This window comes from Podarcis liolepis (assembly GCF_965112155.1).
Source record: "Podarcis liolepis genome assembly, chromosome: 4".
Lineage (NCBI taxonomy): Eukaryota > Metazoa > Chordata > Lepidosauria > Squamata > Lacertidae > Podarcis > Podarcis liolepis.
In genome coordinates this window covers 76,865,650-76,937,738 of record NC_139558.1, presented here as the reverse complement: position 1 = coordinate 76,937,738, position 72,089 = coordinate 76,865,650, and positions in this window count along the sequence as shown.

Below are 72,089 nucleotides of genomic sequence, written 5' to 3'. Positions count from 1 at the left end.
ACCCCTTGCTTTAGCCCTCCATGTGTTTTGATGCTCTCCAAGGTGCTGCAGCTCCAGCCAGATCCTGCATCACCTTTCCCTGTTGTGCCTTGATTGTTCTTCCCTTTGCCGGAGTCTTGGAGTGGGGACGGTCTTAGGTAGGACAAGATTTCCTGCATGGGAAGGCTCTCTTGGAATATTGTTGCTGGAATAAGATATACCTCCTGTAGTTCCACACAATTGTCACACTGTGTATCATATTCACCCCTAAAGCTCTGTGAAGGAAACTAGATTGGTGGTATTCTCTTTATGCTTCAGTGCATGCCTGCTCTGGAGTTATTTTCAGCTTCCACCAACTATTAATAACGAAACTTGATTTCCTGAAGTAAATTTTCCAGGGGTGCTATCACACCAGTGGTAAAAAATTGTGACTGATTTTGAAATACATTCCTGGAATTGCAGGGCTCAGACTCTACTACCAACAAGCTCACACCTCATTCTCACATTTATTTTTCACATAGAAAAGATGGCACTTTACTCATCACTGTTGTTGCTTGTCTTTGAATGCATTCCCACACAGTGAGAATGCTCTCTGTAAATGCTTAGCTATTAATAGTTCTCTGGAACATGGCTTCATTGGGTTCACATGAGCATCACAGTGTTAATTGTCTTAAACAAATGACTTGAACATGGATTTGCATGTTTCTTCCATCAAAAGTGAACATAAAAGCTTGGCCTGGTCTCATTATTCAAATGATCTTGGATAGCAGCAAAAAGGTTATCCCAAGCAGTGCTAGAATGTGCAGAACAGCAAAAGGGTATCTTGGGGCAGAATCCCAGCATGCTGTTGGAAAGCATATAGATCAACCTACTAATAGCCAGGGACAATTATAAGGCATTTAGGTACTAATATTACCAGTAAAAGACATTTTGAGAAGAACCTGGTTGTAAATGACTTTACTAAATTTCAGCCTTTCCTGTATTTTCTCCAGAGATGGATGTGGCCTTGGTTTTACAGTCAGAAAACTGCTGAAGGGCTGATCACTGCATTTTCTTCCTGCTTTGTGCATTGTTTTTCCTTAGCAAATGCATAAATTCATGCCAAACAGCATCAGTTGCTCATTTCTCAGCTGTGATCATCTCTTCTAACAACTGGCTATGATTCTGAGCCAAAAGGAAATGCAGAAAGTGGGTGATATCTGCTGCTGTTTTGAATGTGAAGCAGAGCAATAGCTGGGTTTCGTTCTCAAACCAACCACCCCAAGGGTCATAGGGCGCACATAGTGGGCACACTCATTTATCACTCGCTTATGTACAGCAAAGAAAAGAGCAGAGGGTGAGCTGACGCCAAGCTGGATTTAGTGCTTTGGGCAAGGTGGAGCCAGTCAGTATCCTAGAGTTGAATTTCCCTCTGAGTAAACCAAATTTGAGCTAGTGACCTGGAGGAGAAATATGCTGCAGGAGATATTTTACAAGCTCTTCATCTGCATTATTTCATCCACTGGCATAGGAAAGAAGAGGATACACCTTACAAAGTGCAAAATAATAATGATGTTGATACAATATTCATGCCTTCTTTACTAATAGATAAGCAGCACATTTACTTGGAAAACCAGTGATTCCTGGCTGCTAATAGAGCCCTGAATAGCAATGGGAATCTACACTGGTACAAATACATAAGCACACTGAGGGATCAAGAATTGGGGAAGAACTGTAGCTCAGTAGTAGTATATCTACCTTACATACAGATGGTTTCAGGTACAATACCCAGCATCTTCATCTCCCTGGGCAACCAATGCCAGTCAGTATAATAATGAACTAGGACCTGTGTATAAACACATTCTCAAATTATTTATTTATTTATTTACTAAATTTGTATACCACTCTTTATCTGTAGATCTCAGGGTGGGCAGGTGTGCTGGTCCTGGGGGCTAACCGAGAGGCGAGGTCCGAGTCCAGTCCGAGGCCGATGGTGCGGTATGGAGGCAGTCCGTCAAAGCTGTAGCTGGGTCCAAGGCGGGGAGTCGGGTGAGGTCAGGAACTCTGGCAGAAGAGCAGGACAGGGTGCAGGCAGGAACAGGCTAGTAACAACTTCGCACCCGCAACCTGGGACTGGGACTGACTGGCTTTTATCTGCTGAGAGGCCCTGGTCCACAGGTGACTTGCCTCTCCTGGCCTGGAGGCGAGCACTCCTCCTGCAGGAACTTAGTTCCCTCTGCCTCTCTGCCCTGAGCCTCCTCAGTTCAGGAGAGGCTGGAGGGTTACCAGACCCAGAGCAACCTCCTCTTCCCATGACGGGACTGAGAGTGGAGCACCTGCAGGCATTGGGTCCTCCATCACCTCAGGGGCCAGAGAAGACTCAGCTGGTGCCTGCACCTGAGCATCCAGCACAGATGAGGACCCTTCAGGCTCAGGCCCCAGCCCTGGCTCAGCTGGTTCTGGAGGCGGGGACTCATGTGTAGGCTGGGATTCCTCAGGTTCAGCCTCTGAGTCCGAATCCCAGGCCATCACAGTAGGTTCCTATGGAGAGAGATGGTCCTTGAGGTATTGTGGTCCTGAACCTTTTAAGGTTCTATAGGTCAAAACCAGCACTTAGAATTGGGCCCAGAAATTAATTGGCAGCCATTGCAGTCAGGCCAGGATCAGTGAAAGATGATCAAACAGTCTTGAGCAACCTGGCCGCCAATTGTACACTAGCTGGAATTTCCAAACTGTCTTCAGAGGCAGCCCTATGTATATGGCTTAAAGTACAGAATTCCACAAGAAACCACAGAAACCTGGTATGCCTGAATAATTCAGTCTTTGTGAATTCTGATTTAAACTGACCTGCTCCACACTTCCTGGACTAATGTGTGGACTGTAGAATAACTTTCCTTCAGATTTCGTGTTTTTCCTTGCAATACAATCCTTGGCTCAAGTAACCTGTCAAAATTTATTAAAATCATATATTTTTTAGATTAAATACATTTGGAAGTGTGCCGTGTGATAGAAAATACATTGAAAAATACATATACCATTGGGAGAAAGGGCAATATATAAAGTAAATAAATAACAAAATTCAAAATGCAGATCAGTGCAGAAATAGAATAGAGTGGGACTTATGGATGGACACATTGGATAGTAGCAGGAACTCAAAAGAAAACAAGTTGTCCATTCGTATCACAAACTGTGTGTGATATCCTTGGAGTTTGTTACACAGTGGTGTAACACATGGTGGCTCATGGAGGACCTACCATTTCCTACCTGACTGCCTTGCCTGAGGGTGTCATGAGACAATGACAGAGACATCTCATGTGTCCATGCACAATGGACATCATAGATTGGGGTCATGATGTCAGAAACCTATTCTGGGCACTCAGCATAATTCAGGAATAGTCCCTCTGCTTCACTTCATCATGACCTCCAGTAAGGGCCTCAAGTCCTCATCCTCTAAGCCATTGCCCCAAATCTGGAATTTCTCCAGTGAATAGTTGCTGCCACAACAATGAATTGTTATTCTCACCACTGTCCCACTATATTACTCCCACTGCAGTTACTCTTTGATGTATTCCTGAGCAATGACCGAGATACAAACTACAAATTCCATGCAAATGTCTCAGAAGGCACTCACAAGTGGAACCCCACATGGAGGGGCTCAGCCGTAAGGTCAAAGAGTTATGAACCATCACCCTACCACTCCAAGTCACAGTTCCCCAAAGACATTTTTCATTCCAAAAAAACAACAACACCCACCTTTTTATTACATGCATTTGCGTACAATGTGCAGTTTTGCCCCTTAATAGTCTTTGACAATATTTTATGAAAGACACACAGAGAGACTGAGAGAATGAATGAAAGAATGATTGAAAACAAGGGTGTTTTTTTTCAAATCTCTTATCTGCATCTACACAAATAGAGGTCATAAATTTATTTCCCATGAGCCCTGTGCTAATTGCAACATTTACAATGGTGCTAAAAGTAATTGTGTAGGCACATCCTATAGAAAAGCAATAGGAGAAACAGATTCTCCACCCAAATCAGCATATCGGGACTCACAGGTCCTTCCTAAACCTAGGGTTTACTATTTGCTTTTAGGAGGGAAAACAAACTGCAGAAAGAAATAAACCATGCCACATCTTGATATCAGGCAAAGTATTTTGCAAGCCATAGGGAACTGCCATACAATTTGTAGATGGATCTGATGCCATGACAGCACACTGCAAGCAGTCCTGGAGTTATGATAATGAAGGGACTAAGACTGTGTAACACAAGCCAGTTGGGGATAGACAAGTGCACGGCCTAAGGGTCATTAGTGTTTTGTGGCTGGATGAAGTACAGCCACACTGCTAGGCATATGAACATGGATTGTGGAGACAGTAATATTACTCATTTAACCTTCTCTGACATTCACTCCAACATGGGTTGCTCAAGAGATCAGGTGTCAGGTTATGAAGAATACCCCTTCGGCATCCTGCCTTCCAAGTACTGATGAAAGCACCCCTGCAGATGGTCCACTCAGATGTCTCAAGTTCACACACACACACACACACACACACACACAGAGAGAGAGAGAGAGAGAGAGAGAGAGAGAGAGAGAGCACATCCACCTTGTTCCTTCCAGTCTCTTTCGTCAGCTCAGTCTGCAGTCTTGATGTGGGGGGCTACCTTGTCTTGCCCTCATTTGGTTGATGTTGGGAGGGAAAGAAGCTCACCCAGATGGATTTCAGCAGTTCTCATGAGTATTTTATGGTCTTTTACTGATTTACAGCCAGTTCAGCATTCTTGTAAACGGCCATAAATTGGATTGAAGTCATAAATCATAACCAGAGAGAGAGGCTCTAAGCTCCAGCTCAGGCTCAGCTAGCATCTTCGAAAATAACCACAAGCATGCTTCATTTCCAGCCCTTACCGACAACAGTAACCTATAGATATTATTCTTAAGGCAGTCAACTTTCCAGTGGGCCTGCCTGCTTGGATGTGCATGCTTTCTGCAGCAGGGTAATGCAGTGTGTGTAACGGGGCATTTAAATCCTATTGTCTCTGTATGACCACAGATCCTTAACTTGTACAATAACTATAGAAAGAATGGCAAAATACACAAAACAAAGCTACTCTATAGGTTGACCCATGGGTGTAATAAACAAATGTAAAAATAAGGATACATGGGGTTTTTCTTAATGATACATGGGGCTGCTATGTGAATATCTATAGGAAATAAATGTATCATATATGAATACACAGAGCATTGATGTGTATCTGTATACTGCCCTTCCCCATACAGGCACAGGACAATGTACAACACATTAAACACATTGATGCAAATTTCTAAAATGTCAATACCATAAACACAGTGTAAACTAAAATAACAGAAGACAGCATATAATAGCAAGATTCTTACATCTCAGAGAAATGTGCAGATTGGAGCATAGCTATCCACAACATTATGCAATCCTCTAGATGTTTTACCATTCTAAACATTCCAAAAAGGGTGTCTAAATATACATTTTGAGATAACACACACATTTAATATACATTTAAGTACATTTTTTGAGAGAGAAACATTTGCACACATAGACAGCAAACATTTAATATGTATTAAAATGCGGGCTTTTGAGATGATAAATATTTTTTTAAATGCAGATTAATGTGGAAATGAAACAGACCAGACAGAACTTTAGGTAAAAATATAATAAAACAACCTGGACTGGAAAATAGACAAATTCTTTGATTCTTAATTACACAGTGTGCTCTGCTGTCTTATATTGAAATAAAATATCATCAGATATCAACAACTGTCATCAAACATTTGGTGAATATTCATCAAGTATTCACTTCTTCAGAGAATGTCTGGAGGATATGCATCATCAAAATGCACAATCAATTTTAAGGAGAATTTTGGAAAGCAAACCAGTTTTGCTTCTCATTTTTTAAAAGCATGTTCAACACCCTTAACCTAAAAATCGAACCCAACTAAAATAATCATGCTAAGAAAAAACTCAGTGAAGATGGAAGGCAGAGCAATCCTATCAGAGGGAGGAATTCCGTGCTGGATCCACCATGAAATCCAAAGCTTTGCCAGCTCATAGCAGGCAGGGCAGTGCTCTTTTTTTCCTTCTTGTTGACGTTATAAAAGTTTATAAAATTATGCGTGGCATGGAGAGAATAGACAGAGGAAGGAAAACTTTTCTTTAAGACTAGAACTCATGGGCATCCATTGAAGCTGAATGTTTGAAGCCGCAAGCCAAATAAAAGTAAGTACAGTGGTACCTCCGGTTACAGACGCTTCAGGTTACAGACTCCGCAAACCAGAAATAGTACCTCGGGGTAAGAACTTTGCTTCAGGATGAGAACAGAAATTGCACTGTGGCTGAGGGAGGCCCCATTAGCTAAAGTGGTACCTCAGGTTAAGAACAGTTTCAGGTTAAGAATGGACCTCCAGAACGAATTAAGTTCTTAACCCGAGGTACCGCTGTACTGCATGTAGAAAATAATTAAACAATGAAATTCACAGATGGTTTTAAAAGAGGATTAGACTAATTCTTGGAGGGAAGGGCTATCAAGCCATATATAAAAACTTGTTACTCGCTTTATGTTGCCCAAGGCAACCCTAAGCGGCTTACAACCAACCAACCCAAAAACCAACCAACCCAGTGGCAGAGCTTCATGCTCCGGCACCGGGGGCGGAGAGCAGGTGGGGGCGGGGCGCACCACCCACAGGCGAGTGGCTCACATCCTGGGGGTGTGGCGTGCCGCCTGCAGGGGTGGGGCGCATAGCAGAGGCAGGGGGGCAGCCGCGATAGCACCCTGGGGATCGCACTGCCTGGAGCAGTGTGCTCCCCCTGCACTCCTCTTCCTCCGCCAATGAACCAACCAGCAAAGAACTGCCCACATAGATACATTAGAACCAAGGGGGAGGAAAGGAAAACAAAAACTTACACACATGAAAATCATCCCTCCCACTTCTAAAAGGCCCGAGACAGTCAAAAGGCCAAAGGCATGGTTATGGGGTGGGGTGGGGTGGAATCAAGGGTCCGAAAGATATAAAATGTTGGCACCAGGCAAGCTTCCCTGGGGAGAGCATTCCACAAGGGCCTATGCTCTGTCTTCTGGTCAGAATTAGTAATGCTTGCAGGTTCTGCTTGCACATTTTCTATAGGCCACTAAAAAAACCCCAGGATGCTAGACTGGACGGGTCACCAGCCTGATCCAGCTGGCAATAATAATAATAATAATAATAATAATAATAATAATAATAATAATAATATGACATCAGTACTGCCACACAATACAACTTCCTGCCCCTTTTGCTGCCCACCTCTCCCACAGAGAGGTGAAGTATGGGGTGAAGTTTGGGGTGAAAGCAGCTTGGCCAGACTCACCTCAGACCTGGCCCTGTCCACACAGGACTAAGATTCTAAGATCCAATATTAAGTCACTTGGAAGCCACTTTCAATTTTTAGTAAGAGAAGCACAATAGAAATTAAAAACACACACAAAAAAGAATGCATTGACTATGCTTGGTAAAGGTTAGCTCCACCATTCTTGCATTTGAGCCTATATATTAGGAACTCAGCTGGGTTTAAACATACATGAGACCAATTTGGAATTATGTTACAACCATTCATTATACAAGAACGTCACATTCTAGCCCTTCTAAAGTTCAAAGCCATAAGTCAGTTCCGAGGAACAGATAAAACCTGGTACAGCTTGCCTATGTTTATTTATGATTTATATTGATTTGGTTAGACTTATACTCACATCCATTTAGAAGAAGTGCCTCTGCCTTGCTGTAGGCACTCTGTGACAATTCTTAAATATGAATAAATGGCCAATTTTCAACTTAAAAGACATTTTAATAGAACAGCATTAGACCCAAAGGATCTGAGCCTATGCTTCCTTTATTTATTGTAGCCTGGAAGAGGAGAATGTACCAGTGAATTTTTTGCAATAATTCACTGCTTTTCACTACTGCTTCAATGTTCTGCTACACTTCTTCTGTCCCTTGTCTCTCCTAGTTTGGGTTTCAGCTATAAGCAAAAAAACTGGTTGCAATTTTTTTGAGCAAGGTTTGGGTTGTTGCCTATACTATCATTTTCACAATTTAGGACATAAAAATTGCCCTGCTTCTTTATCCAGTAGAGCATGGGTAGAAAACCCCTGGCCCTCCAGATGTTGTTGGACTCTTCATCAGGCCCCGTCAGTACGGCTGTGATGCTCTCCTGGTCTCCAATCACAGAGAAAATAAAGAATTTAAGAATGCCTCAATCCTACCTCTTACAACAGAGGATGCTTGAAGAATCCCTTGTCCCCAATAAAGAAAGATCTGAAACTTAAAACTAAGAAGAACATGGTGGATCATCAATGAACAATGGTCCATCTAGTCCAGCATCCTCTTGTCACAGTGGCCAACCAGATGCCTGTGAGAAACCCTCAGGTATGACCTAAGCACAACAGCACTCTCCTCTCCTATGGTTTCCAGAAACTAGTATTCAGAGGCATACTGACCTTGACTGTGGAGGTGGAGTATAGCAATCATGGCTAGCAGCCTCTGATACCATTATCTTCCATGAATTTGGCCAGAAAATGGGCATTGTAGCCCAGCTACATATGACATTCCCTAGGTGTCCATCTCTGCAGAAGAGTATTAGAAGCTGCATCGGTCCCAGAACATGAATAGCATAAAGATGATGACATGAAGCATTCAACAACAAAGTAGCCTGGCTGGTGCTAATAATGGATGTGTATTAAAGATGGATTAAAAAAAAACACCATAACAGTGGCCTGGGCTACCTTCATTAGTTAAATGTCTTCACCTAATGGTGTAAAGGCCACAAATATGACTCACCTGGGATGTCGCTACTGAAATGTCCCTTTCCCTGGTGGTTAGCTCCCTCACTTCCTTTATGGGGGCACCCAGAGCAAGGTCTCCAAAAAGAACCTTATGGTTCAGGTAGGTACCTATGGGAGAAGGCAGTCTTTCAGATAACTCAGTCCCAAGTCATTTAGTGCTTTAAAGAGCAAAACCAGCACATTAAATTGTGCCCGGGGTGGCCTGGGAGCCAGCACAGTTAAAAAGGCACAGGTGTAGCACAGTCAAACCACGAGTCCCAGATGACCATTTCCCTGCAATTGGTAGTTTAATCTGAGGTATGCAAATCAATTTAGCCTCATGTGTGATTTTGAATGAGACATTCTAGTTTTTGTGGTCATTGGTCTGATGGCATTGCAGGTAATGGATTGAAAAGACACTTCAGAGGTTGAGTTCTCAGATCAGCAGTGTGGCATCACAATTAATGCTACTTAGCAACACACACCTATGTTTACTGTTGTCGGGATTCCCTCCCCCGCCCACTTTCTTTTGTTTACTTCATAGGAAATCTGAATTTCCTAGGCTACTGACAATTTGTTTTTGCTTGATTTTTTGGTAAATCATTCTGCCTCTTCAAAAAAATCTCCCATCTTTATTCCATTTGGTAATGGATATGGATTTTCAATTATGTATCAAGTTGCAGGATATTGTTTTGCTAGTTCAAGGTTTTATGACGAACTGTACAAGTGAATAGCAAAATATGGACTATATTAAATAGGATAATAATACAAAGATATGATGAAGCATCCTTTCCAAATGGGGATTCTCCCAAGCTTCTATTAGAATTACAGGGTACTGGGTTAAAAGGTGGTTTACTTTCACCCTCAAATTTAGGGACTTCGGTCTCTTTCAGTAACTTCCTCAGTAGGCATGCAGATGGAGACACTGGATGTGTCCTTGACCATTTCACTGAATTGGTGGTTTAAGGAGGCAAGTGGTTGGGAGGCTTGAAGAAAATACAGCATCTCCCAACCACCCAACCACACATTAAATTGGGGCTTAAAGTCCTAGTTAAGCACTGGGGATGGCTCCCAGTTTGATTAAAGGCTGAGATTTGGGTGGAGTCAGCCTGAGATCATCTCCAAATACCAAATACACCTCCATGTCAGATCAGGCAGATTGTATACAACCCCAGGGTATGGTTTAGGCAAAGCAGCTTTTCAGGCCATATGGGGAAGCCTGGTAGATCTAATTAGACTCACAGGCCAGGAGTATAGGATTGTTGTAAGGATGATAGAAGATGCATGTAAAGTACTTGGAAGGTCTGAAAACACAATAAAAATGTTGTTATTATTATTATTATTATTATTATTATTATTATTATTATTATTATTATTATTATTGGATTGATGACACTCTACCACCTTGTGAAATAGTAAAGAAGTTCATGGGACCATGACATCAGGTTGAGCTGAGGACGCAGGGGAGAGCCAATGGAGAGAAAAGAATCACTGGCGATTTTCTTCCAACAAATCATACTCAAACCCTCCTCTGCATTTTAAAACAAATTCCCTGCCACTATCTTGCCTTCCCCTGGTGTGTTTGCTTTCCACAAATCCTCTGTCAAACATGTTTGCTGGCAGGAACATTCAGAGAAAAGGTGAGCTCTAAGCTAATGTTGGTGAATATTTGCAGAAAGCTCATTCTGAATTTGCAACCACAAGTCTTCACACTGGGAAGCAGATCTTAAGACCGCTGACATTTTTACAGAAAACTGATAAATGCCATGTGATGACATGTGCCCAATCAAGGCAAGTCACAATTGCGATGGAGGTTATGAAACATTCTCCCACAAACACAATTCACAAGCACCTTGTGGAATAATTTATTCCTTTGGTGAGTTACAGTCTTTGAAGAACAATGGATGTAGATTCTTAAACTCAGTAGGCATGTTGGTGACCTGAGCTGAAATCACTAGCAGAGATAGCTATGCTTTGCCTCCATGGTTGGAGGCAGTAATACTTCTGTTTACCAGTTATTGAAACTCTCAGGAGGAGAGGAGAGTCCTCTGATGCTTGAATCCTGCTTGCTGGTTTCCCACAGGCACCTGGTTGGTCATGGTGAGAACAGGATGGTGGATCAGAAGGGCCATTACCTGCCCCATGTATGGCAGCTAATAGGAAGTAGATGCTGGCTAGCTATACAGAGCTGTAAGGCCAGAGACCCTGGGCAGTTCTTGATTAGTTTACCATTCAACCACCCAGGAAGCAGCTGGGAGTGTATGGTTAGCCATCTCTTCACTGAAGCAGAGATATATTTCCACCCTTTGAATCAAATTGGCAATGGGGACAAGGCTGTTTAAAAATAACAAAACAAAAAACCCAGAACCACAATGTCAGAAAATATCGTTTATGCTTTGGCTGCATCTTAATCCAGTTTTAAAACATCCCTTGTGACAACTTGTACCATTACCATAATACAGGAAAGGTTGCAAGGTACCATATAACACAACATCCAACATGAATGAAGGCACGGTTGAGAAGCAATGGGAAGAGGCTTTCAGAGCAACATAACTTCAATAGAATCACACACAACCATTAAAGGCCCTGCATAGTCGCAACAGAACCACGTTGGCTCAGATTGTTCCAACCTCCCTGAAACATTAAAAAAAACACAAAACTGACTACAGTGTCTATGGGAAATAGTAGGGGGAAAGAGGACCTGTATTCCACAGGCAAATATATGATCACAAGAACATGACATAGAAAGCCCAAACCATTGCCAAATATTTAAATGTGTCAAGTCATCAATAAAGTCCACCAATAAAGCCTGGAGTAGACACCAAAAGCCTACTCCAGGCTAGCTATGTTGTTGGTCCCTGACTCCCATAAGCAACAGGCAACATGGCCAATAGTGGGATGATGGGAGTTCTAGTTCAGTGAAGTGTAGCCATACACTGTGATAATTACCCCCCACCAAAAAAACAAAAACAAAAAAACAACCCCTGCCATGCACACAAAAATTGAATGGAACACTGGTTCCTACTCAGTATTCAAATGTTACCATGCCTGAGTGATAACTACAAGCAAGCATGACATAACTGTTTGATAAGACTGTTGGTGTATGTGGGCTAGTATCAGAACTCTAAGCATTCTCTACCCATGACAAGTTGCTTCCCAGTGCCTGCCCTTAAGTAGCTAGCTACAGCAAGGTGGTTGAAGACATCTAAGATGTAATCACCAAGCACCCAGACTCCACTATGGATGGGATTTTCTGAAAACCTCAATGTCCATGGATTTCTTTCTCATTCCTGTCTCTTACCTTGAACGCGACAAGAAGTAAGCTACCCCCCCCCCCACTGTCTATGCTAAAAATGCAAGCAATTCTCACATATTGCATGCATTACTATACACATTACTATGTGCATTATTTTACCTATTTTATGCATATTATACATAAAATACACTCTAGGTCTCCTAGTAGCCAGCATATCAATAGATATATACAACAATGCATATAGCTGTATGAAAATGTCATTTATTTAATACCTATAAAACTATGCTGCAGGGATATAGCACTGCATGGGCTTGACATATATTATATGAAATTTTTGTGTGTATAATTTTGCAGATAACAAGTTGGGTCTTTAAAACAACAACAGCCTGGCAACGTATGAGCAACTTGGCCAAATGCAGGTGCTCAGTGCAAGAAGTGTTCTGCTGTGGGCAAAGCTTGATTGGTTAGGCACTGCCAAATTCTGTTTATAATTCCATTTTAAATGGATTCTTCTTCCATCTCCCAGGCTGCAGTCTTTCTCCCTTCTTATTCCACACTCCTATATCCTATTTCACCCTTTCTCCACTTTTTATTTTTATTTTTAGGATTGTTTTTCTTCTGCTTCCGTTAATGAGCTTTACAGATTTAGCCTTCTTAATCTTTCCTCACAAATCAATCCCTTCAACCCCCTGATAATTTTTGTTGCTTTTCTCTGAGCTGTTTTGGTTCCATCAATAACTTCTCAGTAAATGATTCCTATGGAAGAAGGGGGGAAATGCAAGGAATTGTTATGCAAACACCACAGGAGCATCATATGTTATATATACTGGGCTCTGGTGATGCATATGTGGCCTAAGTGACAAAGAACATATAAACAATATACAGTGGTACCTCGGGTTAAGAACTTAATTTGTTCTGGAGGTCTGTTCTTAACCTGAAACTGTTCTTAACCTGAAGCACCACTTTAGCTAATGGGGCCTCCTGCTGCCGGTGCACCGCCGGAGCACAATTTCTGTTCTCATCCTGAAGCAAAGTTCTTAACCCGAGGTACTATTTCTGGGTTAGCAGAGTCTGTAACCTGAAGCATCTGTAACCTGAAGCGTATGTAACCCGAGGTTCCACTGTATCACGCAAAGCTGATATCCTTCTACCAGGCATCCAATTCACATATGCCCTACTTGTTTGGGAGTTAAATGGGAAGGTCCGTCACGTGACACAATAGTACTGATTATAAAAGACATGATACAAAACTGATCATGCCAGAAATGCTTCCTTAAAAATATGGGAATCCACTCAAATGATGCTGGAGCTATAAACATCAACCAAAGAGATATACATTGGCCCTCATTAGGTTTGAGATAGATCCATTCCTTGATTTAAACCAGTATTTCATAACACCCTGGCTTTGGACCAAATTAGATCAGACACCATTCATGCAATTAGCAGTCCTGGGCATGGTTGTTATAGTAAATAGCAGGAACAGAGCCTAGTGTGGAGGGAGTAATTTTAACCCCTTGCCCCCCACTGAGTCCTGGGTTGTATCCAACTAGAATATACCCATTGAAGTTAATTGAATTGTTTTAGTAATTAATTGTCATTACTAGCTTAGAGTTCCATTAACTTCAATGAGCCTATTCTAGCTGGATACAATGAGTTTACCCCTGGGAGTGACAAACACTGCATATAATCCTCTGATTCCAATTGTCCCCCATGCGTGCTATTTATGTAGGGGGTGGTGGGTCCCATTGACATTAATGGAAGCTTTTGCCCCCTGATGCAATTAGCAGGCATAGGGGCCCAGATTGGGACTCCCATATGAAGGTCCTAACTGAGATCCCAACACCTGCTCTTTCCTTTTTTAAAGCCATTCACACCGTTGCTAACCTATTTTTAGTTTTAGTCTGCTGTATGCTTGGATAGGACCTGAGCTTTAACTCTAAGCTGTATCCTTATTTTTTTATTCCTTAGAGACTTAGGCCTTCATATGGTTTCACTCTGGAATATGAGAGGACAACTCATGTACCTTGAGAGACTCGGGGGTGTTTTGTTGTGTTGTGTTGTGTTTTAAATCCAAATAAAGGGGTAGGAAATCCAGGGCACTCCATAATGTTATTGGATTCTATCCTCTCAGCATGACCAGTGGCCAGGGGTAATGGAACTTGTATTCCAAGAACATCTGAAGGACCACAGCTCCTCCATCCCATGTCTCATCAATTCTAACCTAGTGCCATGAATTTTTGAACCAGGAGTTGGAAGTCGGGATTCAGGTGGTGTACTATAAATATGCAAACAGAAGAAGAGGAGAAATAATGGAGAAAGAAAGAAAGAAAGAAAGAAAGAAAGAAAGAAAGAAAGAAAGAAAGCGATTCAAAGTCGGCACAGATAAACACTGCATTTTCTTTTCTCCAGTCTTCATCAGAAGGTGTGATGACTGAATGCCTAGCCTGGGGTCACTCTTTAACAGTACATCACCTTTCTGAATAGTAAAGATAGAGAATATGGAAAAGAGGAAATGGAGCAAGTGAAGAAATTAAATGAGAACCAGATGGTAATTCACAGGGAATGCAGAATAAAGCAGTTGAGCTACCAACAGAACTATGCAATGTATCACTTAAACCTCCTACCCCCAGGACTGGAAGGTGGCCAATAGTGTTATCGTTTTTGATTTTTATATTTTAACCAAACAGCAAAGTGTGATTCAGGAAATTATAAAGTAAGGAGACTTACCTTGGAGCAGAAGCAAATAGTTGAGGGTGGGAGGGAATCACTGAAGAAGACAAAGCTAAAAAGTTCCTTGATGAGCATAATACGATAAGGGTAAACTAAGACTTCTTTTATAATACTGAGTCTTTTTTTTTTTTTTATAAAATTTTTATTGGTTTTACAAAATTTTTAAGAAAAACAGACAAACACTAAAAATGACAAACATACACGTATAGTTTCAAACATATTTTCATAAACCTCTTTTCTTGGACTTCCCCATACCCCCCCTCTCTGCATCCCAATGTCCAAAATTCAACTAGCAACTTCCAATTGTTACTTTCCAATCTTTATCATCTTAGTCCTCTTTTATAGTCTAACCTTGTATCCCTGTACCCTTTTGCTTCTGAAAACCACAACATTTTAGCATTCATTAAGTTTATAGTAGTCCTTAAGATAACTTTTAAATTTTTTCCACTCTTCTTCCACCGTCTCTTTTCGTTGGTCACGGATTATAATACTGAGTCTTGTCTCTGTTCAGCCAATTAGAATTCTGTGAGAGAGGGAAAGTGAAAGGGAGAACAAAGGTAAGGTTGTGGGGGTGGAGGAATGATACAACTTACAGACACTTTCAAAAAGGCTTTTGATACAGTACTTCAGAAAACACTATTAAGGAAATTTGTTACTCAGGGGGCGGAAGGTAAAGTCCAGACATGGATTAAGAAAGTAGATAAGAAATGGGAAACAAAGCATTTGAATAAATGGCCAATTTTCAGCTTGAAAAGAGGTTAATAGTGGGGTGCTCCAGGGATCATCGGAAGGTACAGGATGTTCAATATGTTTATTAATGATTGCAAAGGAGGCAAATTAGAAACAAGCAGCATTTTGCTGACAGAGCACTTCATACATTTGTCAAGAGTCAGACCAAGAATGAACAGTTTTATTTGCTATAGTGAAACACAGTTTTATTTGTAGCAAAGTTTTATTCGCCACACACAGAGGGGAGGCAGGGCTAGATTTGATTATCACCTTCTCCCTTGTCCAGGTGTGAATTTTCTACCAATGTATCTCATCGTTCTTTACCAGTAGAATAATGCTCAGCATTCAGACTGGAAACTGGCATTGTGAAAAGATGGCAATGAATCCACACCGTAGATGGGATTTTCAACCTAGGTTTCTGTAATGCATATCCATCCAAATGGCAAAGAAGAATGCATAGTGAGCAGCAAGACCTGGGTTCAATCCCTGCTTACCGCGTAACTTTACTGTTACCACTCCTTTCCGGTGGGAATCATTCACATGTATCAGAAAATTCAGATTGTGTACTGAGAGTTGATGGGGAGGCCTTGCGCAACAATCCTGCCTTTCCTCCTTTTGAGAGAAGAGACAGGGAAATGAATGGAGACAGTGCTAACTTGATACAGTGTCCCATTAACAAATCAGAATGAATACTCATTAAATAGCTGGTGTGGCCTAATCTCCCCACAAACAAATCAAGATGCTCAATAAACAGGCTGTCTGGAAGTGACCTGTGTTGACATTGGATCAATCAGTCCTTGTTATCCTAAGGTACCTCACAGGGTTGTTGTGAGGTCACAGTGGGAAGAACCATGTTACCTGCCCCAAGCTCCATGAAGGAAGGCAGCATAAGCTACCCACCTCACCTAGTCATTAGGGATGCTTGAGGGAAGTAGACTTTGTGACTTATTGCACAAACTGAACCGATTGGTGTCTCCCACATTATTGTGCAGATCTGAGCTTTGTTTGCACCAGTTTTTACAGTTCCCAAACATTACAACATAATTCTCGCCTCGAACAACTTATCAAGATCTGATTTAAAATACACGTCTTGAAGAAAAAATATGTTTAGATATATGTGTGTTTTGAGGAATGCATATTTAACCTTCTGATGGAATAATTGACAGTACCAATCTGGTATCTGGGTCAGTTGCAGATTGTATAGAAAGCTATACAAATAAAATAACTGTGTTTAGATATGAAGAATCAGATGCACACTTACTGGCTACGTGACACCTGTAGGCTATTTGCTTATTAAGAGACAGTGGTGTGATGTAGTTACTATAAAGTAGAGTGCGGTTCTAGATTGCATCAAGTGAAGAACAATGTCCAGATCACAAAAATGTAATGGTACCACTCAGTGGCGTAGTGTGGGGGGTGCAGGGGGGGGGCCGGCTGCACCGGGCGCAACATCTGGGGGTTAGGATTAGGGGGCGCAAATCCACGGGTTAGGGGGCGCAAATTACTTGCCTTGCCCCAGGTGCTGACAACCCACACTACGCCACTGGTACCACTCTCTTCTGCTTTGTTCATCTGGAGCTCTGTGTCTACTTCTGGGCATTGCAGCTTAAGAAAGTATTTCAATAAACTGGAACATGTCCAGAGCAGGATACACAGAGAGAGTCATGGACCCAGAGATCTGGAATCAATCTAGATTGAAAGCAGCATGTTGTAAACATGCACAAGTGATTCTAGATTAAGGGGAAAAACCTACATTTTTGCACTGCAATTGGGTTATTGTGTGCGCAGCCTTAGGGTCCAGCATATGCAAAAAAAGTCATCAAATGGAAATATACTGATTTGCTTATTCCTGCTGGCCTTTGGAGGCATCAGAGCAAAGTCCCTGCAGCAGAGTTAGACACAAGAAATCTCTCTCCTGCCTTGTATTTCTTCTCCCTTTGTCTTTCCACTCTCTACATCCCATTTCACAGTCCCTAAAGCCCTACACCAGTGAGGCTAGTTGAGAGACAAATAGCAAATCGGCTCATAATGACCTCTCAGCGAAAAAGCTATTTTATACAGCAGCTGCTTCCTACATGGCTTCATGTTGATGAACACTGGCTGCTCAGAGATTATTAGTTCCAAATCCTCTAGGGAATATTTAATATTTGTAGGATGCAGTATGTGAAATGTGTGGCCCAGGTCATATGATATAGTTGCTGTCCCCTAGATGGGATGATCTCTGACCTGCATAAGCAGCAGCAGCGGCGGTAAATTACTGGTTTTATGGAGAAACAATGTTGGAGTGCTAATGCAAGTTTAGGGAATTGTAGGAGATTTGAGTCAATATTCTGCCTGCCATGGTAGAAGCAAGTTCACTAGATACCATTGGGTTGTGGACTGGTAAGTCCAACAGTCTGGACAGAACTTCAAATTCACCACTGAATATAGTTTGATACAGGATTTGGAGAATCTTTGTATAAAGGTTTCTAGGTGAAAGCATGTGCTCTTCTTATCACATGGAATATCATATAAAGTTTGGTCTGTTTCAGATAGTCACCTACTGGATTTTGACTCCTGCTCTTCTAAGCTCTCATGTGGGACCAAGAATGGGGCACAGAATGGGGCACGGCATGACTCCCACTTTGGGGCAGAAATCCAGGGCCTCATTCAGCCATCCACCTATCTGGATGGGTTTCCCCAGCCACTCTGGGCAGCTCCCAATAGAATATTAAAACACGATAAATGCATCAAACATTAAAAACTGCCTTCAGATGTTTTCTAGAAGTCAGGTAGTTGTTTATTTCCTTGACATCTGATGGGAGGGCATTCCACAGGGCAGGCGCCACTACCAAGAAGGCCCTCTGTCTGAGCTGAGATGCACTCAGAGTTGCTTTGTTCCTTAATGTTACGCAGTTAATGGATTGTGACTAATAATAATAATAATAGCTGCTCCTTTTTCTTTTTAAAATATTTTAATTGTTTTCTCATGTTATAAATAATTGAGGAACAATGAAACAAGCAAAATCAACCCCACCCTTTCCAGGAGATTACAACTGTGAGGCTAGTAACCCTTCAGACACTTCAATTCCATTCACTTATCCAAATAAATAAAAACAAAATATAGCTTAATATACCCTTGCCAGAAAATTTTGTATCATGAGGGAGGTTCCACTGTATCTTCTTTAGTTGTATATGTAATAAACATATACCAATCCATTGTAAATATGTCCTTTCATTTCAATCCGCTTGTATGCTTTGTTAGTCAACTTTTTCTAAAAAAAGCTAATTGCCATGCATTCTTATACCATGTGGCAATTGATGTTCCTTCCAGAAATGTTCACCACCTTGCTACTATTAGCCTTGCTGCCAACAACAGCTGACCAATAAGGTATTTGAAATGCAGGCTCATGTTCTCTCCCAAGAAAAGGTTAAGTAAAGCCAGCTCCTGGGGATTTCATGTTGATTTACCCTATTATGGCACCATTTTCTCCAAACACTAACTATGGATCTTGGGGTTGCAGCAGGGATGGGGGGATCCCACAAACTTGAAGTCTGCCCACCTCAGGTATAGCTATGTTAAGTAGATGGGACCTCTGGCAATAAAGGAGAAGCTGCCCTATTCGATTCTCTTGTATATCAAAGTGGGAACCTGTCCCCATAGTGGTAGGAGGAGCATGCCAGAAGCTGCTGCGTACAGCACAACCTTGCAGTCGCTCTGCATGTGCAGTCACATCACACGCACTCCGAGAACAGTCAAGCGTGGCCACTTTCACTCGGGTGTTCTAAATCATTCTAACCTTTCACTATGTTTTAAGTTTGCCACTTCAAAAGAAATCTATTTAATTTCTAACTCCCGAATGTCTGTCTCTACACTCTGGTGCACTCCTTGCAAAAGCAGGTACATCAGTCTCCCTTTCTCTCTCACGCACACGATGTATACATGTATCAGCGTGGCTTAGGCAAGAAGATGTATATCAAACGAGATGAAAAGTGTTCTCTATGATCCATTATGGAAGGAAGAGCCCTTTAAATTTGCCTCGCTGCCCATTGCTTTTCCTGTAGGTACCTCTTACGTTGACAGTACCTTCAATACATACTATAGGAAACTCCATATTCCTCCTTTAAAGCAAGGCTTGAACTAATTCAGCTCAAATCAGGTTAACCACCTAGAAAACGCTACTGAGAACTTTGCAGCTGGATTAATGCCAAGAGCTGTGAAATCCATAAACTCACCCATATCAACACACATTTCCTTCCTTCCCATGTGATACTTCTTGCTCTCGTTACACTGGCTGTCATCAGTTGTTTCATAAGTTCTGTTAAACTTGCTATCCAGTAGCTGTGGGTTGATTCAGAAAACCGCTTTTCTATCTTGGAAAGCAGTTTCATACATTGACAGTTTCATATGTTGGTCTGTGAATGCTTCAATGTGTGTCACAACCAAAGTCCTCAACCTGCTTATTCAAATAATTTTTTAGCGCTATAGAGAATCAGTGTAGTTGTCATGAACTGGCAGGACAGCAGGGAGGAAGAAGAGGATCCCGGTGAGGGGTGTAGCCATAACTGGAATCCACCAGGGCAAGCCAGGGATGTGAAAGGAGAGGTTGGTGTTGTATAAAGTACACACGGGATGACAGAGAATGGTGAGAGGATAGAGTTCAATGTGCAGGGACCAGAAGAGAAGGGTCCTTCATCAGAGCCAGAGAGGCCCCTGTCTCCATGAACATGGCGGGCTTTGAAGGGTAAGGAGCAGTGGGAGGTATGCTCTGGGAGGATGAGGCAGGCAAAGGCCCACAGTCCAGGTGGGGCTTGTTAGCTCAGGGAGGAGGTGTAGGCTCAGAACAGGTGAAGGTCACAAGCTTCATCAAACCCAGATGCTGCAATCAGAATGCAAGGGATAAAAGGCAAGAGAGCTGAGGTACTGTGTCTGCTCAACTACACATGTTAATGGAGCTTGGCATGGTAGCTCCAGAACCTCTATGGGACTGTGATTTCGGTTTGACTCTGGATTGCATTTCCTGACTGATGGACTTTGGAGTTAGCATACTGTATACACCAGCAGGGCTTGCTGTCAGGTAGGCTGGGGGTACAGAACAGTATTAAAAACAGACATTTGAAACAAGGACTGGGCTTAATGTGCACACACTGTGTGATGTCTGGAGGCAGTTGGAGGATGGATGGCAGCTGACAGACTGAGGTTGAATCCTGACAAGACAGAAGTACTATTTTGGGGGGACAGGAGGTGGGTGGGTGTGGAGGACTACCTGGTCCTGAATGGGGTAACTGTGCCCCTGAAGGACCAGCTGCATAGCTTGGGAGTCATTCTGAACTCACAGCTGTCCATGGAGGCACAGGTCAATTCTGTGTCCAGGGCAGCTGTTTATCAGCTCCATCTGGTACGTAGGCTGAGACCCTACCTGCCCGCAGACTGTCTCGCCTGAGTGGTACATGCTCTAGTTATCTCTTGCTTGGACTACTGCAATGCGCTTTATGTGGGGCTACCTTTGAAGGTGACCCGGAAACTACAACTAATCCGAATGTGGCAGCTAGACTGGTGACTGGGAGCAGCCACCGAGACAATATAACACTGGTCTTGAAAGACCTACACTGGCTCCCAGTACATTTCCGAGCACAATTCAAAGTGTTGGTGTTGACCTTTAAAGCCCTAAACGGCCTCGGTCCTGTATACCTGAAGGAGCGTCTTCACCTCCATCGTTTTGCCCGGACACTGAGGTCCAGCACCGAGGGCCTTCTGGCAGTTCCCTCACTATGAGAAGCCAAGTTACAGGGAACCAGGCAGAGGGACTCCTTGGTAGTGGCACCCGCCCTGTGGAACGCCCTCTCACTAGATGTCAAAGAGAAAAATAACTACCAAACTTTTAGAAGACATCTGAAGGCAGCCCTGTTTAGGGAAGCTTTTAAAGTTTAATAGGTTATTGTATTTTAGTGTTCTGTTGGAAGCTGCCCAGAGTGGCTGGGGAAACTCAGCCAGATGGGCGGGGTATAAATATATTATTATTATTATTATTATTATTATTTATTACACTCATTTCTGTTGATGTTTACTGTTGTCTAAATACACTTTTCACAATGAGGACCTCCTTCCAATGGTGGCCTTTAAAAATGGTGTTTTCCTGGTGATTTGACTGATACACAGTGACTATAACCTAGATTAACCTCTGCCTAAACTCTGACCAGTTAATGTGTTTATCTAATGTGCCAGCAATGGAGTACAGATCAGCTGCCTGCTCCCTAGTTTATCATGGGTACGCAGAGAACTGTCATATGCCAAGTCAAATTATTTGTCTTTCTAGCCCCAGATTGGCTAAGGATCTCCAGGGTCTCATGCAGAGGCCTTAAAAACAAAACAAAACAGCAAGCACAATCCTGGAGATTAATTTGGAAAATATTGCATGCAAATTATGTGCTCTACCACTAATCCCACCTTCAGACATATTATTAAAAGATTGTTAAAAACGACAAGACATGCTGTACCTGCATGGGGAGGATCTCAAAGAGATGCAACATGGATTAGTGCATTGACTGCACAATCCAAGTCCAAGATAGTTAATACGATGCCCTGCAGATGTTGCTGGACTCCAATTCTTCAGGTTGCTGCCACTGTTGCTGCCTCCTGAAGATACCAGCACTAGAAGACATAGAATCTATACTCACTGAGGACCACTGCCAGGTCTCATTCTCTTAGGCCAAGAATGATATCACAAAGAGCTTGTGATAGACTCATCATTGACTGCAGTGGCTTGGGCTTATGGGAGCTCTGGATGGTCATGGTTTCCTCATCCCTAAGTTACATGAGGAAAGCCGTTTTTGCTGCACATGTTGGCCAGAGAGAGAAAGAGTGGCAGGGAAGTACTTTCACTGAAAGGGGAATGTGGGGGAAGACCTACCTTTCCCTCCTTCTCTCCTTTCAATTATTCGGGGGGGGGGGGATTCCCAGCTTGGAATGAGCTGGTCTGGAGAAATGTGTTTCAGAATGCAGTTAGGTAGTAAGACAGGGAAGAGTGCATCTCCTTTTTCATCTCTAATTAGAGATGCTTAAGGGGCACATTCTTTATGAATTTCAATATAAGGCAGCCTGATCTACACCTCTTGGGCTAACGAGGAGATCAGAACTTAGTTATCAATGGTTTTTGCACTTCACGAATATTCCAAATCAGGTTTTTGTCCCAAAAGGTTTACCCAATACATTTTAAAATTCATGTAGAGATTTTTTTGGTGTTTTTTTAAAGCACATTTTGAGAGAAAATGCATTTCTTTCATTAGAAAAGTACATCTTGAGAACAAAAAATACATTAAAGATTGAAATGTAAATTTTCATAGTTTTCCCCCCAAACGTGGATTTATGCAGAAGTAAAAATAGATTTATGAGTGAACGCATGTAAAAGTGACACAGGTCAAAACAGACTGTTCCATCCATCCTCACATGTAACCCTTTCATCAGATCCTACTCACCTGCTGTTTCTTATGCGAATGGAACCAACACATAAATTACTTTTATTTAAAAAATGACTGTTCCTGTCATGTCTAGTTTACCCTCATAATGGCAATATTAATCCGTGTCACTGCAACATGCAATTTTGATTATGTGCTGTCAAGAGATCCAGGTGCTACATTTATGGTTGTCAAAGAATTCCAATGGAAACAGAAATGGGAGCAAACATTGCCAATGTTCCCATGTTTGGCTGGGGTTTCAACCCAGTGAATACAGTCCGTATTCACTATTGATGATGTTGTTGTTTTCCGTTGCCAAACGGTATGTCATCGATGACCCTCTCCTATTTGCTTCGCATTTCCTTTGCATCAAAATGCAACACCCTTGGCATTGAATAACAACATTAATTACATAAAGTTCCACCATAGCAGACAGCGAACTGAATAGCATGGGTTTTGCCAGAAGCCAAACTGCAGGAGAACAAGAATGGTGCTGCATGCTATAAACATGGGCTGGAACTGAAATCATTGCCTTCTTACATCCTTGCTACTTTCTATTCTGTCACAGGCAGATTGTGTCTGCCTGGTAGCAAGATCCTCTGTACCACCCTCAGGGCCGTGAAGGCTGCTTGCAATTAAGAATAGGTGGAGGATAAAACCTCAGTGAATTGGCTAAAGCTGCTGTTAAGACTTATTTATGTAAATGAGTTTAAGAGGCACCTTTCAAATGAATTATTTGCCTGCACAGAAAGAATGGAAATTTTCTCCTCAGAGACTGTGCTGTTGGGTTTATGGATTCAGCCCAGGTACAGCTGAAGCCCAGATGGCTTCCTGAAGAGTTTATCTACTTAGGATACCAGCCAGGATTTCCTATGGATTTATACAGTCCTACATTCTTCAGGGGCTCCCAATTTTCTGTTTGCTTTATTGGAGCAAGATAAGTGTATCTTGTTAACGCATTTTTGCTCATGGCTCTGGAATACACACATATTGGTAAGTGTGCATTGAAAATCCACTTTGCACCCAAATAAAATAAAATTCCAAAGATAAGCAACTTTTAAATTTGCTTTCCATGAAGATTCTTGCCTAAGCAACTCAATTACGTGAATGTTCTTGGGAAATTAATGAAGACTGTGCTGGAGGAAAAGAGGTTTGAAAACAGCGAAAGAAAATTTTGCTTCAGAGAAGTTAAAAAGGGTTTGTAGAATCCTTCTCATTTTCCCCAAAATATGGCAAATGCTTTGAAACAAACACACGGCTGTACTGAATAAGGCCACAGTGATGACCAGCAAAAGCTATAATGTACTGAACTCACCAGAAACATGAATACAATGGTTAGAACTGACCTGTGCAATGGTGCTGGACTTCTTAGACTGGCACTGCTGCAGGTTACCTGAGTAGGACTGGGAAACGGTCGTGGCAAGTTGGGGTGGTGTGGCCACACAGCCTTGACTTTGCTACCAACCTGACCTAACCCTACACAAGTAAGCTGCAGTGATGCTGGTGCTTAGCAAAAGCTCTGCCTATCCCATTAGCAACTTCTGAGAGCAGAGCAGTGGTGCCATCAGGGAAGGATTCTGAGGCAGAGGTACAAGGCCACACTCACCACAGTCTGCAGGAGGGCCACCAAATACACGGAAGCTAGTGGGTTGCATTTTGAAGTAAGTGCAATGATACACATTATTTATTACCATTTAAAGGGGAAGGAGCTGTAAGATCATTACTTCCCAGAGTCCAAAAAATTCAAGAAACCTTTTCAGTCTGCATACATACCATATACAGTGGTACCTCGGGTTACATACGCTTCAGGTTACATACGCTTCAGGTTACAGACTCCACTAACCCAGAAAGAGTGCTTCAGGTTAAGAACTTTGCTTCAGGATGAGAACAGAAATCGTGCTCCAGCGGCATGGCAGCAGCGGGAAGCCCCATTAGCTAAAATGGTGCTTCAGGTTAAGAACTGTTTCAGGTTAAGTATGGACCTCTGGAACGAATTAAGTACTTAACCCAAAGTAAACGGCGTTTCTGTGCGCTGCTCTGGTTCGCCAGAAGTGGCTTAGTCATGCTGGCCACATGACCTGGAAGCTGTACGCTGGCTCCCTCGGCCAGTAAAGCGAGATGAGCACCGCAACCCCAGAGTTGATCATGACTGGACCTAATGGTCAGGTGTCCCTTTACCTTTACATACCATATACATGCTGTGCACATCAGACACACTGTGCACCAAAGAATCCTGGGAAGTGTAGTTTCCCCCTCACAGAGCTACAATTCTCAACACCATTATCAAACAAAAATTCCCAGGATTCTTTGAGGGAATTGCTTTGTGGGAATGTCTTGTGGGAAGCAATTCACAAACAAAATTAAGAAAGTCGTCTTCTTAATTGAGAGCCAGTGTGGTGTAGTGGTTAAGAGCGGTAGTCTCGTAATCTGGGGGAACTGGGTTTGTGTCTCCGCTTCTCCACATGCAGCTGCTGGGTGACCTTGGGCCAGTCACACTTCTTTGAAGTCTCTCAGCCCCACTCACCTCACAGAGTGTTTGTTGTGGGGGAGGAAGGGAAAGGAGAATGTTAGCTGCTTTGAGACTCCTTAAAGGGAGTGAAAGGCGGGATATCAAATCCAAACTCCTCCTCCTCCTCCTCCTCCTCCTTCTTCTTCTTCTTCAACGACAACACATCCCCTAACTGCCCCACTACGGTTGTGTCCTGTTCAGTCTAACCTGCAGATTAACAGGGGATAGGTAACTGTGGCCATGCTAACTGTCCAACAGATCTCCCACAGGAGCTGGGTGCCACAAAGTGCAGCTGGGCCAGATTAGAAATATAGTTGTTTCTTTTAGAGAGCTTCAAAACCTATCTCTCTGGCAGCATTTCCTCTTTGAAACGCTTCCGTCCTTCTTCTCAGAGGTCTTATTCTTCATCTCTCCATCCTGCCCCCACCTACACTGCTGGGATGGCATGTGAGAATTTGTGAGTAATGCCAGAGGAATGGATGTTGCCTCTGGCGCTCCACGAGGACCGGCCCTCTTGTTCTCTATCTCAGCGCCTCACAGCTTCGTCACACATTTCCCCCAGAGCCTTGTTTCTTTCGCTTCCATCTTTTTGCAGAGCCCCAGGCATAGTGCTAGTAAAGACAGGACTGGGAAAGGGAGGGAAAACAAGCTGGTGGGAGGAATTGCAAGGAAAGAGATTTGGGGCAGGCAAGGGGGGGGGAGATCTTGCTGCTTCTGATCAATCATGGAGCCTCTTGGGAAGTAACTGTTTAGGCTGAGAAATGAGTGATAGCCAAAATGGATGACGAATCACTCCTCTCCCTTGAGGTATTTTCCCTTCAGGGAAGATTTTTTTTTTTTTTTAAAAAAAAAAAACCATTTCCTTTTTAGTACTCATCAAGCTGTCAGTGGTTCAAAAGTGTGTGTGTTTATGTAAATTATACAGAGAATATTGTGAAATAAGATAAACATCAAATTGTGTTTTTGTCAAGTGTCTTGTTCCTTTTACCATACTATTCCCAATCGTGCATACTTTCAAATCTGCATTTCCCCCCCCCCCCTCTTCCTCCATGCCTGATAACTGTACAAGTTAAAATGGAGGCCACCTCCTTTCGGTCTTCTTTGCTGCAGGATGCAGAAAGAAGTTCAGGGAGACAAGGAGTGTGTGTTGAACAGGGGTCACCACTTCTCCTGTAGATAAAAAAGAAAGTAGGAAGAGAAAAAGGTCTGTGGTTATTTCCAGAGGTTAATTCATTTAAATGCATGGAAATCTAAATTGCCCATTGTGCAGTATTAATTTTCAGTCAGGGGAAGAAGAAGGGGGGGGGGATGTCAGGAGGCCATAAAGCAACCCGTCCCCATCTAATTTTAGCTTCTGTTAAATTGGTCAGGTTGTAGCTTTTATGAGGAACTGAAAGAAAACTTTCAATACTTATTTGTGATTTGTTGCCCCACCTATTTCTCCAGCTGTAGTATATCCAAACAACAATTAGGAGTAAAACACTTACCCTGAAGGAATATTCTTTGTGCCATCATCAGTGAAGGCTGGTCCATGAGGCTGAACAGGGCATTGTCCAACTTGAGTCTGCCCTCAAGAAAATCCAAGAGGTGACACTGGCAGTCAGCACCCTCCTTTTTAGTTTCAGTGTTGCCTTTGTAGAACTCATTAAAGAAGAAGATAAGTTTAGTTGCCTTCATCTGCCTGTCATTGTCTTTGTCTCCACCTAATATTGGCCTTCATGCTGTCTGCCCCACCAGTTCCAATGTGCACCATCCATATTGGTCATCATCATATGTGCTTATTTGACAGTGAGGGACAGATCTTTTGACCAGAAGGGTATTCCCCCAATACAATGATTTGGGCCAATTTTGACCCAACACCAAAAACTGGACTCGGCTATTTCATTCCCTTGCTCTGCACTAATGTACTAATGAACTTGCTATACCTTCTTGCTTAATCTGATTCCTGTTTTCAAACTTTGCCTTTCACACTCCCCCTTCTGAGCCGGTCATGAAAACAGGCAGTGTGGTCAAATGAGCAGAGAAGCCTGAAGAAGCTGGGCTTTCTCACGAAAAGAGAGTTTGACCTTAGCAAGATGCTGTTTGGGACCCAGATATAGTGCTTCCTCTTTCCATGGGTGCCAAGCAACTGTTAGATCTTCTTTTGAAGGCAACAGCTGTGACAGTAACAAGCACTGCTAAGAGCAAGACTCTTTTTATTTTCATTTGTTTTCATACATTAACACACTTTCCTTCCTTTTTCTTCTGTTTCCCTTTTTATTATGTCTGAGAGTGACTGAAGTGTTCCTAGCTCTTCCCTTGTATCTTCTACAATGGAGAACATAATGCCTCTGCTTTGATGTCTGGGCTGTTAAGCAGCACACGAAACCTTCCCTCTTTTCGTTTTCCAGTTTAATTAGAGAAAACTATCCCAACAACCTGATAGCATGAAATGGCCTCTTCCCCTACTTTTATCTGGGCCAGGCTGGGGTCATCAGCAGCCCTACAGTAATTGAGCCCTGGCATGTGTTTATTTAAGCTCAGGGTCCCTCCAGGCAGTGATTAGAGCTGGAAGTTAAAAAGGCTGAAAGTAATGTACTGTGGGGAAGGCAAGGGCAGTAGACCAGGTTCCCTATATTTATGGCAGGTCTAGTCAATGGCTGACATCACCATTCTGTTGTCTGCTAACCACACAATAGGACTTCCCTTTATTATAAGCTAGCAGTACAATGCATTTGATAAGAATGAGGCATGGGTCCATTGTCCCAACACTACCATTGCTACTGCTTACCTGTGAGTGTCGCATATGGAGAGTGAGGTCTGACCACAAAGCTGGCAAAGACCAGTTAAGGGGGAACCTTAAACTGGGAGGGGAGACACACCACTAAAGAAGTTACAAGAAGAGTTCTGATAGGTACAGTGAAAATAGGTTGAATAAGGTTGCATTTCAAGGACTTGTTGGATGCAGGGGCAAGGAGGTGCTGGGATGGCAGAAAGGTGATTGGGCAAGAGCAGTGGTTCCCAATCAACTAATTACTGAGAACCCCCTATTTTTCAAAAGCCAAGTCACAGACCTCCTACTTTTGAAAATTTTGATAACTCTATGGTAGTTACCTCTGCAAAGCATTTTTTTTTTGAACAAAATGTGGGGTAGCCCCTAATAAGGAAAGGAATTTAGGTATACTAAAAAAACGAGACTAAGGCTGAGCGATATCTGGTGTTCAACACCGTGATATATCAGCAGCTAAACATCGTGATATTCCAAAATATCATGATGTCTGAAATTGGAGATCAGGCATGGGGATGAGGAAAGGAGCAGTCAGAGATTGGAAGTCAGAGAGGAAGCGGAATCACCTCAGTGCCAGGGGAAGGTAGTGCCACAGTGCCTTGAAGTGAGAGCAATCAGCTGCCCTGCTCTCTCAGCCTTACTCACGTCAAAGAGCGTTTGTTGTGGGGGAGGAAGGGGAAAGGAGATTGTTAGCCGCTTTGAGACTCCTTAGGGTAGTGATAAAGTGGGATATCAAAGCCAAACTCTTCTTCTTTTCCATCAGCATGAGGGGAAGACAGCACCTCACAATTGGCTGCCCTGTTTTCCCTTAGTGTGAGGGAAGGCAGCTCAGACCAGCACCGTTATTGGCTGAGATCATTGTGGGAAATCGGCTGCCTTGCTCTCCCTCACATGAGGAGCAATATATTGCTGGGTCAAAATTGTTATTGTGGTGTGATTTCCAAACCGATTTTGGCCAATATATTGAAAAATCACACAGCGCTAAAACAGACCATAAAATGTGTGATATTACCATGCAAAAATGACAACAAACAAAAAATAAATAGGAGGGGGGAGGCAAGGGGCCACAGACCCCTGGGTGCATCCCATGGACACCCAGGGCTCCCCACACCCCTAATTGGGAACTACTGGGCTAGAGGATGAGCAGCTAAGATGACATATTTTTGCCTATATAGTACGTTTTGTGTGAGCCTCCACACTTGAACCCCCAAGCAGAATTTCCTTGACATTTGGAAGGGCAAGGTCTCACAGCTGTAACAATGGGAGTCCCCCTACCAATTGGGTGCTCCCACTAGTCCTTCTTCATGACCCTGAGCTCATCACCACTCCTCCCATGTCTAGGTAAGCCACAGTGCCCCTGGTGGAAGCTCTGTTCCACCACACACGCTGCTATGGGCAGCTAGTTTCCTTCTCTGCCTGATTGGCTGCACTCTTCCTACATGTGTTTTCTTTTCCCTCTCCTCCTCCTCCTCCTCTCTTCTGGAGAGCTCCTTGCATCCATCCAGCAGGGGGGCTGTCTTACAGAGCCCTTGCACTCCTTTCCCCTGGCTCATGAATCTGGGGCCATAATAGAGGGTTTGCTGAGATATGCTTCGCTTCCTCTGATGTTTACCCCTAGGTCTTGGTAGTCTATGAGCTTGCCAGGATGCAAGGGCCTGTCTAAGAGAAGCAGATGGGCATCTCTACAGGGAACAGCTGACTGTATCCTAGCCACTGCGGGTGGAGTAGAGATGAGCCTCTCTCCTTGACCCCATCAACTGTCTTTGTCAGAGAGCACACTGTGAAACACATGAAGAAAAAGTAAGCAATGAACAGTATTCAGAACCTTGAAGGCAGTCCCTGGAGTTGGATTCACAGTGGGTGTTGTGATGGAATAAAAGCACATAGGGAAGAGTGTGTGGTGTCACCTGAATGCTCAGCCAGCAGTCATGCCTCAACCCACCATCCAGTGGGAGAGAGAAAGAGATAGACAAAGTACAGAAACTTCTCCATCTCCCAGGTTTTACTTTTGAACTGTCTCTGGGAGCCTATGGCTCTGAAAAGCAGACCAGTCAAGAATTTACATGATAAAGATGATTTCTGCAGGAAAGTAAAAGAGAATATTTTTAAAAGCACTATATATTAATGCTCCTAGGACTCATGTCACCGAAAACTGACAGGGCTTCTCACTGGTGTTAAGTCCCAAGTGAAAGGATCATTGTCATAGCAGAGAAAAGAAGGGAAGAAGAGAGGAAGTTGAACGCCAGCATTCTAACATGTGACTTACCCATGTGAGGGGATAGTGGAAGACTGTTAGCTTCTCTAGCGACACAGTTCTGTAATATCTTAGTATGAAAAATTGTGTTTTGGCATCACACCTCCCATTTTTCCATCTACCATGTGCCTTCTAGGAAGTGAGATAATGGAAGAAGACAGAATTTTTGGCAGAGGTAGCAGCAGATTGTGAACTGTCTTTTCTGCAAGCAAATTAGCAGTAAAGATCTCCAGACTTCTGTTCAGAAATTATTCCTTAAAAGCATAATGATAGCACGACACTAGTCAATGAAGCTGTGTTAAGATTTTTATTATTTTTTTGTCCATGGTTTATCCCATTAGCATTTTTGTCCAGTTTGCATAATTTATATTGATTTTTGGACCCCAATTTCCCTTCCCTTCTAATTAGTCTCGAGCTCCCAGGTACAGAAGGTCACGCCAGTATTCAATGTTAGACCATTAAACGAGCTTCTTAGCAATTATTTCCAACCTCACCTCCAGGACATACTTAATGTAATTCCCCTAAATAGTTGGCTTCAATCTTTTTGGAATTATACAGCACAGATCTACTACTCAGTTCATAATTACATTGATTTTTAATTTTTTAAGATTCAAAAGAATTATATTGTCAGTATAAATGCACTTGACTTTGGGATGCCTTTAGATAGCAAGATTTACAGATACTATGGCATGCAATTTAATTCAAGCAAAGGGGGATATGAAGCTCACGGATATGGAGTCAGAAGATCTTGCTCAGTGCTGTTTCCTTTGACTCTCAGTGACTCTCCAGAGTCTCCAACCACAGTCTTCCCAGGCCCTTCTGTCTTACCTGGAGATGCCAAGGATGGAACCTGAGACTTTAAGATCATAAGAATGTAAGAAAAGCCCAGCTGGAACAGACAACATCTCCACCTACTCCAGCATTTGTTTTCCCACAGTGACCAATCCACCGTGAATTTGTTTAATTGTTTTTTTAATGACATATAGAACTTAAGAGCATGAGAAGAGTCTCACTGGATCAGACCAAAGCCACATCTAGTCCAGAATCCTGTGCCAACAGTTGCCACCCAGATGTCTATGGGAAGCCCAGAAGCAGAATGTGAGGGCAACAACACTCTCCTGCTCACATTCCCTAGAAATTAGCATTCAGAGGCATTTTGCTAGCAGCCATCAAGACTTCTTGTGCTAGCAAACTCCATGATTTAACTATGCACTGTGCAGAGAAGTACCTCCTTTTGTCTGACCTGTATCAATATTCAGCTTAATTGGTGTCAATGAATTCTAGCATAGGAGCCAACTCCCAGGGGCCAAGGTCCCTTCGCCACTCCCCCAACAAAATATTTGAGGGGGCTGCAGCCATTGCCATTCACATGGTGTGTGTGCACTATGTCATGTGATTGGTTTTGCGGAGCAGCAGCTGCCTCCCCCAATATCTTATTCAAGTTGGCACCCCTGAATTTTAGCGTTATGACAGAAGGAGAAAAAGACTATCTCTAACCACTTTCCCCACACAATGCCAATGTCACATCTCTCCCCACCCCACCCCTAAACTAAAATGCCCTAGACATTGAGTGGTAGCCAGAGTAGACCATAGAAATTAATGAACATGCCTAATTTAGGTCAATGGCCTTTAATGTGTCTACTCAGGAGATGGCTTTGCCTCACCCTCCAGCTTTCAGAAGGCCATGATGTTTCTGGAACTTTGGGTTGACATATAGAAGATGGTTGGGAGCAGCATGGATATGCACTGACATTATCGGCATTAGAGATCCTTTTGGAGTTAATGTGTTTTTTTAACCTTTATGGTCACTTACATTTCGATGCATGTTAAATGAGCTGTTAATTACTTACTTTTTACTGCTATGTAGTAGGAATATTATACATTTTCTTATGCATTGTACTGTATTTAGACTATATTTGGGTGCGGTTGTGTGCGTGACCTGCTTTGAGTAAAGGTAGGTTTCCGAAAAATGCTGTATATAAATCAACTTAGTAGGACTAAATAAAAAAATTCCTTCCAGTAGCACCTTAAACACCAACTAAGTTAGTTCTTGGTATGAGCTTTCGTGTGCATGTATCTGAAGAAGTGTGCATGCACACGAAAGCTCATACCAAGAACTAACTTAGTTGGTCTTTAAGGTGCTACTGGAAGGAATTTTTTTATTTTGACTATGGCAGACCAACACGGCTACCTATCTGTAACTGAGTAGGACTAGTAAACAATTGAAACCCAAAGCAAATAAGAGTTCTGCCCTGGGAGGCTTAGAGCCTTAGTTTTGGCAGTAAGGGGGGAGGGGAGGCAGAGGAGCTCAGATTTATATTTTTATCTTTGACCTTTCACCTTCCATTAAATTGCCTCCCTAAGACCAAGCTGATGCATGCTGACTGCCCAACCAATAGCTCAACTGCAAAATGACAAAGATACAGTTTTGTCCCTTAGGCAGACAGGCACTGTCTTCTTCACCTGCACAGCATCAGACACGGCTGGAACTATGCAGTGATTTAGCAGTCGTCACCATCATCTTTACATTTCTCTATTTTCATTCCATATTTATATGTAAAGGATATGTGTGGCTTTCACTAGCATCCTAGCCCGATGTATTGAAATGAGAAAATATGCCAATACAAACAGATGGGTTGAACGTTACAATACTTAGCAATAAATTCAGTATCTTCATGCTGAGTTTCATTTGAATTTTGTCTTCAAATAACTAGTACTCCACTCTCATTTACACAACCATATTTTGACAGTAGCTATAAGACTGTTGATATACCACTGATGTTCATTAGCTGCCGTCACAAGGATGGTAGTTTCCTACTGGTTTCTCTATGGATATTGTTATATATAATTGTGGGCTCCTCCAGATGAACTGTTTATTCAGCATCCATTCTGAGTTGCTTGCACAAAGCTTGCACAGTGTGTTGACTATGTCCGCTCTTCACTGACCATTCATTCTGATTTGTTTAAGGTGTGATTAAATCACAATAAGCATTCATCCTAATTTGCTTTCGGGTTCTTTACATGTCTTCACATTCATCCAATCTTTTTCAGTGCATTTCCTCATAATATTCCTAACCACAAAAATGTGCTTTAGGTGGCTCTGTTGCTTAATCAAGAACAACATTAATACATCAAGAAAACTTTACCACCCATTTCAAACACTACCAGATGGTTCTGCTTAAGGGAACATAGCCATGTGACTTTCTACTTTGAGTTCAGTATTCTATTATTCAATTATTCTAACTTTGCCACTGTTATACATAGTAAAGTTTCTACTGAGTTATGCCTAAAAGGAAATTTAGTTTAAATTTAAGTTCAGTCTGATTAAATTTGGGGTCCTGCTCAGGTCAAAGTGCTTATTGAGTTCTGGAATGTGATGGGGGGGATAGAATATGTGGGAGTATGCAAGACTTCTGTAAGAGTTCTGTCCACTTGTGCTCTCGACTAGGCATGGGTGAATATGTCAATTGCAGTTTCTCATTTTTCCTGTTCTCCACATTTTCTGTTCTCCTCATTTCAACATCAGTTTGCAATTCTTAAAAAAAATAAACCTGAAAATTCACCAGCATTTTTGTGTGAATTTCTCTAATATTCACATTTGTATTCATATACAGTGGTACATATGCTTCAGCTTACATACGCTTCAAATTACAGACTCCGCTAACCCAGAAATAGTACCTCGGGTTGAGAACTTTGCTTCAGGATGAGAACAGAAATCGTGCTCTGGTGGCGCGGCAGCAGCAGGAGGCCCCATTAGCTAAAGTGGTGCTTCAGGTTAAGAACAGTTTCAGGTTAAGAATGGACCTCCGGAACGAATTAAGTACTTAACCCGAGGTACCATTGTACTATGCATTATATTTTATTCCCAATATAATGCATTTTGCATGTTATTTAAAGTATGCACTTAAATGCACACTTTAACCTTCTTTAGTCATTATTGTACACATTACTTGGCTGGATTGCTGCACTGCATTTCAGCAAAGAGTAAGTTTCAAAGGATGGCTGTGTTTTGGTTTGCATATTATTTTGGAAAGTGAGAGTTCAGTAGGTTTGTTTTTAAATGTGACCTGCCAGTCAGAGTAGGTGATGCTGAGCTGGATAGCTTCAGAATGCCAGTTTCACATTTTCCTGCATCCCCTCTTAATTCTTATCACCTCTAGTTACATGTACAGTGGTGCCCCGCAAGATGAAATTAATTCGTTCTGCAAGTTTTGTTGTCTAGCGAATTTTTCGTCTTGCGAATCACGAAATCCCATAGGAATGCATTGAAAATCAATTAATGCGTTCCTATGGTCAAAAAAAGTCCAAACAAAGCCAAATTTGGTACAACAACAGTTTATTAACTGCTCTTTAAAGTCACACATACTGTAAAGAGCAGTTCAAAAATTGAAGGGAAAATAAATTAACTTTATAAACAAAACATGTCTTTGTTTTTAGACAAAGGAAACAAAGTCGCGAGACGTTTTCGTCTTGCGAAACAAGCCCATAGGGAAATTCGTCTTGCGAGGCAAATCGAAAACGGAAAAACCTTTTGTCTAGCGAGTTTTTTTGTCTTGCGAGGCATTCGTCTTGCGAGGTACCACTGTAATGGGCTCCTCTAACCCTTTGGTAATAAACAGCAGCATTTAGAGGGGTGCTTTTTTTCTGTAGATTTTCCTCTCTGTGGGAGGGCTTTTCCAAGCTGAAAATACCCCAAACCAATTTCTACTGCAAATATGATGCTAGCGTGCACACATACACATAAGGGTTCCATTGTATTCCTTGGCTGCCTTCAGCATTTGTGCTTATTAAAAAAAGAAAGAAACTAAAGAACAAGGATAAAACAAAAATTAACAGCAATTTGTTCTTCTTCCCTCTGCCTCTGTGTTTAAGGGTCACTGGAAACTTGTGCAAAGCAGCCTTTCATCTTCAAGGCTGCCTCCAAGGTTTGATTTTGCTCTCCCTGGGAGATAGGAATGCAGCATCCCACCCTAGTATTGACTGCTGGATGAGAAAGATGTTTCCCTGCTTGCTTCTATTGTTAGAGACTGTCACAGTAAAACAATCCGCACAGCAGACTGAAGCTTCTGGGCTGCTGCTGATAAAGTCCTTTCCCCCTCTCCTTGCACCATGCACTTGGCTGAGACATGAGAGCAATGGCTCTATTTCATGACTCTTGTTGAACTACCAAAGGAAGGTTTTCTCAGGGCATGGCTGTTCTACAAAGTCAAATCAGATGGCCACATACCTCTCATGATTGTGGGTCCACGGGGACTGTCATAAAACACACATTTGATCCACTCCAACAAGAAGCAACCTGGATGATATTGAAGTAAACACAATTTCTCTCTCTCTCTCTCTCTCTCTCTCTCTCTCTCTCTCTCTCTCTCACCCCATAGGGTTGTTGTGAAGATAAAATGGACAAAAAATAAGCATGTTGCCTCAATCTCCTTGGAGGAGATGTGGTGAATAAAAAAGGAGCTCAAGTTGGTGGATGTGGCTCTCCTCCTCCTCTCCCATTTGACCTTCACAACAACCCTGTGAGGTAGATTAGGTTGAGAGGTGGTGACTGGCCCAAGATCACCCAGTGAGCTTCATGGCTGAGTGGGGATCTGCACCCCACCCTGCCAGGTCCAACACTCTTAACCATTTTACCACATTGGCTCTCTAATTAGAATAAAATAGAATAGGTGGTGTAGCAGTGAGCCCAGGCTCTTTTCTATTCCAACAGCTAGCCCTGTCTAACCTCAAGGGATATTAATAATAATATTAATAATAATAATAATAATAATAATAATAATAATAATAATAATAATTTATTTATACCCCGCCTATCTGGCTGGGCTTCCCCAGCCACTCTGGGTGGCTTCCAACAAAATTTTAAAATACATCATGCATCAATAATAATGCATCAAACATTAAAAGCTTCCCTAAACAGGGCTGCCTTCAGATGTCTTCTAAAAGTCTGGTAGTTGTTCTCTTTGACATCTGGTGGGAGGGCATTCCACAGGGCGGGCACCACTGCAGAGAAGGCCCTCTGCCTGGAACCACCAGAAGGCCCTCGGCGCTGGACCTCAGTGTCCGGGTAGAACGATGGGGATGGAGACACTCCTTCAGATATTCTGGATATATACTTCAGATATTCAGATATATAAATTACCACTTACTAAGGCAGTGTTGACTAGTGTCCCCCAAAAAGGGAATGTCTCCACATTAGGAACTGTTACAACCTGGATTGAACTCCACACCATCAGCTGATGGTGGATCTTTCTGCAAGATCAGCTGATTCCGTTGCATCCTTACCTGCCCAACACCTGATCTCATATATGACACATATGGGGCAAATGGGCATGGTTTGAGGGAAATGGCCTGGTAAGCCAAATGAGGATGCCTGGTGGGTCAAATTCTGCATCCCTACCTGCCCCACACATCTGGGATACCCTTGCTTGAACAAGGCATCTGAGAGACATGGAGGGTTTTGCTTAGACTAGGAGAAGCTTTATTCAAATAGCTTCTGGGCATCCTTAATCTGAGCCTGCTGTTGATTCCAAATTTGAGATGGATGAAAGTTAACACTGAATTCTACCTTTGGTTAAACAACAACAACAACCCTATGGTTGTCTTCCCTCCCCAAAGACTGAAGGAAAAAGAAAACACCATGAAATAGGAGTTCTGCGTTTCCTGGTAGTTTGTGGACAAACAGACAAAATTCAGCATTCAGGAAGAATTTGCTTTCTCTCTTTCCTTCCTGAAACAGCCACCCAGATTACAGTATCTCGTGACAGACCAGCATTTGAGAAGAGATGGAAAGATCAGTCTATTTCAGTAGTTTCATTTTCTCATTTTTCTAATCTTAATTCTCCTCATTTTTCTGCAATTTGCGGCTGAATGGGGATTTGAAGCCAGGTCTCTCCCATTTTAGCCTCATAATCTAACCACTAACCCATAATAATTATATTGTGTATCTTCCGCTCGCACCCCCACCCAGCATCCCTCCCTCTCATTCCCTGACATCACCCACTAGTCACACACACACGTAATCTTCAATAAATCTCTGGAGCAACATCTCTGTCTTCTTTGTTTGTACAGCATCTCGAACAATTATTCACCGACACTGATTGGGGTCACTGCCTTCTACCGGAGCACACAAACACCACCACTAATGATTAATAACGAAAGACAGCGGGAGCGTGTCATCCTTGTATCAGCGGGCTGCCATGCACACAGCACAGAAGGAGCACTGCACTTGAACCCTGCTTTGACCCTGAATGCAAACTTCCTTTCTATTGGATACATAAAAAAGAAAAGCCTCAAAGACAAGTAAATATCCATTGCTGAATGCAAAACTGCTAAGGCTGCAATTGCAGATTCGCTTACCTGGGAATGAAGCCCGCTGAACTCCATGGGATTTACTTCTGACTAGATAACCGCAGGATTGTGCAGTAAGGGTATAAAATTCAAAGTGCTTGCTGATAAAAAAAAACAGAACTGCAACATTAATGCCACATTGGTTCTATTTAAAAGATGGACAAGCCGCCTTTTACTGCATTTACTCTCATAAGGTGGATTCTGTGTGCAATATTCAACTACTCTCTGCAAATAACATCAAGCATATTACAAAATCATCATACTATGCTGACAAATAAAATTTATATACCCAGCAATTATAAAACACCTAATCAAACCAGCACGATACCATTTAAAGCAAGCGAAGCCGTTTAGAAAGTTAAAATCCTGTTGCTGGGGTTGGGAACCTTTTCTAGCCAAAGGGAGTCAGGAGCTGGAGTCAGGCCTAGGTAGGCAATAAAACAACAAAGCATCTGATGCCAGTGAAGTTAAAATTCAAAGAAACAAACCAGTGAGCCTAGTGATCACAGCAAGCTTTCCCAGTAGGTCTTTCACAAATGAAGCAGTTGCGAAGAATGAAGGTCCCTGCTTTCTCTATGGCTCCTTCCTCAGTTCCTTTCCCACCATCTTGCCTCTCATTGCTCTGCCTTCTACATTTCTCTGCATGCCCTGGGAGACTGGGGAGAGGGGAGCTGGTCACAGCAGGAGGGGGAGACTCCCTAGATTCTTCAGGAGCCTGCCTCATCTCTGTCTTCTGGCCCCACTCCTCTCCTGCCTCTCAATCTGGACTGCCCTCTGACACAACCTCTTCCTGCTCACTAAACTCTGTTACCTCTTCAGCTTCCAACACCGCCTCCTCCCAGTCTGCTCCATCTGACCACTCATTGTCATCCCACCACCAATCCCCTGGCTCTGAGCCTTCTTTTCCGGGAGGTTCCCTTGGGCGTTCCCCAGCTGGTGCCTCCCACAACTCCTTCCCCCCTCCACCTCTCTCACATTGAACCTCCCATGCCTCCACCAAATCCACTCTGGTGGGATGGGAGAACAGCATACGGTGGCAGGAAAGTGGGGATAATTCTGTCTGGCAATCAGCAATGCTTGCACTGACAGAACAATCAAAATAGGTTGACATCAAATTCCTCCCTCTCTCTCTTGTGCCACCGATCACACTGTCAGACATACAAGAAGGGCCTCAGAGGTTGATCTTGTGGTAGTTTATGGCCTTGCTCTTCTAAATGACAGATGTGGATAACATAAACTCCATCTACAGTGGTACCTCGGGTTACAGACGCTTCAGGTTACAGATGCTTCAGGTTACAGACTCTGCTAACCCTGAAATAGTACCTCGGGTTAAGAACTTTGCTTCAGGATGAGAACAGAAATCATGCGGCGGCAGCAGGAGGCCCCATTAGCTAAAGTGGTACCTCAGGTTAAGAACAGTTTCAGGTTAAGGACGGACCTCCAGAACGAATTAAGTTCTTAACCCAAGGTACCACTGTATTTCCTATCAGCCTCACCCTTGGAAGCCGGCTTGTGTCTGTTATAGGAGCTTAAATGAACTGGTAACTACAACACTATGTTGCAATTCAGGAGTGCTGGGATGTGATGTTCGCCTATGTGTAGTCTGAGCCAGGCACCTAGGTACCTTTTGACAAAGTGCTGTAAACCTTTTACCTGTCGTCCCATTTTGAACCAAATCTTTTTCTTAAACGAACTTTTGGCTCAGCTTTAATTAACACACACTTTTTCTTTATTTGCCTTGATAGTGGGTAAGGGAAAGTTCTTGCTGAGACCTCCTTAATTAAATGCCTGTCCCAAAGTCTATTAATTAAAACTAGAAGCTCTATGTTGATATCAATGGACTCTAAATCATGGTCCAAATTCTCACCTGTAACCCAGCCATTAAAACTGAGATTCTTAAAGAATGTCATCATGCAAGATGTTGTTGTTGTTGTTTTGAAACTTCAGATTTGCACCTGCAAGATCCCCAAATGGTTGTTCGGATAATGAATTCTAGTATCAAGCAAACTGATCTGAAGGAGCTGCTGCTGACAACTGATTGGCTGAGCCTTCTGTTTCCCACACGTCACTTGGACCTATTTAAAATGGAAGGAATTAGTGCAATATGATGGCTGCTGGACTGGATTGCTGTTTAATAAGTCCGGCATGCATACAATAGTGTATAATATAATGTGTATAATATAATAGCGAATAATAATGTGTATAATAGCACCTGAGCCTTGGCTCAGTCATTTTCAGATGTTTGAAGGATGTAGCCTCCATTCTTCAAATGCTTAAGTGACCTGGTGACTGTAGCACTAGACAATATCTCAATGTGAAATAGGGTCCCTGCAATTGGAAAACTAAAACTTGAGATTAGTAAGTTTGAAAACCACTGCTCGTTTTCCTGGTTCCAATTTGCTTCTCTGGCAAGCCTCTGAATGCTGGTCTTCTCTTGTCTGTCTAGTGCTTCTTCTTTTCACATTGCAACCCAATCATACCCATCTTTACTCATAGGACCATAGGAAGGAAGCTGCCTTTCATTAGCACAAACTATTTAGCTCAGTATTGTTGACTCTGATTGGCAGCAGCTTTCCGAGGCCTCATGTAAAGGCCTTTCCCATTACCTGCTTGGTGACCCTTTTTGGCAGGACATGCTAGAGATAGAGCCTGGAGTCTCCTGCATTCAAAGAATGAGCTCTCCTGCTAGGTAGGGCCCACTGTGTTCAATAGGGCTTACTCCCAGGTAGGCATGCCTAGGATCACACTCAAAGTTTGCCTTAGAGCAATGGAGCTTTGACCCTCCAGATGTCTCTGAACTACAAATCTCAACAGCCCCAGCAAGCATGGTCAGTGGCCATGGATGAGGGGAACTATAGTTCTTCAAGGGCCAAAGATTCCCCACTCCTGTAGAGCAGCCCTCATTCTGCTGAGACTATTTTCCTTGGGGATAATTGGCTTTGAGGGACGCAGGTGATGCTGTGGTCTAAATGAATGAGCCTAGGGCTTGTGGATCAGAAGGTCGGCGGTTCGAATCTCCGCGATGGGGTGAGCTTCCATTGCTCGGTCCCAGTTCCTGCCAACCTAGCAGTTCGAAAGCACGTTAAAATGCAAGTAGATAAATAGGTACTGCTCTGGTGGGAAGGTAAACGGCGTTTGTGTGTACTGCTCTGGTTTTGCCAGAAGCAGCTTAATCATGCTGGCCACATGACCCAGAAAAACTGTCTGTGGACTAATGTTGGCTCCCTCGGCCAGTAAAGTGAGATGAGCGCTCCAACCCCAGAGTCGTTCGCGACTGGACTTAACTGTCGGGGTCCTTTACCTTTACCTTTTTTTAAAAAAAAAAGGCTTTGAGGCCACAAATGTGTGCAGAATTTGCAGAATTCCTTAGCATGCTTCCAGATTTTCTGAGCCAGTTCATCCATATCTCTCTCTCTCTCTCTCTCTCTCTCATAGCTGTTTCTAGTTTCCCTCACCCCTACCTACTTCCCTATATCTGTGTAGGTTTTCTCCCTGTCCCTCCCTAACCTTCAATTAGCACAAGTCAGTACTGATCACTTGAAGATGGCTGCCACCCCTGTTTTAGCTCCACCCATTCCCTTCTTGTTCTGTTTCTTTCTCCTCAGGCTCCCCCCACCATGTGTCTCATTGCACAGCTTTTTTTCAATATGACTTCACAATGTAGTAGCTACTTGCACTCACATGACTCAGAACAAGACAGGATTCTGAGAGGGTGATCTATAGAGATGGGTACGGTGTTGTTGTTGTTACTGGGCTGCATGAAGTTAGACCAGGTTCACTCCTTCTCCCCCTGTCCCTGACGTGTATACTACTTTGGTTGGAGTCTGGTGTCTGGCTGTTGCTGCTCTATAATTGGAGCTGCAGCTTCTGACATGATCCCGACCTCCTGGCTTGGCTGATTCAGGGCCTCTCTAGAAAACCTATTTATTGAGCATTCATCCTGATTTGTTTGCACAATGCTTGCACATAGGTCAAGTCACATCTGACTTTTGAGCAATAGTTTTGATTTGTTGATAGGACAGTTGTATGGCAATGAGGATTCTTTCTGGTTTGCATCCAGGGTGTTTATAGGTCTCCCCATTAGTCATTCATCCCACACTTTTAACCCACTTTAAATGCAGAAGCCTAAAGTTCTGGTATGTGCTTGAATCCCTCCTGCAAAATATGGACAGTCTGGAGGCACTCTCAGTCCTGATTAGGGTTGCAGATTTTCCAAAGGTTGATAAAAAGGTTAAAAGAGGGAGGGAATAGCATGGCACTTTGTCCTCACACCCGCGCAAAGGCCCTACATTCAGATGAAACTATTTCTGCAAGATACTATTCCAAAATACTATTTATTTCTGCAGGAATGTTCTGAGGTTTCACACAATGCTTTCTTGTAGAAAATACTTTCTGAAACATTTTTGTAGAATGGCTTTCAATTCTTGTCTTTCAGCAGCAGATCCATACAAAATTACATCTTCTTTTGATACAAGAAAAAGTGTATGTGAGTGTGCGTGTGTGCATGTGTGCATGAACGTACTCACTTGCTTTCACACAAGCTTTCAAAAGCAAAAAAAGAAATCCTGGACAAAGAGGTCTGGCAAAACAAAATTTCTAAAAGTTATGTGTCACATTCAGTATTGTTTTGGAAGGGGAAATGCTTAAATATGTTACTGCTATGAACATCCCATCTTTGCTACTGCATGTATGCATCTGGAGAGAGAGAGAATTCTTACAGAGATAAGGAATTCTCTTCAATTTCATTTGATAGATTTGGTATGAGGACATAATAAATGTTTTAGACCAGACAGAAGGGCAGTGGGGAGAAGAAATGAATGGAAGAACAGAATAAAGCTGTTAAAAAAGAAAAGGAAAAGAGAGAAAAGAGAACAGAAATAATGGGGGTGGTGAATATGGGATGGGGGGATCAGAAGTGGAAGAATGTGGTTGTTTGAAAGCCTGAGTCAGAGGTGAAAGGGTGAACGGAAAGCCGTTTCTGCAGTCAACGTAACTGAGCTTGACCAGATGTGAGACCATTTATCAAGCATTTAATGTATTGTGCTTTCTTTCCATGAGGAGTCTCATTTCTGGTCATTCCATAGTCCTTGACCTTGGACCGCAATGGGCTTCATGCAGCTCTGTGATAAATGATCATTTCTGAAAGAGCATGCATCACCTCTCAATCACTTACACACACACACACACACACACACACACACACTGCAACCCCCTTCCTATGTTAAGTCACATGACTCAGCCTATTTGTAAATCACTCATCAAATGCAATGCACATTGGATTCCCAGTTCAAGCAGAAATGTTCCACGCAGTTCCAAAGAGCGGAATGAAGCTGAACTGAGGCTGCAAGATCACACAAAGAGGAAAGGGCTGAAGCAGACACAGCTGTGGAGAAAGCTTGATGGCTGAATGCACAGAAAAGTGCTCTTACTTGTTCACCTTACTGGGGCAGTGGGACTTCGCTTGTCTTTGAAGCAAAGAAAATAACATAATAAGTGTAAGGGACTCTTCAACGAGAGCTTTCAGAGTTATCAAGAAGAAAACGCCTACGTTGGAAGGAAACACGATAAATTTCAACATTTTATTTGTTTGTTTGTTTAAAGTTACCTATAAGCTGCCTTTCATATCCGTAAAAAACATCAGTTAACAGCGATGCCAGGGGACAGAATTAACGACCAAGGAAATCTTGGGTGAAAAGGTATGTTTCAGTAGGGCTGGGTGCAACCTTCCTGATCCACCCCACAGCTCCAATTCGGGGGTCTCCAATTAGGCTGACCCACCCTGAGAGAACCCAGGGACCACCCACCCTTGATCCATTCCTGAATTGGTTCAGTAGGCAGGGCTAATTCTTAATTTAGGTAAAAACAACCCAATGGGCATATTGTCAATAGAGGGTGAGGGAAGGAGATGTTGAAATTCCTCCCCACCTCACCCCACAAACCGCGAGTAGGGGCATTTCATTCTGCAGGGTTCTCCTTCACAAATGACTTCTCTGCAGGCAAGTCACTTGCGAGTGAGCACCTCACAAGGCAGGATTGACTCCAGGGAAGAAGGGATTGTTCCCCATTCCACCCTGTATTTATCGCACGCAGCAATGTTTCCATTCCAGAGCGGTTCACCTTCTGCCAGAACCAACGCTAATTGCCTTGCTGTCTACTGTGGTGAAATCACTTAACTTATGTTGTTGTTGTTGTTGTTGTTGTTGTTGTTGTTGTTGTTGTTGTTGTTGTTGTGTCCTGGAATGCAGCACTTTATTTCTTTAATTGTTGTAGACAGCATAAGGTTGTAGACCTTAATGTTGTAGTTGACAGTATAAGCTTGGAGGAGAAGGGGGGTGGAGGGAGTGAGAGGGGTAGTAAACTTTCATTCTTTTACATACTGTATGTGCAAGGATTAGATAATTACATGATTTACATATGCTATATTGTCATGACGTTATTCTACCCCGTTCATTTCAATGCAATGGAAACAGACTGCAAATGGAGGAAAATGTAGCCAAGTGCATATCATTTGTGGACTAAAGCAACAACTATGAATGTCAATAGCTTGTTTTTGTTGTTGTTGTTGTTATTATTATTATTATTATTATTATAAACTTATAAAATTTGTATACCTTTAACCATAGGTCTCAGGGTGCAGATCTTGCATTAGTGCAGAACATAAGCAAAATATGTTTCAAAGGCACTACAGGTTCTACGCATAGCTAAGCAAGAGAAGATACTGATCCAACAATCAACACACACCTTTTCATCCTCTTAATGTATATGAGAGTGGAGCAGGAGCAACTTCAGGGTGGGAAGTGAGGCCATTCTTTGGACTGGGCCAGCAAACAGGAACTCCTTCCAGAGAGCTGAGTCTCAGCTGTCCATTCATGGCTGCATTGGCATCTGGGTGACCTAGGCAAGAGGACCTAGGGGGCTGCAAACCAGACTATTCAGCAGGGTCCTCCTGAAAGGATGGGTGAGGGGAAGCCACTGGTGGATCTGGAGGTGGTTCCGAGACAGGAGGTGAGACTAACAAAGGAGCAGGGAGTGCTGAATCATGGCAAGTGTGAACTGGATTACTTTAATGGGGAATGCTGGGAAAACTCCTGTTACCATCCCCCCCTAGCATTTATAGAAAAGATCTTTAAGGTTGCATGTTTTTAAGAACAACAACACTCTATAACAATAGCATGGGGGCTGTATTGTTAATATAAAATATTTCCTATGTGTATATGTTAACATGACCAAATTAGTGCTTTAAAGCGGGGACACACACAAGGAAAATAACTTGTGCAAAGTAGATAGCATGAGTGCTGAATCAGCAGCTGGCACTGGGAAATGCATTGGAGGGGGGGCACTTCTCTTACACAGGAGTGCTCAATGCATTTAAATGTGTACGCTCAGCTTTAATGAAATACTCAGTTATTATGCACTGAAAGTAGCCAACCTTCAATCACCCAGCCCTTTATTATTAATATACAGCAACGCGCACACCCAACTTTGTTTGAGAGTGCTCTGCTCAGTAGATTTTTGTTCCCTGACAGTTTTCATAGTTCATCTGCCCTCCGTGATGCTCAAATCACTGAAAGTATTTCAAACCAACTTTTTGACATAAAATTAATCTTTTTGTCAACTTGCTGACTGAATGTTTGGAGAAGTTAGACACCATGTAAAAATGAAGGTGCACTAATCTCCGTAGTGTGTATTGTAATGGGTGACAGTGACTCCAGATCATTTTGTAACGCTGAGGCAGGTCTGCCAGCATAACATACCACGTAGAGCAGATTTAAGGATAAAGCAGAGGGCGGCAGGGAGGTAAGCTGCTCTAAGCTTCTTGGGCAAACAGTGGGATACAAATTTGATCAGTTGAATTTTGTGGCACTTGGTCCAGAGTTACTGGTCTGGATCCAGACTACATAGGTAGCCAGTGTGGTGTAGTGGTTAAGAGCGGTAGACTCGTAATCTGGGGAACCGGGTTCGCGTCTCCGCTCCTCCACATGCAGCTGCTGAGTGACCTTGGGCCAGTCACACTTCTCTGAAGTCTCTCAGCCCCACTCACCTTACAGAGTGTTTGTTGTGGGGGAGGAAGGGAAAGGAGAATGTTAGCCACTTTGAGACTCCTTCGGGTAGTGATAAAGCGGGATATCAAATCCAAATTCTTCTTATGTGCAAGCCTATACATTTCTACTCAGAAATGAGTATCATTGGTTTCAATGGGGCTTACTCCCAGTGAGATTAGTGGGTATAGGAAAGCAGCCTCTAAGTTAGTCATAGAGATCCCAGTGAGATCACTGTGATGACGAATTTTTCACATTAGTTTCCAAAGGGACCTTAAGTACAGTTTCTTTAATCTTGATCCAACCCATTCCACTGTTTTGTGATGATGCAGTATAATACCACCACCCGTCCCCTGAGCATATAATGCTCTGTTAACCTAGATCATATGACTGAGCAGGTGTGCATGTGTGCTTGTATAGCAAAATGGACCAAGCAACACCCATCTTGACTGATGCACACTTAGTCTACTGGTTGAACAGATCCTAAGCATTGGTTTATTAGGGCCCAGCACAAACTTGTAACAAGTACCTCATCTCACACACCTGCAACTGTCCCACCCTATACACACAGTGTCCTGATTCAATAAATGAAAGTTTCTAATTCTGAAACTATGGCTTGGATCAAATGTAAGCCTCCACATCAGTGTGGTAGAAAAGCGCCAGCATAAACCATGGTAAAACTTGTAGAAAAGTCAATGTAGAAAAAGTAGGCTTGCATACAATGCAGCACAAAGTCAGCTTTCTATCAGCTCAAGGATTACTGCAGATGCAACAGGACACCCCACAATCCACACATTTCCTAAATCTGTTCTGAGGATTCCTGAAACCCCGTGGAGCAGATCTGGGAAGGGTTGGGAGGTAACCAAAGAGTTATCTTGTCCAACCCCCTGCAGTGCAAGTTTACGTTTTCTATATTGTACATTTTCCTCTGGAAAAACAATCTCTCAAAGGACCTGTTGATGGCATTTTACCATTGTACTGTTGAGAGTGTATTAACTTATGGTCTCTGTGTGTGGTTTGGAAGCTGCACGGTCAGGGGAAAAACAATGCTGTCCAGGGTTGTAAAGACTGAGGAGAGAATAATTGGGTGCACTCTTCCCACCTTGGATCAAATCTATGCTTCCAGGGGCTATAAGAAAGCTGCAGAGATAGTGCAGGATAGTGCACACTCTGAAAGAAATGATCTCTTTCAGCTTCTCTCTTCTGGAAGAAGGTACAGGGTTATAAAGACTAGGACTAGCTGCCTGGGAAACAGTTTCTATCCAAATGCGATTTTGGTTTTAAACACAGTGTAAGGAATCTCTATGGGAGTATACTGTATTTTAAAAATGGGTTTCAGAGTTTTTAGGGGGCTAACCAGGTTGGGACAGCTGGGATAGCAGGCTTGTTGGTTTTGAATGTCTTATGCAGATTTCTTTTTTCAATTTCGTTGTTCTGTATGGGACAATGACAATAAAGATTATCGTATTGTATCGTATCATACAAGTTATATAATGGTCTACACTAGCACTTTTCTGATATGCTCCTACAACATCCACTCTCTTTTGTTATTTCCTCCCTGAAGAAGAGTACAAATTTGGTTGGTCCTAGCTGGTGCATTGCCCAAGTCCTTTTATTTCTCTCTGCTTAATCTGGTTTTATTTCTGGCTGCCTGATTTGTGTTTTATCTATAGTCAAATATGACACAATGGTGAATGCATGAACTAGGCACACATATTTTGAACCTGTAAATCAGCAGCACGGGCTCCCACTGCCCTTAGGATCAATGACCCCAATTATTTTGCTGCTTTGTCCTTCCCACCTGCTGTCCTTCTCTCTTGCCTATGCACAAGGAAATCATGAGACTAGAACTTTTTGAGAAAGCGTGCAAATCTTTCTGTTCCTCACATTACAATTCCTGGTTTAACTGCACAAACACACACCTTCTGTGTCCAAGCCAATAACTCACTGTTGAGAATGCCACTGTTTTGTTCCAGCATTGTTTCTGATTAACTCCAGAAATCTTGCAAGATACAGATAATAAATATATAGATGCGAGGGAAGAATTTTCCAGAAGTTTCTATAATAGTCTCAAACCCATTCAAACACCCATTATGGTAAGCAACCTTGGCTGGGGCTTCCTGTGTGACAACAGGTCAAAGAAGGCACCAACTCAGATCGGCTCCAATGCATGTAAGGCTTCATTTAACATATGCTGCTTCACCTGCCTGCTTCCAGTGTAGCTGCCCCAAGGTGAACAAAAAGGGCTTTATAAAGCAAGGGAAGCAGTTGCAGACCTCAGAATACACTGAGGTGGCTGTTGAAGGTACAATGCACAGAATGATTTGCCATGTAACTGAAGAAAAAGGATGCTTGTTCTATACTCTCCTGAACTCGGATTCCATCTCAACCATGTAATTTTGTAGCGTATAAGTAGATTCTACCTGCCTTGTTTTCTCTGCTGCTTTCTGCTGGAATTGAGTCCGAGACATTATGTAAGTAAACAATACGTTTATCCTTACATTACAGACTTCTGTGTGATTGCTTTGTTTAGAGGGATAATAGGGGGAAGATAAGTCTGCTAAAGCATCCTGAGCAATTCCTAATAAGGTTAAGATACCTTGTCCCAGAAGTTTCCATATTTGGGACTACAAAGGGATGGTAATCTTAAATTCTGCTAATTAGATGTTAAACTCACATAAGTGAGCAAGAGGAAGGATAAAAAAATAAATAACATACTATCCTACCCTCCAAATCCATCCCACAAGTTGGACATGCCATGGCTGATTTCAAAAGGCTTAAGGAACTCTTGGGTGAGAAATACTCAAAGAGAAGAGAGCCAAGATGGATGTATTTGAAGGCACAAATACAGAGAATTCCAAAAAGAAAGAAAAGTGAGAGGCATCCAAAGAAGCCATAAGGAGCTTACAGATGAGCGGAGATCTAAGAAATGCATGTCTAAGAAATGGAAGAAAGAGGAAATCATGAAGGAAAGAGTATACACGACTAGCCAAGAGCTGCAGTGAGAAGATCAGTCAGGCCAAAGCTCAGAATAAACTCAGGCTTTCAAGAGAGGTTAAAAACAATAATAAAAGATCTATTTGGCTCTGTTTGAGGCAAATAGTAGGAACTCTGCATGAAGAAGAGAGACAAATGTTATTGTGTGACAGATAGGAGGAGGAACTGTTCAGCACCTACTTTGCCTCTGCCTTCACCTCAAGGAAAGCAGTGTCCAACCTGGTAATAATCGAATATACGATGGAAGGAAGGAGCTGCAGTTCAAGAGAGGAAAAGAAGTAGCAAGGGACACAAAATGCTTTAAATGAATTCAAACCTCCAGAGCCTGATGAGCTGCACCCAAGTTTCTTGCAGTGGGGATGCCCGCTAAATAATTCACTGTTTTGTAGTTTTTTTAAAACTGAGAATTGATATGCTTTTGCTTTGAAATGCATGCAACTGATCATTACTTAAATAATAGCAACTTAAAATGTCAAGGAGATTAATCATAAAATTGAGATTCCAGCTTCTTTAACGTTAAACTGCACATTAGAGACTATGAATTCGCAAATTAGAGTGACACATTTGCAATTTGCAAACTAAGCGGTGTCATTAAATTTAGTCAAATTTCAGCAAGGTTCCAACAGGATCCAAACATTTGTCAAAGGAAATGTCTCAAATTGTCAATTTTTTTTTTAAAAAAGCATCGTTTTAGCAACAAATAAATAAATAAATCCCTGTTAATCTCAGCCTGGAGATATGTGCCCACAGCAGCTATCTTCCACCCACACACTGAAGCATGCACACATTACTGTGAGCCTTCAACCATCCAACAGGCTGCTGGTCAGCTTTGACAGCAGTGACAACAGTATTGGTGAGGTGGGAGCATTTGATGGAAACCATAGGAGGGATGACTGTTCTTGGGTCCTTCTTGCTGCTTTTCCATAGCCATCTGGTTGGTCATGCTCTTCTTATGGGAGGCCTGAATCCAAACATCCAGTTACCCCCTTCACCATACAGGACAAAGTTCAAGTGTCATCAACCCCCCCCCACCTCCCCAGTGGAACTTGAAGGTTCTCTCAGTGTTTGAGCATATATTCCTACTTCAGATGCAGCTTTGACTAGAGAATTGAGACTATGTGCACACTTCACCTGCTGGGCACTGAGATCAGCCAGGAACTACAAGAGCACCAACTTTCTCAGTGCACAGTTCTGGATCCAGCAGGAGTACATATTCATCCATAAAAAAAAAACCCATAAGGCCAATTTAACCCCTAAAGGTGCAGCTCTCTTATTTCTATACGATTCCCTATTTAACTGCTTGGTTAGTCACACCCTGGGAGCATTTTCAAAGCAGTATTTTATTGTGTAGTCATGGAGCTGCTCTGAAAAGACGTTGGGCTACCTCATAAACACAGCATATCTCCATATGTGGTTTGGTTGATTGATTATGCAGCTGAATCCACAGATCAGTGTTCTGATCCATGCATGAGTCTGTGGAAAGGTTCAATTCCAAATGAGAGCAAACCAGATCCTCCTCGTGCACTTTTATATATATATATATTTCAAGAGAAACAAAATGAGATTTGAAAACATTCTCAGTTGGGTCTACCTACCCCTAAATCTTAAGGCATCGTAAAATACACAAAATACTTAGGAGTTCTCAAAAGATTCTTAAAATATCAGTCCAGAATTGATAGTTTGACCTGAGGTTCCAGTGAGGTTGTCCCCTTCTGAAGGTCTCCAGAGGAAGTAATTAAATGCCAATATGAGAAGCCAGAATCTATGGGGAAACCAATTTTTCCACAAGACCCATTCACTATCTCTCCCAACCCATGTCAAGATTTAAACTACCCCTTTCTCTCCAACATGCTCAAGCCCTAGTATGCTTTTCTCTCATTTTGTGGGAGACAGAATCCGAAAAATGGACAGCAACCAATACATGCATAAATAGAGGTTGAAGAATCTTCAGTTTTGGTCCTCTTCATTTCTCATACTCCCACATTTTGCAGGCTGACTGGATTGGACCAATTGTCTGATCTAGAATAAGGCAGCTTTTTATGTCCAGCTAGTTTTGGAATGGCATGTTTAACTGTGACTATGCTGTCTTGAAAAATAAAGGTTTCAGGCTTCTATAGTGCTCAGACACATAATTGGCTTGGAGCACATGGGAAAGCTTTTCTTAAGAGTCATGCAGTCCAATGACCTTCTCCTCTCCTCCCAAACAGAAGGAGACTTTCAGGTGGGCTTGACTAAGCAGGTAATTTGAAACCAAAGATCATGGTTTACTGCCAATATTCAAGCAACAAAAGAGAGGGTGGGGAGGAGATCGAACATCAGGTATGACAGCCTGTATCAGCCGCCTCACTTGCTCTAAATAGAATCTTTCTGGGTATCTCTTCTGCGAGGTGTCGGCAACTCTTTTAAAATCCTTCATTTTAAATGCAAGTAGGTTTTGAGTGGAGATGAGCGTTTCTCACATTTGTGAACTTCCCCCTCCTCCATACCACTTCCCCATGGCAAACAAGCAAAGAAGCTTTTTTTGATTAAAGGAACAGAACCTGAAGGAAAAAGAAATGTATTGCTTTTAGACATGTTGAACTACATGTGGAAAATGAAGAATATCACCATGAAAACGGGTCCTTTCTCTCAAATACAGTGTGGAATGGTGGTGGAGGAGTGTCTCTGTTTCACACATTCTCCCGAGACTGTCTGCACAGTCCTTTAACTGCATGCAAAATCCTTGTCTGGGTGTTGAGTGTTTAACACACTGAGGGGAAGGCAGGAATGTGCTAGCTCTCTTTGTTGCAGTCAGTCAGTCAGTCAGTGATCTGCACTCTTGTATAAGGCTTCATAGATGACCTTATTGTTTCATTCTGAGTAGATTTAAAGCAGGGGTAGGCAACCTAAGGCCTGGGGGCCAGATGCGGTCCAATCGCCTTCTCAATCCAGTCCACGGACGGTCCGGGAATCAGAGTGTTTTACATGAGTTGAATGTGTCCTTTTATTTAAAATGCCTCTCTGGGTTATTTGGGGGGCCTGCCTGGTGTTTTTACATGAGTAGAATGTGTGCTTTTGTTTAAATGCATCTCTGGGTTATTTGTGGGGCATAGGAATTCATTCATTTCCCCCCCAAAAAATATCGTCCAGCCCACCACATGGTCTGAGGGATGGTGGGCCAGCCCACGGCTGAAAAAGGTTGCTGACCCCTGGTTTAAAGCCTCCACAAACTTTATGAACAGTAAGTATGCACTTGTGTAGCTGTTATGCAGTCATAGGCTCCTTCATCACATGTTTATTGTTCTTAAGTAATTGGGCCTAGATAGTAAAAGAATGGCAAGAGGCTGAGCCCACATTTTGAGGCTCTGGGCTGCAGCCTGCTCCACCTGTATGCAGATCTGGCACTTGTGGAAGGTGATAAGGCTGAGCAACAGGGACATAATGGAAGTGCCAGTTAGCACCTTTCCACTCGCTTGCCATGTAGTTCTAGCTGTGTGAGGCTTTGGGTGTCTGATCAGGGCTAAATGGTCTATGCAGTCACGGAGCACATGGGTCATCTAAACAAGACTCCTGTAAATCCATATGTCCTGTCGCTCACTTTTATTACTACAGGTAGCACATTTATGTTACTCATTGGTTTAAAGGTGAAAATGCTGCTTTTCTTCATAAAAAATGGACAAAGTGACTTACATTTGGCATGTGGTTTCCCTAGTACATTCTCTGTATGCTTTCTGCGTATAATTCCCACTTGGAGCATGGTGTGTTGCCAGGAAAATTGTTTCCTGACTATTGTAAAATCAGCCTTCAACCCTAGCAGATGTGAGCAACTTGTCTGAGGTGCAGGATAGCTGGTTGCCAGGGAAGCTTTTAAGTAGCTCATGGAAGGCTCAGCAGCCACTTGCCATTTAGAATTACAGATTTCTAATCATGCAGATGGATGTGTGAAGAGGTAGGAGACTGGTGCATTGCCTGCTGAGTTGTAACACAAAGCCTTCCTGTGGTTTTTCCTCTGTGCCTCCTAGGAAGAAATGGCATGGGGGTGCAATTATTACCCAGACAAAAAAAAGTTATAGGTTACTCAAACACAGTGCACCTTTTCTCAGCTTTCCTGCCACGATGCCACACAGGAGGAGAAGGCACACAGATTTGCAGATAGATTTACAAACACAGATGCACTTACAGAGACCTCTTCATTCAAATAAATGCCTTCAGAACTGGGCAGAGGTTTCTGCCCCCTATCTATGCATGTTCTGTAGCCACAGCTACTGAATACTTGAGAATGGCTTCTTTGTGGACTGAATGTGTGTTTCGGGAGTGGGATCGCAACAGACAACATTCCTTAGATTTACATGTGTTTATATACTCTCTAAATCAGGGCTTTGAAGTCTGGACTACTGTCAGACCCAGCTAGAATGGCCAATGGCCAGGATGATAGGAATGTATTTGTGGGCACCATGTTGGCTTCCCCTGATCTATATAGACGTTGTGTGCCTACATCAGATGTGAGTGGTGTGTGCATTTGATATGCGAGTGGTGTGTGCATTTGATATGGCCGTAATGCATGAACATTGAACCAATGAGACCTGGCAGCCCATCACAAAATCTGTGACGAGCTGCCAGGGCTTGCTGGTTCACGGCTGGCACCCTTAAGTAGATTCCAACTGACACAGCCAGGAAATGGCTCTTGTGGAGATGATATTTGGACACTGTCTGGAGGCTCTGCCTGTGAGAGAAGAAGCAGGGCATTGCCAGCACACCAGGAAAAAAAACAGGCTATATATATTAAATATAACAAAGCAGAGGATCTGCAAAGCTACCTAATCAAACCACACTATCCAACTCAAATATAGGAGGCAGGGGAATTGTAATAAATGATGGAATTCTATTGCTCCCATCTCCTGGGCATGTTTACAGTTGAGAGTTGTGGCCACTCAGCAAATTTGGACATGAATCCTCCTTCCCTGCTGTGTGCACCTTGGATGTAAGAACCTGACATGCACACCGTGGCCCTAACAGCCAACATTCGCCCTGGTGTGCCTGCTAAGCTTAAAGGACACCCTAAGATCCTTCAGAAAGCATAACCCATGGAAGGTGACTAAAGAGCGCTCTCAGCTTAATAATAAATCATATATTCAAGCAAGCATTTCTTAAATCCACTCTCCTGCTCTTACAAAATGCCAATTGGGCCAAATCATCAACACTGTTCTAGTCAGATGGTATTTAACACCCACTAGATTGGTGAAAATGTCTAAAAAAGAAAAGGGTATATGTTGAAAGTGTAAAGAAAATGAGGAATCCTTTTTTTCCACATGTGGTGGTCCTGTAAAGTAATTAAGAAATATTGGGAAACTATAGATATTGAATTAAAAAATATGTTTTTTAAAATACTTTCCCCAAAAGACTTGAGATTTTCCTCTTGGGGATGGTAACAATGGAGGTCCCCAAAAAACAAGAGTTTATTACTATAAGCCACTGCCGCAGCTAGAACCTAATTGGCACAAAGGTGGAGAACAAGTATAGTACCCACTAAGGAAGTATGGCAGTGTAAAATGTTTCAATATGCCGAATTGGCTGGTCTGACGAACAGGATAAGAGAAAATGAAGATAAAGAATACAAGGAGGGATGGATAATGTGTATTGAATATTTTAAGAACCAGCATAAACAAATACACAGCTTAGCAGGTCTCGAGTAAATCCAGCAGAGTTGAAATAGATAGAGTTTTTAATAGATAACAAATCGGATGATTAAAAAGATGTGGATTAAGCAGAGTGGTAGAAAAGGAACCAGGATAAGGGTGGAAGGGAAGTCATATGGTATATTTGAACATGCTGTAATTGGTACGAAATTCTAAATGGGGGAGGGGGAGGGGCGTTAAGTATGAAAATTAAAGAAAAATAATGGAAAAAACCCACTGTCCTAGTCAGCCAGACAACACCCAACAGTGCTGATGTAGGAGAATCATAGAATCATAGAATGGAAGGGACTCTGAGGGTCATCTAGTCTAACCCCCAGCAATGCAGGAATCTCAACTAAAGTATCCATGATAGATGGCCACCCAGCCTCTACTTTAAAACCTCCAGGGAAGGAGAGTCTATCACAAGCATAGACAAACTCGGCCCTCCAGATGTTTTGGAACTACAATTTGCGTGGCCAGTTCCCGCCTCCCACCAGTAGGAATAAAGATGTTGGTTTCTGCTTGCTCACTGAGCAATGAATGCTTGTCACAAGACAATTGTTTACATTCCATAGTCAGAGTTACTGTTGGGTTCCCACTGGAATGGGAGACTGGATGTGACGTACACTGGTTTCCTGTTTTTCAGTGTTCTCTCGGTTTCTTTGTTTTCGAGAGGAGTTGCTTCTCTGCTCTCACAGAGGCAAGATGTCTGTTTGTATGCTCTCAGCATAGCTTGTAAATAAACTTCAGCATGTAGCACAATACCTGCTTATCCTTTCGTTGCAGGACAACGCTCTGCTTGGGCTCAAGATAAGGACGAGCCTGTACCAGCTCCAGATGGGCCGGAGCTGGTCGAAATCTCACAAAAGACACATGACACCGTTATATTAGGTTAATGGGCTAAAATTGGCCACAACTTTATTGGTTACAGGTGGTGAGCGGTATTGGCTTAGGCATTAGTCCTATCGACTAACCGGCTTCAGCCTGCTTGTTTGAAGACCGGAAAGGGCTAAGACCAGCAGGGGGAGCCCTGCTGATGCACACCAACTAGGCACTCCCCAGGGGTCACCGCTCGGGGGCATGCCTGGGGCCCTGACCTCCATAGGCTTCAGATGGGACAACACCCCCTGGAATCCTTTACCGGACTATCCTCCAAAATCCAGGGGAGGTGATGGCGCTCCTCCCCACCGTACATCTACATAACAATACCCATACCAATGCCTAACCGCCAAAACCGAGAAAGTTGTGACAATTTGCTACAAGGTAGGAGAAAAACCAAATGGCTGGTGCCAATTTGCCAAGTGGAAAAAAATCCTACCAGGCTCCTTAACGGCGACCAACCGAGGTCCATAGCAAGGTCAAAAGAGAAACCTTGAAGGATGGGCAGGTGGGTGGGAAACCAAAACAGCTGAGTGGCCAAAGAGGGAGATTCCCGGCCACGCTTGCCTTAAATGAGGCAAGCCACACACCCTGGGCCAGCCAAGGAATCCCCAGATCGTGCTGGGGCTAGGAGCCAGCCTCTGTGCATGTGTTGGGGGCGTGAAGCCCGCAACACCACCTCCTCCCGAGGTCAGAAGTGGCTTTCCATCATCCCTGACCACTGGTCCTGTCATAGGAGTTGTAGTCCCAAAACATCTGGAGGGCCGAGTTTGCCTGTGCCTGGTCTATCACCTTCCAAGGGAGTCCATTCCACTATCAATCCGGTCTCCCCACAAATACACAAAAACAAGCTCTGAGATTTGGATATAAGGGGCAATACGAAAGCTAATACACCACACCTTCTACATCCCCATTACCACAAACACATGTGCCTTGGACATAGGGAATCTCTTCATCCTTTCCCTCTAAATAGGCTGAAGACATTGTTTGGAAAAAAAGGGCCATAAAAGCTTTTCTAAGGGCCACAAAAGTTAGATTTTGAAAGCCACATCAAGTACAATTAATGCAGGAAACAAAACAAACAAACAAAAATTAGAGCAAATAAACCCAAACAACTCAGGTGGATAAGCAAGTATGTAACTGCAAGACAACAAAGATAGATGTCAGTGGAGAAACCTCTCCAATCAGCAAGACATAGTGTGCTCAATAAAGCATTAATCAGTCTCAATCAACACCCAGTCCACTCTTCCCATTGCCAAAACATGACTGATCGATTAAGATGTATTGTTGTGGTGGGGAAAAAATAGGGCAGGGATAGAAGAAATGTAGACGTGTGCCAATTTGAGCTTGGAAGAAGAGTAAGGGAGAGTGTTTTTATCAGTAGCAGTGTGGTGGAGAAACACTACCCATTGGATCTCCAGCTTTCCGGGTGGAAGTAAGGTTGGTGCAGTGCAAACGCCCCAGTAGAACCAAGCCAGCCCTCATGTCAATGCATTTCTACTGTGCCAAATTCACTGCCACCTCAACTCTCTCCCTCTACCTGGTAAGCAGTGGCAATGCAACCAATCAGAAGTCAGGTGAGTAGTTGCACTCCACCACGCTGTTCACTACTGTTTGTAATAACAACAATAACCATCACCATCACCTCCTCCTCTTTTCACAATATTAAGCACTTTCAGCCTGTTTCTTACTAAGCTGAAGCAAAGGGCTGCTTGAATTTCCATCTCCCCAACAGAAACAGCAGCAGAGACTCAGTCATTCATGCTTTCCTCTTAAAACCCTCAAGACAATATGCTCAAGCCAATGCTCACATAGTAGTGGGAAACTGAAGTGCCTATATGCAAGACGCTGTAAGTGCTTCTGCTGCATTTCATACTGGGTAAAGGGTGTTAAAGAGTCCTTTGCTTGTGTGCGAGCAAGTTTAATGGGTGGTGCTAACACCACTGGTCTCTCAGCTCTTGCTGAGCTCTTGGGCTCATAAACAGAAAGGTGACACCCAGTCCATATAATTAAAGCAAGAAATCCCCCAAGAAATCCTAGGAACTGTAGTTTTTGTAAGGCTGTTGCAAACTGCAGCCCTGTGAGAGGTAAACTACAGTTCCCATGATTATTTGGAGCAGTTCCCATGATTATTTGGAGCAGAACCATGGGCTTTATTGGAAAAGCTTCACATATTCACATTCTGTCTGTCAAGTAGTTTAATCTGCGAGTGGCCATTGATTTACATTTTGGCCCTCCATTCCACCTGCAAGGGGGGGGGGAGGCCAAAATTTGCATATGTCATAACAGATATGCAAATTTCATGCAAAACTGCGGCTTTGTTCAAGTTGGCCAGAGGGCCCAATCCACATACAGTTCACTGGGCACAGAAAGCCGCATTGTTACCCATGACTACAGATGATGCAACCAAGCCTTATGTATGACCAACCGGTTGCGGGGATTGGGTATGTTTGGCCTGGTAAAGTGGAGACATAACAGCCACCTTCAAATATCTAAAGGGCTTTCACATGGAAGATGGAGTTACGAGAAAGGAGATTCTGACTAAACATCAGAAAGAGCTTTCTGACAGTAAGAGCTGTTTGACAGTGGAACAGAATCCCATGAGCAGTTGTGGGCTCTTCGTCTTTGGAGGTATTTAAGCAGAGGTTGGGTGGCCATCTGTCATGGATGATCTAGCTGAGACTCCTGCATTTCAGGGGGTTGGACTAGATAACCCAAAGAGTCCCTTCCAACTTGACAGTTCTATGATTCTCTGTCAATAACAGAGCTGGGATATAAGGGCCCCTAATGTATCCTGGGCTCAATTTGTTTAGGGCTTTGTACATTAATACAAGGACTGTAAATTTGACATGGTACCAGATATACACAAATACTACTTAAAACATACAGAGAAGATATGCTGCAAATGGGATACAACTGAGATAGCTTTTTGTGCTTACTGAACTGCAGTTGGAGACCACTGACTAATCTGCCTAATGGCTGTTTGACAGCTAATCAAGCAGCTATTGCTTCACTTTCTGCAGGAGCCAATGTTTTGCTTGATGGATGGATGGCCGGCAAAGGCCAGAAATTTGGTCCTGCTTGCTCACAGGTAGGAAGGGACGATATTGTTACTTGCAGAGCCCAATTATTTCATTGACTCCTCTCCTTCACAAATTGCTCTCTAGAGGCATAGTGGCAGTTGCCACATATCTGATTACTTTTTATTTTTAAGGCTACTTTTATGATTAGTTGCACAGAAGTCTACAGACTGAGATGAAGATTGAATCAGAGGAGACAACCCACATATGTGTGTATGTGGTGTGTGTGTGTGTGTGGATTATTATTGGCTTACCACAGAAATGAGGAAAGCCGAGAATAAAAAAAATATGTATAGCAAAGTTTAAAAATTCACTTATCTGGTACATTTGTATCCCATACTTCACTGGAAAAACTCACTGTAGTATTTTTGCCTTGCAACAACCACCCTCTCAGGTATGTTATACTGAAGCCCTATTCAGAAGATGAACAGAGAGTACAGTGAATGTATAGAGGTTGAGCTACTCACTCTATAATACACATTCACACAACTGCTTGCTCCCTCCCTCCCTCCCTCCCTCCCTCCGATCATCCACCCATTAACCATTCTTTAATAATAATAAATAATAATAATAAATTTTATTTATACCCTGCCCTCCCCGGCCAGAGCTCGGCTGTTGCAGCTAACACCTGTAAAATTGCAGTAAAAACATAAGGGGGGAGGGAACAATTTGAAATACAGCTTAAAATGCAATTTAAAATGCAGCCTCATTTTAAAAGTAGTCCATAGATCAAAACCATAAGGGGAGGGAAACATAAGGGTCAGACAGAGTCCAAATGAAAGGCCAGGAAGAACAGCTCTGTCTTGCAGGCCCTGTGGAAAGATGTCAAGTCCCGCAGGGCCCTAGTCTCTTGGGACAGAGCATTCCACCAAGTAGGGGCCAGTACTGAAAAGGCCCTGGCCCTAGTTGAGACCAATCTAACCACCTTGCGACTTGGGACCTCCAAAATGTTGTCATTTGTGGACCTTAAGGTCCTCTGCTGGGCATACCAGGAGAGGCGGTCTCTCTTTCATTCATGCAGTTATTCATTTATTTCGTTTATATCCCCACCTTTCCTCTTTAAAAACTCAAAGTGGTGTACATGGCTCTCCCCCTCCCCTTTTTATCATCACAACAACCCTGTGAGGCAGGTTAGTCTAAGAGTGAGTGACTGGCCCAAAGTCACCCAGTGCAGTTCACAGCCAAGTGGGGATTTGAACCCTAGTCTCCCAGGCCCTAGTCCAGCACCCTGACCTCTACTCCACACTGGCTCTCTCATACATACCCAGCCCCACCAACTAAGAAATGAAATCACTGAAAGTAGTCATTTTTATCAAATCAACATATCATTCCAAAGGAATATGTCCATGTTCTTTTGATGTCGCATAATAGTCATGCCAAGTGACACAAAGAGACTTGGTTTTTCACCTGCTCTCCTTTTCTGCACATGTGTTCTTAGTCAGCTCATTAATATCAAGTCTGAGAAAGCTATTGTTTGTTTGTTTTTACAGCAGAGCCATGTAAGATAAAAAAAACCTTAAATGAAGTTATAAAAAATCCTCCACTGTGGTGCTTTAACAAAATAAAAATGCTAAGCTGTTCAGTGCTCTGCAGGCAGTATTATAGACACCCTCACTTATTGCAAAGCCCATGAATCTAGACCAACGTAGAGCTATATAAAAATATAGAGCGATAAAATGAACAAGATGTGCGCATGCACATGAAAGCTCATACCAATAACAAACTTAGTTGGGCTCTAAGGTGTTACTGGAAGGATTTATTATTATTATTTTGTCAAGACTTGGTGGGAGCCTTGATCTGAATTGGCAGGGGCTATTAACGTTGCACTTCACCTCCTTATTTGTCCCACCTCAGAGCCAATGCACACCCCTAGCTTGAACTTCTACCCTAAACTCAGCACCCTGCTGAGAATGCAAATTACCCTCATGTCAGTCACCAGATTGATCATTTGCTTAGGCAGTGATGACCAAACTTGGCCCTTCCATCTGTTTTGGGACTACAGTTCCCATCATCCCTGACCACTGGTCTTGTTAGCTAGAGATGATGGGAGTTGTAGTCCCAAAACAGCTGGAGGGCCAAGTTTGGCCATAGCGGGCTGAGTAATGACACTGCTTCCTCAGCTGATCTGCATGGACTCTGCTGTGTGTGTGCATGCACACTCATGAACTGTAGGATATTGCAAAACTCTACATCCTTTTCAGATGTTGGATACCTATAGCCTGGGTATACATTTGAGGACTCCATTTTTACTATGTATTTGTATGGTGGTCATGCTACTGTTGCAGCCCACCTTAGGTCAGGCTGCAAGTCAGTAGTGCTTAACAACTGATTCATGATGTACTCATTCAAGACTGATGATATAGACAGTACCCACAGAAGACTCTTAGGGGATACTCGCCATCTATTTTGCAGAAGAATTCACAGGAGAAATACATGCAACGGAGCATAGTGGGTTTCAAAGATTGCGTACTTTAATAATGAATGTTTATTTTTTAATGCTTCTGTGGCTGATTTTTGCATTCTGGAAATAGCTTAGAAGCCTATCGAGGCATTAAGTGATTAATAATAATAATATATACAGTAATACAATCAGTGCAATCCTATATATTCGGAAATAAGTGAAACATATCCCTAGGTAAGTGTCTCAAGGATTGCCGCCTAAAAGTCCTGGTGCCTCCCTGCTACTTTATAAAGTGTTTAAATAAGCAGTCTTTCTTTATGACATTTGCTGCTTCCTTTTTTGCTTGCCTTATCATCAACTTGCATTTGTTTTTTTCAGAGTTTGTGTTCTTTTGTCATTTCCTCATTTGGGCAAGACTCCCGTTTTCAAAAGGAAGCCTAGTTGCCTTTGTAGGGGTTCCTTAACGCCAGGTTAAGTTTCTGAAGGTGAGAGGAAGAAGGAAAATTTAGGGTGAAGGATTGCCTTTGTACTTTTGAAACCAAACTTTCTTTCTTTCTTTCTTTCTTTCTTTCTTTCTTTCTTTCTTTCTTTCTTTCTTTCTTTCTTTCGGTTAAAAAGAAATTGAACGGGGTGGAGAGACACACTGCTCCTTTGTCACCCTGGCATCCTCTTTGACTATTTCTAATCTGAGGCATACACTTCCTCTGAACCTCTGTTATATTGGTTTGAAATCACTTTGAAGCTTCCTGAAGAGATTTAAGCCCCCTGACACTCCATTTCAACTGCCTCCTAACTAATCTTCTCATGTTTTAGAAATCCCCCCTTGGAAGTTAAAATGTGACGGTGTTGGAATGTCTATGTAATGTTTCACTCACATGTTGAATTTAGGATCGCCAAGTGAAAATAGAGAGCACTTTCAACAGTAGCGCAGAAGTGGGAAGTTCAACAGATGTTGCATCCATGACGAGGGACACCTGCTGAAATGCCCTCTTCTACACACCTGTTAAAAGTGTCAGGAGCCAAGTCCTCTTTCCCCCCCAACCAGGTCCCTCTAGTAGAATTTAATAATTACATGTCAGTGTCCCAAAGCATTTTGGCAAAACATTAACCAAGTTCAGGGAACGGTTCTGTATTTAAATAAAGGCTCAGATTCCTTCTTGCCCACTCTGCTGCTAACTGTGTTTAAGACTCAACCATTACTGAACCAATATTGTTTCTCCATCATAATCTGAACATTCTTTTACCTGCCAGCATGAAGGTAATTGTAGTCAGACATTATACCAACCTTTGCCAGTGTAAAGATGTTTTGCACTTCAACTCCCATCAGCGCCAGCTGACGTTGTAATCTAAAATGGCTGAAGGTTGGTGAAGCCTAATTTACATCCTTCCCCCTCCCCTTTTTCTCTCTGGGTTGCATTTCTTTTGTCTTCATATATTAATAGGATCCTTGGCTGGACCAGCAATAGTACACCCCTGGTCTGAATATGATTATATGGCCTGGAATTTCTATTCACAGTGGTTTTGTAAGTGAATTTAAGGTTTATACTTTTTGTACTCTGTGCCTTCAGAATCATTTCAAGGGGATTGTACTATGACAGCTTTCCCTAACCTGTTGTTATCATGTAGATCATTTCCCAGCAGCTCCAGCCAGCTTGCCCAATCACTAAGGATAATAGGAACTGTAGTCCAAAACATCAGGATGGCAAGAGGTTTGGGAAGGCTGTGCTGTGACATAGATCTGTGGATCTGAGTTGCCTACGTAATCCTAGCTATGTAGCACAGATTAATAATGGTCAAAGAGCTGCCAGAGTGGCAACCCAGTCAGATGGGCAGGGTGCAAATAATAATAATAATAATAATAATAATAATAATAATAATAATAATAATAATTATTATTATTATTATTATTATTATTATTATTATTATTATTATTATTATTATTATTTTCATATCTAGAAATAACTTGTCACTGATTATCACTTTTTCATTAGATTTCTGAAATCCCCACTATATCTGACCTCATCTAATAGCAGGAACTTGTTTTTCCTTGGAGACTAGTAGCAGTAACATACAACCATATATATATTGTCTCTCTCTGTTTTGTATACTTTACATATTTTGTGAGTCTCTCTGTCTCTTGTTTTTACACCCTCACTATCACAGATGTGAGGAATCATTGGCCCTCCAGGTATTGCCGAACTACAACTCCAATCAGCCCTGGCAATTGGTCATATTTGCTTGGGCTGATGGGAGTTGTAGTTCATCAACATGGGGGGGGGGATAAGGTTCCCGCACCTGCACTTTCCCCAGCTTGAGTACACAGCACAGTCCTCTTCACTTACAGGTGGTAAGTTATTCCAAACCAGAAGCTTCCAAGTTCATATGGCTTTATGAACTGAGTTGTGAATAGAGCACTTGATGAGATCACATGACAGCTGCAAACTCATGTGAAATAGTCAACAGAGCTCCTCCACCCACATTTTCTAAGATCTCAGTTTGCGTGAATTGCTTCTATCTTGCAGGGGGCTTAAATATTTGCAGACATCAGACAATTCAAATCAATACTTGGGAAACCATACTGTTCTGACAAATGGAAACACAAACAGAAAACAGTGCCTATAGACCATGATGCAGGCAGTTGGCTACACAAAAGTCTATCCTGTGTGTATATCATTAGAACCACTCACTATAGATTCATTATTTCCCCAATGCATCATTTAAAGATTACAGATGAAAGTGGACTGCCTCTGATGGCATGTTTGTGTGATACTATGTACACCTTATGATGAACATGTGTTGAAATTTTGCTTTACTGCATGCTTATGAGTAAAGGAAGTGTAAACTGAATATGAACGAAGGAGATTGACATTTTGGACAGTAACTAGATCTGCATGGTGATGGACTATTGTATACTAGGGTAAACAAGGTGAAAAGAGACCAGCACCTTTAATGGTGGTGTGAAACAGGATAGTTCAGTAGGTGTTGCTTGGATCACAAACTTTACCCACTGAATGTCCTCTTTTTCTTCTGATCATCCTACTTTCTACAAGTCTGCTATGCATAAAGGTAAAGGTACCCCTGCTATGCATAGGTGACTTCAAAAGGAAGATAGAAGAACATAGGTCCTGGTGATTTACTGAATTGTGTGATTGGTGCTTCAAAGTAATCAAATGAAACTTTAACACATGGCATGATCAAAGTCTGCAATTTTATCAGGACAAATAATTTGTTGTTTACTGTTGTAACAACTGTTTTCTCAAATTTTATCTTCTGTACCATGAAAATAAATAAAAGCAGTATAAAAAATAATAATCCACAAAGGAAAAGAAGAAAAGGAGCTTCAATGCATTATTTAATTCCTGCTATTGGATAGCAACCTAGCGATTTGAAGTTTAAATGCTTGCACTTTCATGTATGAAATTTAACTCATGCAGCAGTGGTAGGGGCATCAAGAGCCTGTCATCTGCCACTGTGCATCACATGATGCGGAGGACGCATCCAGTGTAGACACAAGAGTGCATGTCCTATGCATGAGTGTCTGCAGCATTGTGTTTGATCCTGTGTCTGTGTTCTGTGAGAGTGTTTGCATGGGGTCACAGTTGGAGCCAATTAACCTGAAGAGAGAACAGATGCAACCTATTAGGAATGCAGGTGAAGAGGTGGAATAGGAAACAGGTAGCTGAAGTGGCTGCTGCTTCGAAGGGGTGAGCAGAGCTAGAGCAAACAGAAAGAAAAAGAAAAGAAAATCTAGACTTTGGGGAGAATGTAAGAACTCTGCTGGATCCTGCCAAAGACCCTACTCTGCCATCATCCTGTTCTCCTGTGAACCAGATGCCAGATGCCACAAGCAAAGACAGATCAACTTACTCTTTCCACATTTGATTCCCAGCAAATGGTATTCAGCTGTATACTGCCTCTGATGGTGGAGGGATGACAGAGCTATTGTGGCTGGTGGCCACTGATAACCTTAAACTCAGGGATTTTGTCTACTGCTCTTGTATAGACCAGTGTAATGGTTGCAGTGTTGGACTGTAACCTGGGAGACCAGAGTTTAAAGCCCCACTCAGCCTAACCTGCCTCACAGTGTTGCGAAGATAAAATGGGGAGGAGGAGAACCATGTCCACCAGCTCAAACTCCTTGGAGGAAGTGTCAGCAAATTCCAAACTTTAACTATGAACTGTATGAAGAACACTTTTTTGTGGTCCATTCTCAATCTTCCAGCTTCGTCAGATGGCCCTGAGTTCTAGAATTACAGGGGAAGGAGGAAAACATCTTCCTATTTACTTTTTCCCACACCATGTGTAGGGAAGTTTGAGTGTGCTTAGGAGCTTCAAGCTGCTGATTCAAAGTAAGTTAAACCTTTGTTTGTGATGTCTTCTGTGGGCTAATTATGCTACATTGATCTTGATGGCCAGGAGAACTGACTTGATCAGCATCCTGGAGAAATTCCTTCCATCAGTTGTTTTGTCCAACTGTCACCTGATTCCTGTTCTCCATTTTGGGATCTACCAACATCATTTAAGCCGTTCTGTATGGGATGTGGGTAGAAAACGACACTTCCTATAGCCTGTTTGCCCAGCCAAGTTGTTGCTGTTGTTGTTTTTCAAATAGTTCTCATTGCTACTTGTTCTCCTCCCCTCCTGCCTACAAAAAATGTCATGCCTTTGTTCTTAGATTGTAAACATGAGGACAGGGTCTGTGTTACTTCTATATATATATATATTGTCTAGCACTTAGCAACTTTAGGAATATAATTATAATACCACCATCTCAGAGGGCTAGTAACTAAGTTTGATTAAACTTCTTAGCCCTTCCAAACAAACAGACAAAAAGACGAGCCTGCTTTGCATTAACACACCTGTGGCAAAGTAGTGTCATTCTTGCAGGTGACTTGAAATTCTTGAAGGAAAAGGCAAGTAGTGTAATGTGTTGGTAATGGCAGGAATTATCTCTATTGGGGAAAGGTGTGATTTCTACGATTACCTTTTCATTCCATGTAACAATGCAACATTCTTGAAAAGGAGAGAGGTTTTGCCTTTCCTCACGGGCATTCCCTCCCCCCTCTAACCCCAACATTGCATTTGAGCTTGTTCTCCTGCTGTTTGCATGTGTGAATGTTGCTGGTGCATGGTAAATAGAAAGAAAGTGCACCATGCTTCAAAACAACTATTCCTCATGGATGTAGGATGCATACTCTGTAATAGAGTAATGTGATATACAAAATCATACTAAAAATGCTTTCTCTTTTTAGCATCATGAGAAGACACTCCAAGTTGCAGAAAATAACGGTCTAGCGGTTGCTAAACAGTGCCCGGGATAACGGGAAGATCCACAGAGGGAAGCCTGTATGCAACCAGGAAAAGGATGGCTCTGGTTTGCAACACTAGATGGCAGAGGTGGGATCTTTTCTGCTCTGAGCGCTGTCCTATAAGGCATTGCTTGTTTAAGTACAGTCGCATTTAGTTGGAGCTGCAGGAGAGAGGGAGAGAGAGAGATTTTCTCAGGCTGAGGCGAGCATCCGAGCTGCCCCCTCCCCATCTCCCAATTATTCGAAGGCGAAAGTGTGAGTGAGGTTATTCAGGAATCTGGCCATCCTAGGTCAGCTTCTTTTGTGCTGGATTGTCAAAAGCCTGTAAGAAACGCTGACGGAGGAGACGGCAGGGAGAGGAGGAGGATCGCGTCGTTAAAAAGAAAATAAAAGAGAAGAGTTCAAGAGGAAGAGGAGGAGGCTGATCGACCAAGGCAGAATCATGAGGACCTACTGGCTGCACAGTATCTGGGTGCTGGGATTCTTCTTGTCCCTCTTCTCCTTTCAAGGTAGGCAGTGATTTGTCTCCCTCTTGCTTTGATCCGGGGATGATGGAGAGGGACCAGGAAGATGGGTTGCAACGGGGAGCTCCGTTTGGTTCCACTTGGTACTCCATCCCCTTTTGGAAATGGGAGCCCGGGTTTGGGGGGTTTTTTCCCTCCCTGTTGGCTGTTACAGTTAGAGGGCACTTCATGTGCCTGGCTTGCTTCAGTATGTACTTTGCAAGGGAGGGGGGAGCGGGGAGGAGGAGGGTTTGCAAAGGGAGGGGTCAAATGGAGGTGTGCACCTCTGTACCACCTCCAACTCCATCCCATGTCACTTGGCAGTCTGTGACATACAGGTGCTGATACTCCTCTTATCTTCTGCCTTCCATGGCAGCTTTGCATATGGAGAGGTGTGTGTATGTGTGTGTGTGTTGGGGGTGGACTTGGGGACCCTATCAAGGCTTAAGTTTCTCTCCCCCTCCCTGTCCCCAGCAGATTATCCGACAGATTCTTAAATATGAAAACCCTCCTCCTTGTAGGACAAAATGGCACTGGAGTAGCCGGGAGATGGAGATGCTCTGGGTATTGATTAGCAGCAAGTGAAAATGGTACACCAGGTCCTGTTTCTGTTTCTACCCTTGGCAATAGAAGGAGAAGGTTGAGTCCCAAGTGGTTACAGGTTACAGCTTTTCAAATGCCTTCCAGGAGAAATGAGGGTTCATAGTTTGGATGGCACAGTGGATGCAGACTCCTACACAAACTCTTGCCCCCTTTTCCCCCAACCGCACCCCGTGATTGTGTGTGTGTGTGTGTGTGTGTGTGTGTTTTCATTTACACACTGCCACACTGTGGTTTAAACACACTAACAGCTATTATTCCACATACAGAGTCTACATGTACAATTCCATCATGCACACCTTGGTGTTTACACTTCTCTCTCTCCCCCCCCCATCATATGATCCCTCCATTATACATGTCAGATATATGTATCTCTTGTGCACTTTCTCTCTTCCACCTACTCATATGTGTTCTCCCTCCCCTCTTACAACTACACAGTGAGCCTCTCTTGCATGCATATCATTTTCTATATACCCAGCATAAATTTCTAGATTGATCCCTCACTCTCCCCCCCTTAAAAATCAAACTGCCCCATTTCCTTTGCACCTGCCACAGTACCCTCTTCACCCCCCCCCTTTGTATGCCACAACAAAGCCAGACACACACTCTTAGGAAAAGCATTTCCCTTTCCCCCCTAATTGGCACTCTCATAATTGCTGTGCTGCTCCGAAAGCCTCACACTATGACTATGACTGTGTCCTTCTCCTATGGACACTGGCTTCATATGTGTGCTTTTGCTTTTATGTAGAGAGATACATCTCCATCCCCATGAACATACGTACACCTCCGTCCTTTCCCAAGCATCCTTCTCTACTATTGCACTTTCTCTCTGCCGCCTTGCTGCGTTGTGCATAGGCACACTTTTCTCTACGGAGCATACATTTTTCTCCCTGGGAAAAAAATCATGTGTGCTCTGCTCTTTGGAAGCAAACACCACCTTCTACTGAGCAAAGGAACGCTTTCCTCTTCAGCAAATGCTCCCACACAACTCCGCTGTCTGTCGGATTTATAGCCACTTTCAACAGTAACATTCAGTGGTCTGGGGTGAGCTTCCCTCACCTCTGGCACAGACCCATTGAGAATAACACACACTGGCAAATCCGCAGACTCCAAGGCTTCCTCCTTTTCTTTCACGGATGCCTATTTCCCAGCGAAAGCTACTATACAGAGCTTCCCATTGACAAGCTGCAGAGAGCTGTGATTGGAGGATTGCAGCATTGCAATGTTCAGAGCTGCTTTAACTATTTGCAGGGTTGCTGGCCCCTGGGCTCCTGCCTTGAGCCAGGTGGAGAGAGCCTGGGCATTGCTATAGTCTCCCCTTCTGTTTCACTGTGCAAGCCGAGTCACATTTCTCCCAGCTGTGCCTTTCTTTTCCTGTCACAATTTCCAAAGTGTGTGCATGATTTCGGAGACGTGGAAGAGAAATTGGTGGTGCTGTTGCAAGGGTGTTCAGCAGAAGTTAGCCCACACTGAAATCCCATTTTTTCCGGATGTTTTTCATTCATTCTTTTTCATAAACTCCCAGCAACTCGGATGCCTCCTTTTAGTTCTGTGAATATGCAAATGGAAAAACTTGAGGCAGCTGTCTGAAATGAAGCTGGAAAGCATGAATGTACGAGGTTTCTGTAGCTCCAAGAGCATCAGATGTGCAAAGCATTTTATTCTAGCGTTTTGTAGCAATCCCTTTTAAGTGGATCATTTGCAGTATGGCTGTTTCCTCTTGCCTTTCAGTACCCCTTGCTAGAGACAGCTAACAAGGCAATGGGGCATGTCATTTTACAGTGGTCCCAACCCTTTTTATATCAAGGTGGAGGAAAGCTGTCTGTCCTTGGTATACTGGAAATAGAGATGCATCTTTAGGTTGTTGGGGCTGGGTTTTAACTATAGCTGCCTGTTGCTTTGGATCACACACACACACACACACACACACACACACACACACACACACACACTTGAGCTTTGGTTTGCAAGAGAGAGCAAGAGCACTGAGCTCAAGTTTGCAGACACAGCCAAGGGAGAGATTCAAAGCAGAGATACCAGAATGCAAAACTGGTGATACATGTTTAAGGTCCTCTGCTGCCTTGGCAAAGATAGAGAAGTGGTTGGCATGCCTCTGCCCTGATAGAAGTGATCTCTTTAAGGTGGCTCAGTTGTGCATCACATTGTCCTTCACCTTTTCTGGGCTGAAAAAACTGGTACCTTGGACAAGGCTTCAACTTGCTCTTGTGGTTTATTTTATTTTATTTCATGTCACCCTATTTGTATTTAACTGCAAGCTTTCCCATTTTCTCTATGAGGGCATATGGGTTAAGCCAGAGATCCCACTTCCTCCTCTGCTAAGCAGCAGGCCAGCAAATAGAGCCTTGCAAGCCAAAAAATCCTCTGGCATGTACTGCCTCTGCTTACCTTTCTTATCAAACCCATGCAGCTCCCATGAACTTCATTGCCTGGGTTGGCTTGGAGTCCTGATGCTTGGCTCGTTTGCTCACTAGAGCATATTCTCCCCAGAGACCTGCTTGCAGGCTTCCTGCCACTTCTTGCTTATTTTAGCTACTCATTTGTTGGCCATGGGATAAGTGTACTTTGGAAATGTCCACACAGCATACAGGTATGTTTATAGTGGTATGCTTTAGAATATCTAGGCAGTATGCATAAAATGTGAATTGCAGGAGGTTAAGCACAGCTCCTGCTTTCATGACTTTGCATGCATGATGCAATATGCAGCATTGGTAAGATTTGATACACTGTATTTTGGGATGGTGATTGGCAAGATCCTTTGCTTTATGATGCGTGCTTAGATGGTAATATATGGTAACATGTGAAACAGGCCCTAGTACATATCACAAACATGTGATGTATAGGTTGTTCAATGGCCGCATCTAGTGAAAGTTGCAGAATGTACACAATGGAACTGGTGGTGGTGCATTTGCAAACTGTGTATTGGCTAAGAAGTAAGGTAGCCTGCTGTTGCGCCTTTGGATATACTTTTCTGCCTTGTAGTTTTCAGGTGCTGTCTTGGTTAATGAGATCAGGGAGCTCACCTCAAGCTGGGAAGACTGATGAGAGTGTGTCTCACTTTATTGCCTCCTGTTCTCTTAAGTGATGGAGATGTTCAAAGGCCTAGGTCAAGCCAAGTTTACTTACAAGCTCAGGATAAGAGGAAAGACAGAGCAGGGCTTTGTACTTTAATCTCAAAAAAACAGAGCGCTTTGGAGTGGAATCCAAATGGACTGATCCTTGACTCCGAAACCTTCCAATTCAATATATCACTCAAATAATAATCAGATCTCCCAAGCCACAAAGCTCCTCTTTCAGCCATTTGAGCAACTTCTTGCGTCAAAAATGATCCTTCCACTTGTCTTGTCAGATTCCTATGTGCTACCTTGGGACAAATATTATCTAGGTAGCTTTTAAAGACTCTGCTGCTGAGATCAACATACCAAACAGAACGCTCCATTGGGAAGCTGTTCTCTCTCACGCAGGCCCATTAATTTCAGTGGGGGGAGAGTTGCTTAGAGGAATTCCCTAATGGACTCTGCTCCATAGACCTAATGTGGGGAGAAAGTAGGGGTGAAGACCAACTCATTCAGTGTGTCTCCAAAATAGATGGGTTAGTGGATGATGGTGTCAGGAGGCAAAGATGTTAAGCGTCTTAGGAATGAGAGTATAATAAGAGTGCAGTGTGAATGTAAAAATCCACAAAGGGCAGTTTTTCATGCCCCATCACAGGTGCAACATGATGAGTTGTGTGATGGCATGGGAAGTGGCTCTGCACAGACTTCTGCATGTGACACTGGCATTCATACATTTCCAGGGACAGGACATTCCCCCCCTACCAACCAGAACCTGGCTGCATTGAATGCTCCCTGAAGTCAGCTCCCACTGAAATAGCTGTAGACCAGCTCCCTAGCCTGTTTTTGTAGTAGGGAATCTCTAAAGACTCCCAGATTGAAGACACGTGGGTCCCAAAAGCTCCCCGGGAGATGGTTTCCAATGTGGTGATGCTGCAAGGACAGGACTGGAGAATATTATCCAACTCAAGGGTCACATACCAGTGGATGGGGCCAAAGCCAAAGAGTGGATCAATGTACACCATCTTTAACTTTGCATGATTGGCTTCATTCAATCTCTATAAAGTCAGAGGTTTCTACACCTACATCTTCCATTAAGGCAAGGAAGAAGCATTCAAGGATGCATTTCAGTCAAGCTAAAACACGCAAGGAGGGTATAGAGCAAGGCTGCCAAGTAGTGACCTGGAAGGAGGCATGACTTCATGAGAGTCCCAGGGGTCAGAGAGAAAGGACCCAAATCTGAGGTTCTCTACCCCAGCCTTAGGAGGTTCGAATGAAGAGGAGCCCCCAGCAGACCGTGAAGCCCCCATCCTTGGCTCTAGAGGAGATGGTTCTGTCCCCTCTTCAGACCGAGATGACTTCTCCCTTGACGTTCTGTTTATTGCCCCACCATGTCTGTGAAGTGCAGGAGACATTTCAACTCTTCCAGACTGCACACCTGTGTTTCTACAGCACGGTCCCTGTAAATGCACAGCATACTTCCTCAGTGATTGTAAAGCTTCTGTCTTTTCCACACTAGTGCTGCATCAACAATCCTAGCTCTCTGCTGCTATCTAGCCACTCTGATATGTGGACACATCTTATTTTATTTTATTTTATTTTTACTTCACACAGAGCTGTCTGTGGTCCTGACCTTCAGCTCTGATCTGCATTTTGCCTGAATCACTCCATGGATTCTAGCCTGGAATAAAAGATTGGTCCAGGCTGAATGTGTTGAGGTGACTGAATGTGTTGAGGTGGCCG